The sequence below is a fragment of the Procambarus clarkii genome, chromosome 75 (assembly GCF_040958095.1).
Source record: "Procambarus clarkii isolate CNS0578487 chromosome 75, FALCON_Pclarkii_2.0, whole genome shotgun sequence".
NCBI lineage: Eukaryota > Metazoa > Arthropoda > Malacostraca > Decapoda > Cambaridae > Procambarus > Procambarus clarkii.
The window spans coordinates 2,785,611-2,857,699 of NC_091224.1; the positions used below are offsets into that span (position 1 = coordinate 2,785,611).

At 49.1% G+C, this 72,089-nt stretch overlaps 2 protein-coding genes across 2 annotated transcripts; one reads left to right on the forward strand and one right to left on the reverse strand.

Annotated features, from left to right (window-relative positions):
• Positions 1 to 14,796: 14,796 nt before the first annotated feature.
• On the reverse strand, positions 14,797 to 22,119 carry LOC138356932 (ribosome-binding protein 1-like). Its single transcript, XM_069313465.1, has 5 exons — positions 21,898 to 22,119; positions 21,682 to 21,843; positions 19,928 to 20,092; positions 15,644 to 16,229; positions 14,797 to 15,002 (listed from the first exon to the last, which is right to left on the reverse strand). The coding sequence occupies exons 1-5, from the start codon at positions 22,117 to 22,119 to the stop codon at positions 14,797 to 14,799; spliced, it is 1,341 nt and encodes a 446-aa protein (XP_069169566.1).
• A 3,832-nt stretch (positions 22,120 to 25,951) lies between these two features.
• On the forward strand, positions 25,952 to 43,315 carry LOC138356933 (uncharacterized). Its single transcript, XM_069313466.1, has 11 exons — positions 25,952 to 26,040; positions 27,583 to 28,206; positions 28,568 to 29,191; positions 29,553 to 30,176; positions 30,538 to 31,317; positions 35,005 to 35,655; positions 36,663 to 36,999; positions 37,054 to 37,215; positions 37,795 to 37,959; positions 41,897 to 42,512; positions 43,125 to 43,315. Exons 1-11 carry the CDS (start codon positions 25,952 to 25,954, stop codon positions 43,313 to 43,315), a joined length of 4,863 nt encoding a protein of 1,620 aa, XP_069169567.1.
• The last annotated feature ends 28,774 nt before the right edge of the window (positions 43,316 to 72,089 follow it).

Genomic DNA, 72,089 nt, shown 5'->3' on the forward strand with positions numbered 1-72,089 from the left:
GTATGGTAAATAACAGCTCAATTCCAACCCATTGTCACACAAAATAATTAAATCCAAATGAAATTAAATCTAAACCTATGAAAATTAAATTTATCAATGAAATCGGATGCATTGAAATGGAATCGTAACATATTTAGTATAGTGTGTGTTGCTATTACGTGAAACAGATGGTGCTGGTTTTAAAAAACAGCATGTTTTTACCTGTCACAGGTGTGGAATTTATATAGTAGGTATATAAAAACACGCACGTATTCAAATGGAACGTTGTGTCAATATTTCAACGTTGTGTCAATATTTCAAAGCAATCGGTGAAGAACTTTGGATATTACAGTGTGTTTGGCTCAAACATCTAACAGATTGCGCTGTTAGACGTTTTAAAAAAACATGTTTTTTTCCTCTCACAAGAGAGGCATGTATATAGTAGGTATATAAAAACACGCACCTATTCAAATGAATTGTGTCAAAATTTCAAAGCAATCGGTAAAGAGGTTTTGAAGATTTCCCTTACATGAAAAACACTGTATTTAAAGAAAAGCCTTTCTTTTCCTCGTCACAGACGTGACATCTATATAGTATGTATATACTATATTCACCCGCTCGGATGTGAATGGAACGATGTGTGAAAATTTCAAAGCAATCAGTGAAGAACTTTCGGAGATTAGCGGTTTTGAACAAGCGAACATTTACATTTTTATTTATATAGATTTGTGTAGCCAGCGAGCAGTGCCAACAAAATCGTCGCGGGTGTCAGAATGTGACCCCTGGCACTCTACTGTCTCTTGAATTCTGGCGACCCGATCAGCCTATATCCGTCCCGTACCGTAGACCATGTACCCTGCAAAACTCTGTGAGCTTGAAACTCAAACGCTAGCTTGAAGCGATTGGCCTCCTGCACCCTCTGACAGACAGACAGTCATTCTCTCTCAAAGTACAGCTATATAATCTCATATATAACTAATCATCAACATGCTACTGTACTGTTTGTCATCATTAGAGCCACAGGTTCCAATCTGCTTCCCTCTCATTGCTCTCTTGCATTGAAAGAAATTAAAATTTTCCGAATAATTTCCAAAAGAGCAGAGTGAACATTCGCGCCGCGTCATTACCACTAAGAGCAGCGCTCCGCTAAATGCTGTTTGTACACAACACCATTATCCCGCTCCAGCATAATAATTACTGGGAAAATTATGTTTTGACTCCACCAGTTAACTCTGTAGAGTCGAAGAGTTGGGATCACTTCAGAGTTCTCAGTAGCCCAAGGTAACAGTAGCCCAAGGTAACAGTAGCCCAAGGTAACAGTAGCCCATGGTTCACAGTAGCCCAAGGTAACAGTAGCCCATGGTTCACAGTAGCCCAAGGTAACAGTAGCCCATGGTTCTCAGTAGCCCAAGGTAACAGTAGCCCATGGTTCACAGTAGCCCAAGGTAACAGTAGCCCAAGGTAACAGTAGCCCAAGGTAACAGTACCCCAAGGTAACAGTAGCCCAAGGATCTCAGTAGCCCAAGGTAACAGTAGCCCATGGTTTTCAGTAGCCCAAGGTAACAGTAGCCCATGGTTCTCAGTAGCCCATGGTTCTCAGTAGCCCCAGGTAACAGTAGCCCATGGTTCTCCAACCCGTTCTCGCAAATTCGTATTGTCAATATTGACTTATTAAATACGTGCATAGGTGATATACTAAACATAATAGATACCCTTAAAAAGCTTCATAGAAAACACCGACCTTACCTAACCTTGTTAGTATGTTAAGATTAGCATCTTATTGTTTCGTAATTACAATTATTACTTAACCTATACCTATAATAGGTTAAGTAACAATTGTAATTACGAAGCTATAAGATGCTTATCTTAACATACTAACAAGGTTAGGTAAGGTCGGTGTTTTCTATGAAGCTTTTTAAGGGTATCTATTATGTTTAGTATGTCACCTATGCACTTATTTAATAAGTCAATATTGACTATACGAATTTGCGAGAACGGGTTGAGTGGCGAGGGAGGTCAGCCATTGTTAAGACCAGAGTCGTTGGAACGAGTTCAGCTCCTATAATTCTCCCTTTGGACGAAGTGTTATGGAGATCAAATTAGTGCTTCTTCCATCAACAACACGCAGTCAATATCTAAGCAAGGGAAGTGTCTTACCGAAACCCGTTTATTACCACATTTCTGGCACGTTAATGTTAGGTAGATACAGGGCGAACCGGTTAGCACGAGAGGCAACGACTCAATCCACGTTATTAATCGTTGGTCCTTATCTTATATAATATACAAGTGTTTCCTCTGATACAGATGTCCTATATATAGGATTCCGGCTTTACAGCAAGTGTCCTTTTAACAGTGTCCTTCCTCTATAGAAGAGGAAGCAAGAATTAATCTTGGTACACCAGTACATTGTTGGTGGATCTCGCACGAGGATTAAATTAATTGGTGTCATCATTCTGGTTCATACCTGGTGGACTAAGCCTTCCATACAATAAGAAAAGACCTCTAAATTATTATTACTAATATATCAAGTTTAATACTGAAGTTTGATTGGAAGCATATATATAAATTCAATATAACCCCCCCCCCCCTTTAATGTGCATGTAGTCGATTTGTGAGAATATTGCAGAAATACAGTCCGATAAACATCATACAAATTGCTATCGAAATATATAAATTAACGTAAATATAAATTCTATATAAATTCATATAAATTAAATCCATATAAATCTGAGGAGTGGGTTGGCCACAAGTCTGCGCTACACAGAGGGCAACACTCGCTGTAGTGATGATAACACTTGACCAGGAAGAGTCTCTAATGCCAGACGTTATCTTTGTTGATGTTTGTGATGCCGCAGTTTGTGTCATCAACACTGTCTGGACCTGAACACTGTCTGGACCTGAACACTGTCTGGACCTGAACACTGTCTGGACCTGAACAGTGTCTGGACCTGAACACTGTCTGGACCTGAACACTGTCTGGACCTGAACACTGTCTGGACCTGAACACTGTCTGGACCTGAACACTGTCTGGACCTGAACACTGTCTGGACCTGAACACTGTCTGGACCTGAACACTGTCTGGACCTGAACACTGTCTGGACCTGAACACTGTCTGGACCTGAACACTGTCTGGACCTGAACACTGTCTGGACCTGAACACTGTCTGGACCTGAACACTGTCTGGACCTGAACACTGTCTGGACCTGAGCACTGTCTGGACCTGAACACTGTCTGGACCTGAACACTGTCTAGACCTGAACACTGTCTGGACCTGAACACTGTCTGGACCTGAACACTGTCTGGACCTGAACAGTGACTGGGCCTGAACACTGTCTGGACCTGAACACTGTCTGGACCTGAACAGTGTCTGGACCTGAACAGTGACTGGACCTGAACAGTGTCTGGACCTGAACAGTGTCTGGACCTGAACAGTGACTGGACCTGAACAGTGTCTGGACCTGAACAGTGTCTGGACCTGAACACTGTCTGGACCTGAACACTGTCTGGACCTGAACACTGTCTGGACCTGAACACTGTCTGGACCTGAACACTGTCTGGACCTGAACACTGTCTGGACCTGAACACTGTCTGGACCTGAACACTGTCTGGACCTGAACAGTGTCTGGACCTGAACACTGTCTGGACCTGAACACTGTCTGGGCCTGAACACTGTCTGGACCTGAACAGTGCCTGGAGCTGAACAGTGCCTGGAGCTGAACAGTGTCTGGACCTGAACAGTGCCTGGAGCTGAACAGTGCCTGGAGCTGAACAGTGTCTGGACCTGAACAGTGTCTGGACCTGAACACTGTCTGGGCCTGAACACTGTCTGGACCTGAACAGTGTCTGGACCTGAACACTGTCTGGGCCTGAACACTGTCTGGACCTGAACAGTGTCTGGACCAGAACACTGTCTGGGCCTGAACACTGTCTGGACCTGAACAGTGTCTGGACCTGAACAGTGTCTGGACCTGAACAGTGCCTGGACCTGAACAGTGCCTGGACCTGAACACTGTCTGGGCCTGAACACTGGCTGGACCTGAACAGTGTCTGGACCTGAACACTGTCTGGACCTGAACAGTGTCTGGACCTGAACACTGTCTGGACCTGAACAGTGCCTGGAGCTGAACAGTGTCTGGACCAGAACACTGTCTGGACCTGAACACTGTCTGGACCTGAACAGTGTCTGGACCTGAACAGTGTCTGGAGCTGAACACTGGCTGGACCTGAACAGTGTCTGGACCTGAACAGTGTCTGGACCTGAACACTGTCTGGACCTGAACAGTGTCTGGACCTGAACACTGTCTGGGCCTGAACACTGTCTGGACCTGAACAGTGTCTGGACCTGAACAGTGCCTGGAGCTGAACAGTGCCTGGAGCTGAACAGTGCCTGGAGCTGAACAGTGCCTGGAGCTGAACAGTGCCTGGAGCTGAACAGTGTCTGGACCTGAACACTGTCTGGACCTGAACAGTGTCTGGACCTGAACAGTGCCTGGAGCTGAACAGTGTCTGGGCCTGAACACTGTCTGGACCTGAACAGTGTCTGGACCTGAACAGTGCCTGGACCTGAACACTGTCTGGACCTGAACACTGTCTGGACCTGAACACTGTCTGGACCTGAACACTGTCTGGGCCTGAACACTGTCTGGACCTGAACAGTGCCTGGACCTGAACACTGTCTGGGCCTGAACACTGTCTGGACCTGAACAGTGCCTGGAGCTGAACACTGTCTGGTCCTGAACAGTGTCTGGACCTGAACAGTGTCTGGACCTGAACAGTGTCTGGACCTGAACAGTGTCTGGACCTGAACAGTGTCTGCATGGACCTGAACAGTGCCTGGACCTGAACACTGTCTGGACCTGAACACTGTCTGGACCTGAACAGTGTCTGGACCTGAACAGTGTCTGGACCAGAACACTGTCTGGACCTGAACACTGTCTGGACCTGAACAGTGTCTGGACCTGAACACTGTCTGGGCCTGAACACTGTCTGGACCTGAACAGTGCCTGGACCTGAACACTGTCTGGGCCTGAACACTGTCTGGACCTGAACAGTGCCTGGAGCTGAACACTGTCTGGTCCTGAACAGTGTCTGGACCTGAACAGTGTCTGGACCTGAACAGTGTCTGGACCTGAACAGTGTCTGGACCTGAACAGTGCCTGGACCTGAACACTGTCTGGACCTGAACACTGTCTGGACCTGAACAGTGTCTGGACCTGAACACTGTCTGGACCTGAACAGTGTCAGGACCTGAACACTGTCTGGACCTGAACAGTGTCTGGACCTGAACAGTGTCTGGACCTGAACAGTGTCTGGACCTGACCAGTGTCTGGACCTGAACAGTGCCTGGACCTGAACACTGTCTGGACCTGAACACTGTCTGGACCTGACCAGTGTCTGGACCTGAACAGTGTCTGGACCTGAACAGTGTCTGGACCTGAACAGTGTCTGCACCTGAACAGTGTCTGCACCTGAACAGTGCCTGGACCTGAACACTGTCTGGACCTGAACAGTGTCTGGACCTGAACAGTGTCTGAACCTGAACAGTGTCTGGACCTGAACAGTGTCTGGACCTGAACAGTGTCTGGACCTGAACAGTGTCTGGACCTGAACAGTGTCTGGACCTGAACACTGTCTGGACCTGAACAGTGCCTGGACCTGAACAGTGCCTGGACCTGAACAGTGCCTGGACCTGAACAGTGTCTGCACCTGAACAGTGCCTGGACCTGAACACTGTCTGGACCTGAACAGTGTCTGGACCTGAACAGTGTCTGGACCTGAACAGTGCCTGGACCTGAACAGTGTCTGGACCTGAACAGTGTCTGCACCTGAACAGTGCCTGGACCTGAACACTGTCTGGACCTGAACAGTGTCTGGACCTGAACAGTGTCTGGACCTGAACAGTGTCTGGACCTGACCAGTGTCTGGACCTGAACAAATATCAGTTTACAAACAGGCGTTGACAAAACAATTGAACGATGTCTGTAGACTCTACCGCATTTTGAAAATGAGAAGTATTATAATAAACACTGGCTTCATAATTATTCAGTGTGTATACATTTTTTGGGACATCCTGTAATTCACTCATGGCACTAATCTTGAGACCATCTCGACACTGCTCCAGAATGCAAGATATCTGAGGCTATCGAGTAAATTTATTTTAAATATTACAAATGTGCTTCAAAATTTATATGTTGAGTAATACTCGTGAGAACGAAGTAATAATACATACTATTCGATGAGCATATTAGAGCCGATGAATACAAACAGAAAAACATTCATGCTAATCGCATATCTGAGTGTTCAGGATCCCTATTTTGAGCGAATAAACAATTAAACAATATACATATATACCAAAACAATGTAAACATCCGAACATTTACAAATAGAGAACTACTCTGGTTGTCTCTGTGTGAGAAATTATTGTTGGTGTGACGATGTTTATATAAAGTATGGGTACATGGAGCTACGTCAGATTACGTCTGACTTGCAAGACCGCTTCAGAGGCTGACTTGCCTCTGAAGCGGACAAGAACCCGTTATAACAACAATTTCTTCAAGTGCTTCGACTGTTTCTAATGAGTGTTGTGTTTAGAGCTGAGTCTGGCTCTGTGTATCACTCGCTAGTAGTGGCCTAAGGTAACAGAAGAATGGTCAACCGGAGCCACAGTAACAAGGAACATGACCTGGGATATTAGGATACCGGGATGGGCTACTGTTACCTTGGGTGACTGAGAACCATGGGGCTACTGTTACCTTGGACTACGGAGAACCATGGGGCTACTGTTACCTTGGGTGACTGAGAACCATGGGCTACTGTTACCTTGGACTACTGAGAACCATGGGGCTACTGTTACCTTGGACTACTGAGACCCATGGGGCTACTGTTACCTTGGACTACTGAGAACCATGGGGCTACTGTTACCTTGGATTACTGAGAACCATGGGCTACTGTTACCTTGGACTACTGAGAACCATGGGGCTATTGTTACCTTGGACTACTGAGAACCATGTGCTATTGTTACCTTGGACTACTGAGAACCATGGGGCTATTGTTACCTTGGACTACTGAGAACCATGGGCTACTGTTACCTTGGACTACTGAGAACCATGTGCTATTGTTACCTTGGACTACTGAGAACCATGTGCTATTGTTACCTTGGACTACTGAGAACCATGGGGCTATTGTTACCTTGGACTACTGAGAACCATGGGGCTATTGTTACCTTGGACTACTGAGAACCATGGGGCTACTGTTACCTTGGACTACTGAGACCCATGGGGCTATTGTTACCTTGGACTACTGAGAACCATGGGGCTACTGTTACCTAGGACTACTGAGAACCATGTGCTATTGTTACCTTGGACTACTGAGAACCATGGGGCTATTGTTACCTTGGACTACTGAGAACCATGGGCTACTGTTACCTTGGACTACTGAGAACCATGTGCTATTGTTACCTTGGACTACTGAGAACCATGTGCTATTGTTACCTTGGACTATTGAGAACCATGGGCTACTGTTACTATTGGCTACTGAGAACCATGGGCTATTGTTACCTTGGGAAACTGAGAACCATGGGCTACTGTTACCGTGGGCTACTGAGAACCATGCACTACTCTTACCTTGGGCTACTGAGAACCATGGGCTACTGTTACCTTGGGTTACTGAGAACCATACGCTACTGTTACCTTGGACTACTGAGAACCATGGGGCTACTGTTACCTTGGGCTACTGAGAACCATGGGCTACTGTTCCCTGGGGGTATTGAGAACCATGGGGCTACTGTTACCTTGGGTTACTGAGAACTATGAGCTTCCGTTACCTTGGGCTACTGACAACCATGGGCTACTGTTCCCTGGTGGTATTGAGAACCATAGGCTACTGTTGCCTTGGGCTACGGAGAACAATGGGGCTACTGTTACCTTGGACTACTGAGAACCATGGGCTACTGTTCCCTGGTGGTATTGAGAACAATAGGCTACTGTTGCCTTGGGCTACGGAGAACAATGGGGCTACTGTTACCTTGGGCTACTGAGAACCATATGCTGTTCCCTGGGTGTATTGAGAACCATAGGCTACTGTTGCCTTGGGCTACGGAGAACAATGGGGCTACTGTTACCCTGGGCTACTGAGAACAATGGGCTACTGTTACCTTGGGCTACTGAGAACCATGGGCAACTGTTCCCTGGTGGTATTGAGAACCATAGGCTACTGTTGCCTTGGGCTACGGAGAACAATGGGGCTACTGTTACCCTGGGCTACTGAGAACCATGGGCTAATGTTACCTTGGGCTACTGAGAACTATGGGCTACTGTTCTCTGTGGGTATTGAGAACCATGGGCTACTGTTGCCTTGGGCTACAGAGAACCACCGGCTAATGTTAACTTGGGGTACTGAGAACCATGGGCTACTGTTACTTTGGGCTACTGAGAACCACCGGCTAATGTTAACTTGGTCTACTCAGAACCATGGGCTACTGTTACCTTGGGGTACCGAGAACGATAGGCTACTGTTACCTTGGACTACTGAGAACCATGGGGGCTACGGTTACCTTGGGCAACTGAGAACCATGGGGTTACTGTTACCTTGGACTACTGAGAACCATAGGGCTACTGTTACCTTGGACTACTGAGAACCATGGGGCTACTGTTACCTTGGGCAACTGAGAACCATGGGGTTACTGTTACCTTGGACTACTGAGAACCATAGGGCTACTGTTACCTTGGACTACTGAGAACCATAGGGCTACTGTTACCTTGGGCAACTGAGAACCATGGGGCTACTGTTGGGCTACTGAGAACTATAGGCTACTGTTACCTTGGGCTACTGAGAACCATGGGGCTACTGTTACTTTGGACTACTGAGAACCATGGGGCTACTGTTACCTTGGGCTACTGAGAACCATGGGGCTACTGTTACCTTGGGCTACTGTTACCTTGGGCTACTGAGAAGCATGGGGCTACTGTTACCTTGGACTACTGAGAACCATGGGGCTACTGTTACCTTGGGCTACCGAGAACCATGGGGCTACTGTTACCTTGGGCTACTGAGAACCATGGGGCTATTGTTACCTTGGGCTACTGAGAACTATAGGCTACTGTTACTTTGGACTACTGAGAACCATGGGGCTACTGAGAACCATCGGCTACTGTTTTCTTGGGCCACTGAGAACCACCGGCTACTGTTACCTTGGGCTACTGAGAACCATGGGCTACTGTTATCTTGGGCTACTGAGAACCATGGGGCTACTGTTGGGCTACTGAGAACTATAGGCTACTGTTACCTTGGGCTACTGAGAACCATGGGGCTACTGTTACTTTGGGCTACTGAGAACTATAGGCTACTGTTACTTTGGGCTACTGAGAACCATAGGGCTACTGAGAACCATCGGCTACTGTTTTCTTGGGCCACTGAGAACCACCGGCTACTGTTACCTTGGGCTACTGAGAACCATGGGCTACTGTTATCTTGGGCTACTGAGAACCATGGGGCTACTGTTGGGCTACTGAGAACTATAGGCTACTGTTACCTTGGGCTACTGAGAACCATGGGGCTACTGTTACTTTGGGCTACTGAGAACCATGGGGCTATTGTTACCTTGGGCTACTGAGAACTATAGGCTACTGTTACTTTGGACTACTGAGAACCATGGGGCTACTGAGAACCATCGGCTACTGTTACCTTGGGCCACTGAGAACCACCGGCTACTGTTACCTTGGGCTACTGAGAACCATGGGCTACTGTTCCCTGGGGGTATTGAGAACCATAGGCTACTGTTGCCTTGGGCTACGGAGAACAATGGGGCTACTGTTACCCTGGGCTACTGAGAACCATGGGCTAATGTTACCTTGGGCTACTGTTCTCTGTGGGTATTGAGAACCATGGGCTACTGTTGCCTTGGGCTACAGAGAAACATAGGCTACTGTTACCTTGGGCTACTGTTACCTTGGGCTACTGTTACCTTGGACTACTGAGAACCATGGGCTACTGTTACCTTGGGCTACTGAGAACCACCGGCTACTAATACCTTGGGCTACTGAGAACCATGTGCTACTGTTACCTTGGGCTACTGAGAACCATGGGCTACTGTTCCCTGGGGGTATTGAGAACCATGGGCTACTGTTCCCTGGGGGTATTGAGAACCATGGGCTACTGTTTCCTGGGGGTACTGAGAACCATGGGGCTACTGTTACCTTGGACTACTGAGAACCATGGGGCTACTGTTGCCAGTAATACCTTGGGCTACTGAGAACCATGGGGCTACTGAGAACCATGGGCTACTGTTACCTTGGGCTACTGAGAACCATGGGGCTACTGTTACCTTGGACTACTGAGAACCATGGGGCTACTGTTACCTTGGGCAACTGAGAACCATGGGGCTACTGTTGGGCTACTGAGAACTATAGGCTACTGTTACTTTGGACTACTGAGAACCATGGGGCTACTGAGAACCATCGGCTACTGTTACCTTGGGCCACTGAGAACCACTTGCAACTGTTACCTTGGGCCACTGAGAACCACTTGCAACTGTTACCTTGGACTACTGAGAACCATGGGCTACTGTTACCTTGGGGTACTGTGAACCATGAGCTACTGTTACCTTGGGCTACTGAGAACTCTGAAGTGATCCCAACACTTCAACTTTACTGAGATAGCTGGTGGAATCAAAAATTAATTTTCCCAGTAATTATTATGCTGGAGCGGGATAATGGTGTTGTGTACAAACAGCATTTAGCGGAGCGCTGCTCTTAGTGGTAATGACGCGGCGCGAATGTTCACTCTGCTTTTAAGGAAATTATTCGGAAAATTTTAATTTCTTTCAATGCAAGAGAGCAATGAGAAGGAAGCAGATTGGAACCTGTGGCTGTAATGATGACAAACAGTACAGTAGCATGTTGATGATTAGTTATATATGAGATTATAAGCTGTACTTTGAGAGAGAATGACTGTCTGTCTGTCAGAGGGTGCAGGAGGCCAATCGCTTCAAGCTAGCGTTTAAGTTTCAGGCTCACGCAGTTTTGCAGGGTACATGGTCTACGGTACGGGACGGATATTGGCTGGTCGGGTCGCCAGAATTCAAGAGACAGTAGAGTGCCAGGGTCAAATTCTGACACCCGCGATGATTTTGTGGCACTGCTCGCTGGCTACACAAATCTATATAAATAAAAAATGTAAATGTTCGTTTGTTCAAAATCGCTAATCTTCGAAAGTTCTTCACCGATTGCTTTGAAAGTTTCACACAACGTTCCATTCACATCCGAGCAGGTTTTTATATACATACTATATAAATGTGACAAGGGAAAAAAATGTTTTTTTTTTTTAAACAGTGTTTTTCATGTAAGGGAAATCTTCGAAACCTCTTTACGGATTGCTTTGAAATTTTGACACAATTCATTTGAATAGGTGCGTGTTTATATATACCTACTATATACATGCCTCACCTGTGAGAGGAATAAACATGTTTTTTTTTAAATCGCCATCTGTTAGATGTAAGAGCCAAACACGCTGTAATCTCTAAAGTTCTACATTGATTGCTTTGAAATTTTGACACAACGTTCCATTCCAATACGCGCGTGTTTTTATATACCTACTATATAAATTCCACACCTGTGACAGGTAAAAGCATGCTTGTTTTGAAAACCAGCACCATCTGTTTCACGTAATAGCAACACACGCTATACTAAATATGTTACGATTCCATTTCAATGCATCCGATTGCATTGATAAATTTAGTTTTCATAGGTTTAGATTTATCTTCATTTGGATTGAATTATTTTGTGTGACATTGTGTTGGAATTGAGCTGTGTTGTTTACCATACCGTTCATTTTGTAAGTGTGAGTATAGATGCCACACCTGTGACAGGTAAAAACATTCCTTGTTTAAAAAACAGTGCCATCTGTTGCACATAAGAGCAACACACACTTTACTATATATGTTACGAATCCATTTCAATGTTTCCAATTGCATTGAAAAATTGAATTTTCATAGATTTCGATTTATTTTCATTTTGATTTAACTAATTTGTGTTACATTGTGTTGGAATTGAGCTGTGTTGTTTACCATACCAATCATTTCTTGGGAATAAGCATAGATGCCACACCTGTGACAGGTAAAAACTTACTTTTTTGCAAAATAGCGCCATCTGTTGCACTTAAAAGCAACACACGCTGCACTAAATATGTTATGATTCCATTTAAATTTTTCCAATTTCATTGATGAATTGAATTTTCATAGATTTCGATTTATTTTGATTTTGATTTGAATATTTTGTGTGACATTGCGTTGGAATTGAGCTGAGTTGTTTACCATATCGTTCATTTCATGAGTATAGTTTATTTTTTATTTTTTCATTGTTTCTTTTCATTTTTAACTGTTTTTCTTATATTTCAGAGATGGGAACATCAGATCATTTGATGTTACCAATTTTCTGATGGGAAGATCAGATTATTTGGGAATGTTTGATAGGACGAAGTGGGGAATGGTGGGAAGGACGAGATGATGGGAGTGGGGGATGGTGGGGAGGACGAAGGGGCAGGGGAGGGGGAAATGGTAGGGAGGACGAGGGGACGAGAGAGTGTGAGATGGTGGGGAGGACGAGGGGACAGTGGAGTGGGAAATGGTTAGGAGGATGAGGAGACGCTGGAGTGGGGGATAGTGGGGAGGACAAAGGGATGGTGGAGGGGGGAATGGTAGGGAGGACTGGGAGACAGGAGAGGGTTGCCGTGGCTCAGCAATGCACATGCGTTGCTGAGCCACAGCAAATCGTGGCCGGGTACAGCCACGGGGACGAGGGGATGGGGGAGATTGGGATGGTGGGGACAAGGGGAAGGGAATGGAGAATGGTGGCGAGGATAAGGGGGATATGAGAGTGAGGGATGGTGGGGAGGACACGGGGACGGGGAACGGAGCAATGGTAGGAAGGACGAGGGGACAGGGAGCGGGAGATAGTGGGAAGGAAGAGGGGATGGTGGAGTGGGGAAATGGTTAGGAGGATAAGGGGGACAGTGGAGTGGGTGATGGTTGGGAGGACTAAGGGACGGAGGAGTGGGAAAATGGTCTGGGGGGGGGGGGACGAGGGGGGTATGGTTGAGAGGATGAGGGGACTGGGGAGGGGGAAGACTGGGAGACAGGAAAAGATTGCTGTGGCTTAGCAACGAATACGTGTGTGATTTTATATACCTACTATATAGATGCCAGGTAAAATATAAAACAAAATATGATAGGTAAAAACATGTTTAAAAAAAAAAAAAAAAGCGCCATCGGTTGCACGTAATAGCAACACACACTATACTATATATGTTACGATTCCATTTCAATGTTACCAATTGCATTGATAAATTTAATTTTCATAGATTTCGGTTTATTCGATGTCACACAAAATAATTAAATCAAAATGAAAATAAATCGAAATCTATGAAAATTCAATTTATCAATGCAATCATAAATATTGAAATGGAATCGTAACATATTTAGTATAGCGTGTGTTGCTATTATGAGCAACCGATGGCACTGATATTTAAAAAAAAAACATGTTTTTACCTGTTATATTTTATTTAATATTTTACCTGGCATCTATATAGTAGGCATATAAATTCACGTGCGTATTCGAATGGAACGTTGTGTCAAAATTTTAAAGCAATCGGTAGAGGTTTTGAAGATTTCCCCTTACATTAAAAACACATTTTTTCCTAAAAGCATGTTTTTTCCCATCACAGAAGTGACATCTATATAGCATGTATATAAAAACACGTTCAGATGCAAATGTAATGTTGTGTGAAAAATTCAAAGCAATTGGTGAAGAACTTTCAGAGATTAGCAATTTTAAACAAACAAACATTTATATTTTTATTTATATAGATTAAATAGATGACACAGCTGTGACAGGTAAAAACATGCTTTAAAAAAAAAACCAGTGCCATCTGTTGCACGTAAATGCAACTCACACTATACTAAATATGTTCCAATTATCACTTTGAACTACCCACAACCTCCAGGGGTTCCAATTATCCCTTTGAACTACTCACAACCTCCAGGGGTTCCAATTATCCCTTTGAACTACTCACAACCTCCAGGGGTTCCAATTATCACTTTGAACTACACACAACCTCTAGGGGTTCCAATTATCACTTTGAACTACACACAAGCTTACAATCGTTAATGTTTGCTTTCTCAATATTTAAGCGAGTCATGTGTTCTTGAAAATACAGCTTTGCCTACAATACATCTTAACATACATAGCATGCTTTTACTTCCTTCTATAAAGTCCAACCACTTGGGCTGGGCGGTGGACATGCAGGTTCAATCCCCGACCGTCCAAGTGGTTGGGCACCATTCCTTCCCACCGTCCCATCAGAAATCGTTATCCTGACCCCTTCCATGTGCTATATAGTCGTAATGGCTTGGCTGTTTCTCTTGATAGTTCTCTTCCCTCCCCCTTTAGTAAAATTAATGAATCCATAACAAAATATGGCAATTCAAGGAGGAATTTTATTTTAAACTAATAATTTAAACTTCAGTCAACATGTGAGGGAGCAGAACGCTACGAGGCGGTAGACAGAAGTAGTGTTGTGAGGTAGACGAGAGTAGAATGGTCTACCTGTGTGAGTAGTGTTACATGGGAGGCCGTAGATGTGAGGCAATATTTTATATATGTGTGATCAGCGAAACACGATCGTCGGGAGGGTGACATTAGAGTGCAAAGTGGCACTAAAGAGCCACTTGGGGGCAGATAATGCCATGATTGCTAGAGTTTAGAGTGAAGGGTCTGGGTATTATACCTGGACAATATGGCCATTATTATATGTACTATTTATGCCTTAAAGAATAGGTTGGGAGAGATTATCTCGGAGCTTGTGTTGGTAACATCCTCCCTGTAGGGTGTCACCCTCAGTGTTGTCACCTGTGTTGTTGTCACCCTCAATGTTGTCACCCTCAGTGTTGGCACCCTCAGTGTTGTCACCCTCAGTGGTGTCACCCTCAGTGGTGTCACCCTCAGTGTTGTCACCCTCGGTGTTGTCACCCTCTGTGGTGTCACACTCAGTGTTGTCACCCTCAGTGTTGTCACCCTCAGAGTTGTCACCCGCAGTGTTGTCACCCTCAGTGTTGTCACCCTCAGTGTTGTCACCCTCAGTGTTGTCACTCTCAGTGTTGTCACCCTCAGTGTTGTCACCCTCAGTGTTGTCACCCTCAGTGTTGTCACTCTCAGTGTTGTCACCCCCCCAGTGTTGTCACCCTCAGTGTTGTCACCCTCAGTGTTGTCACCCTCAGTGGTGTCACCCTCAGTGTTGTCACTCTCAGTGTTGTCACCCTCAGTGTTGTCACCCTCAGTGTTGTCACCCTCAGTGTTGACACTCTCAGTGTTGTCACCCCCCAGTGTTGTCACCCTCAGTGTTGTCACCCTCAGTGTTGTCACCCTCAGTGGTGTCACCCTCAGTGTTGTCACTCAGTGTTGTCACCCGCAGTGCTGTCACCCTCAGTGCTGTCACTCTCAGTGTTGTCACCCTCAGTGTTGTCACCCTCAGTGTTGTCACCCCCCCCAGTGTTGTCACCCCCCCCAGTGTTGTCACCCCCCCAGTGTTGTCACCCCCCCAGTGTTGTCACCCCCAGTGTTGTCACCCTCAGTGTTGTCACCCTCAGTGTTGTCACCCCCCCCAGTGTTGTCACCCTCAGTGTTGTCACCCTCAGTGTTGTCACCCTCAGAGTTGTCACCCCCACTGTTGTCACCCTCACTGTTGTCACCCTCAGTGTTGTAACCCCCAGTGTTGTCACCCTCAGTGTTGTCACCCTCAGTGTTGTCACCCCCAGTGTTGTCACCCTCACTGTTGTCACCCTCGGTGTTGTCACCCCCAGTGTTGTCACCGTCAGTGTTGTCACCCTCAGTGTTGTCACCCTCAGAGTTGTCACCCCCACTGTTGTCACCCTCACTGTTGTCACCCTCAGTGTTGTCACCCTCAGTGTTGTCACCCTCAGTGTTGTCACCCCCAGTGTTGTCACCCTCACTGTTGTCACCCTCGGTGTTGTCACCCCCAGTGTTGTCACCATCAGTGTTGTCACCCTCAGTGTTGTCACCCTCAGAGTTGTCACCCCCACTGTTGTCACCCTCACTGTTGTCACCCTCAGTGTTGTCACCCTCAGTGTTGTCACCCTCACTGTTGTCACCCTCGGTGTTGTCACCCCCAGTGTTGTCACCCTCAGTGTTGTCACCCTCACTGTTGTCACCCTCGGTGTTGTCACCCCCAGTGTTGTCACCCTCAGTGTTGTCACCCCAGTGTTGTCACCCTCAGTGTTGTCACCCTCAGTGTTGTCACCCCCACTGTTGTCACCCTCAGTGTTGTCACCCTCAGTGTTGTCACCCTCAGTGTTGTCACCCTCAGTGTTGTCACCCTCAGTGTTGAAGAGGTCACTGTAGGGTGTCACCCTCAGTGTTGTCACCTGTGGTGTTGAAGAGGTCCCTGTAAGGTGTCATCCTCAGTGTTGTCACCCTCAGTGTTGTCACCCTCAGTGTTGTCACCCTCAGTGTTGTCACCCTCAGTGTTGTCACCTGTGGTGTTGAAGAGGTCCCTGTAGGGTGTCACCCTCAGTGTTGTCACCCCCCCAGTGTTGTCACCCCCCCCAGTGTTGTCACCCCCCCCAGTGTTGTCACCTGTGGTGTTGAAGAGGTCACTGTAGGGTGTCACCCTCAGTGTTGTCACCTGTGGTGTTGAAGAGGTCCCTGTAAGGTGTCACCCTCAGTGTTGTCACCTGTGGTGTTGAAGAGGTCCCTGTAAGGTGTCACCCTCAGTGTTGTCACCTGTGGTGTTGAAGAGGTCCCTGTAGGGTGTCACCCTTAGTGTTGTCACCTGTGGTGTTGAAGAGGTCCCTGTAGGGTGTCACCCTCAGTGTTGTCACCTGTGGTGTTGAAGAGGTCCCTGTAGGGTGTCACCCTCAGTGTTGTCACCTGTGGTGTTGAAGAGGTCCCTGTAGGGTGTCACCCTCAGTGTTGTCACCTGTGGTGCTGAAGAGGTCCCTGCAGGGTGTCACCCTCAGTGTTGCCACCTGTGGTGTTGAAGAGGTCCCTGCAGGGTGTCACCCTCAGTGTTGCCACCTGTACTCGCCTAGTAGTGCTTGCGGGAGTTGAGCTTTGGCTCTTAGGTCCCGCCTCTCAACTGTCAATCAAATTGAAAACCCATGATTAAAAGCTAAGGTGTTGACAATATCTTATATAAAATAGAGTTTATTATAAAATTATCATAACAATTCATTCGTACAGCAGTGAGGCCAACAATCGGTATCACGGCTTTTATATTGTAGAAACATGAATGTTGACTGGAGCTTCAGCTCCGAAAAACATGAGAAGTTTGAGGCTGAGCGGCCGGCCATACACCCAGAGAGGCCGGCCATACACCCAGAGAGGCCGGCCATACACCCAGAGAGGCCGGCCATACACCCAGAGAGGCCGGCCATACACCCAGAGAGGCCGGCCATACACCCAGAGAGGCTGGTCATACACCCAGAGAGGCTTGCCATACACCCAGAGAGGCCGGCCATACTCCCAGAGAGGCTGGCCATACACCCAGAGAGGCTGGCCATACACCCAGAGAGGCTGGCCATACACCCAGAGAGGCTGGCCATACACCCAGAGAGGCTGGCCATACACCCAGAGAGGCTGGCCATACACCCAGAGAGGCTGGCCATACACCCAGAGAGGCTGGCCATACACCCAGAGAGGCTGGCCATACACCCAGAGAGGCTGGCCATACACCCAGAGAGGCTGGCCATACACCCAGAGAGGCCGGCCATACACCCAGAGAGGCCGGCCATACACCCAGAGAGGCCGGCCATACACCCAGAGAGGCCGGCCATACACCCAGAGAGGCCGGCCATACACCCAGAGAGGCCGGCCATACACCCAGAGAGGCCGGCCATACACCCAGAGAGGCTGGCCATACACCCAGAGAGGCTGGCCATACACCCAGAGAGGCTGGCCATACACCCAGAGAGGCTGGCCATACACCCAGAGAGGCTGGCCATACACCCAGAGAGGCTGGCCATACACCCAGAGAGGCCGGCTATACACCCAGAGAGGCTGGCCATACACCCAGAGAGGCTGGCTATACACCCAGAGAGGGAGAGCGGCTGGCCATACACCCAGGGAACATTCTATTGGCTTTCATAACATTTTATTGCCCGGGAAACATTACTGGAAAAGTTAGGTAGAACAGATTTTTCAGAGCCGCTCAGGTATGGTATGAGCCTTCAATAGCCTGGGCAATATTCTGGTATAGGACTGGAATATACAGTAGTAAGGGGGAGGGGGTATTACCCGGCGGGTCCCGGGGTTAGTCTGCCGCTCCCCAACCCTTCTATGCCTGTCTCCTCTCCCTGTCCTGCCCCGTCTCTCTCTCTCCCCTGCTTTCTCACTTCTCTTCCTGTCTCTTTCCCGTTTGGTCTCCAGTCTCGAACAGACAGACATTTCTATATATCTACATACTAGCTGTACCCGGCCCCGCGTTGCTGTGGCTCAGCAATGCGTGCACGCTGCTGAGGCACAGCATCCCTTCTCCTTCCCCCCATCCTCCCCACCATCCCCCACTCCTCCGTCCCCTCGTCTTCGCCACCATTCCCCACTCCCGCATCCTCTCGTCCTCCCCCACTCCTCCGTCCCCTCGTCTTAGCCACCATCCCCCACTCCCCCATCCTCTCGTCCTTCCCCACCATCCCCCACTCCCCTGTGTTACGGCCCTACTGGGACGCAACCGGGTTCTTCTCTGATGGTAGTAGAGTTTGGGAATCCGGCCCCAAGTTAGTAGAGGCTTTCAAGGCGTGTGTTCCGTAATGCAAGTTAAATTAAAGGGGGAGGGATACAAATGTTCCAATTTATATATATATATATATATTTCCACCATAAATAAATATCAGTCACACACGGGGATTATAACTACACAATTATGTACAGGTTCGTCTTCCTCTGAAGACACTGGATGCTCAACGGTGCTCACTCTGGGTAGCCCTGGTTCCTTCTTCCATGGCCCACGATGAATCCACTATGACTCTTTGACGAATCTACCCTGGCCACAGGCCAGCCAAATCACAGTCCCACTGGGTGCTTCATTGTGGAGGCCTTCAACCACAATCCAGCCCGTAGTTGGCAGGTACTAATCAGCTCCGCTGTGTAGGCCACTCCACGACCGATACTAGGGTTGCGAGCCCTAGGCAGAAGCTTCGTGTGATCCCGCTGATCACTCTCCTCACTAAGCACCACAGTGGCTAGTCTCTTCCACCAGCCAGCCCCGGATAAGGCGATTCCCGACACCGCCACGCCTCAGGCAGGCTATTACACTCTCAACAGAGTTCGTCCGGGGGTGACTCACAGCGTCTTCAAAGCAGACTCGTGAAGAGACCTTGGCTGCCTTGGGTAGACTGATCCATCGTCCAATACAGCAGTCCCAGGTTGACACTGCAATCAGACACGTCATTAATACTGGGACGCTCTAGTGAACCTCACTTACAGGCTTAGACACAAACGTCTACCTCTTCATTCCATAGATCGCGTTGCTGTCTAAGCGCCACCTCACCAGAGGTCAGCAGCGGCTATGTTATGAGCTGATGAAGACAGGAATCCAGCACCTGTGGCCGGTATATCCCGTCCTCACTAGATGGTGTTGTCCATTTGGAGTGGGTTTCGGGAGCGGACTCACAGATGGCGTTGTCGTCACTGCTTCGTGCTCCGACGCTGGATTCGGGTCCATAACACCTCCCCACCAAAAAGAATTTGGTTTGGGTTTCTATAAAAGGGAAAACAAACCAAATTAGTACGTGGGTAAAACTCCAAACGGACTCACATAAACAATGGACTGGAGTGGCGAGGATGTCTTGTCCGCAAAACTGCCCTAATGGGAGATTCTGGCACAAGAAAAACTTGAGGATGGTAGGCAATGACCTGCCTGACGTGCCTTCCCACAACCTCACCGAGATGTTAATCGGGGGCTTAATGATCTCACGCTTCTCGAGTAAGGATTGGCACAGGCGTGATCCGGGGTGAATCGACACCTCCCTCTCTCGTGGCACCGTTGATGGCTGGTCACAGACGGCATTTCTTGTACCGGTCCGGTAGTCCTTCAGAGAGACGGGAACCTGGAATACAGGGGTCTGATAATTTGGAGTAACAGCGATTGTTGTTAAGTCAGTACTCACAGCATAATCGTCCACTAGGCCCACACCTAGTCCCAACAGGGCTGCTTGTACTTGGAAGATGGTGTTCGTTCTGCCACCATCAGGTCGACCAACGTTCCGTATAACGCTGAATCCAGGCTCAGCAATCACGCGGGGGGGGGAGGGGGGGGGGGGGTGTCAACCTGTCGGAAACAGTCACTCATAATATCATTTCTCATACTTCCTGTATCCACCATCACCCTTCTTCGACTGCAACACTCACAGTGCAAGTCTCCAATCCCTGGGGCCTCTTCACGATGTTCATAGGAGCCATCATCTGTCGGGTCGTCCACTGGTCCTTACTTAGAATACATAGGAGGGTTAAACAAAATACCGCCAAGAAACATTTGGCTAACTTAGGGATAAGTTTCATGGGACTGTAATGTCCATACCCGGCTATATCCATTAGCCTTGTCGGAAAATCCGACACCATTTAATAATATCATACAGACAGATAAGAGCTGTGTTACCAACAAGTTACCCATAGAAAACGTAACCTGTAGTGGAATTACCGTCTAAAGAAAACGGGATATCATCACCACATACCATTATAATTCACCAGCTATTCTGCTGGGAATTATTCTTAAATACATTAGTCTTTGGACTTTACCATCATAAAAACATCTTATATAAATTAACTTAATTATCAATATTAAAGTAGAGTAAATGTGACCCTTCTATCACTTTCTGAAATCTGGACAAAGTAGGCCAGGCGAGAGAGGAGGAAGGGGCAGCCATCATTGTTATATGAGACCAGAGGCTCACACGGGAGCAAATTCGGCTCCTGTTAAATTTACTTGGACGTAGTGTTATGGAACCCAAAGGTGTACCATTGTCAACACGCTGTCTACAAATACAAGTTAAGTGTCTATCCGAAACCCGTTTATCATTCATTTATGGCCATTAATGTCAGGATATAGGGTTAGCCGGTTAGAACGCGAAATCGCCTCATACTAAAGGTAATTAAGCCAGGTCTTTAAAGTTCCATGTACTGTATAGTGTTTTCTCTGATATAGCTTGTCATATATAGGATTCTGGCTTCACAGCTAGCGCACTTTTGACAGGTCAAGACGAGGATGCAAGATTATGTGCACCAGTTACTGGGTGATAGAAGCTACCTCAAAGAGGATAATTTGGTGTCTACACTCTAGTTATACCTGGTGGACTAACCTGCTGTACTATAAGAGAAGGAACCTCATCAATGTATGTAGCTATTACTGTAATTTGATTGGCTGCATATGTGTAATATAAACCCCCCCTAATGTGTAGAGGATCGATTTGTGAGATTATGAGATTATTGCAGAAATACAGTCCACTTATCATTATACAAATTGCTATCGAAGTATATAAATTAACGTAAATATAAATTCATATAAATTAAATAAATATAAATCTCACAGGTCGGTTCCCACAAGCCTGGTTTTGACCGAAGAGGGCACTAGAACCTTCGCACATACCTCACATACCTCTGACGTCTGGGAAATCTCTGGCCGGTTCAATGAACGTTGTACCTTGCCATACTGCAAGTACTGATGTGCCTTCACTCCAGACTCTTGGGTATCCGTGGGTGCTTGTACACGAGACCTCTCCTCTTGCTCAGTCGCTCTTGTCACCAAAACCTCATGCTTCTTGTCGGGAGAAGATTCAGGAGAACCTATTAGAATGCTGTCAATCTGTTGGTGAGAGGGAGAATTAAACAGGTTAAGTAGTTGTACGTCTGCCTGTACCTGGATATTACCATTTCCTGCTGTTACCTCGGACCTTGCTGTTCCGGCTGACTCGTCCACAATCTTGGGATGATTGTTGCTCCAATCTGTCACCAAGTCGTTGGCTAGTATTACGTCAATCCCAGCTATAGGCAAGGTATCAACTACTACCAACGCACATATGCCGCTGAAGTTTGGCGAGTCTAGATGTACTGGCACTAAAGGGGCCACGTACTGCGTCATAGGAAACCCAACCAGGACAACCTTTTGTCTCCCGTCTACTCTCACTCCCTCGGGTAACGAGTCTCTCACGATCAGGGACTGGGCTGCTTCACTATCTCTGAACACTACAACTGACCTACCAGTATGATCACTCGTTACATACCCGCCTGAAGTGTGAGGGGCAAACAATCCTGGTCCTTCCTGACTAGTCATCAGAGACTGGGTTCCTACTGGTGGTGTCACACAGCCCATCAGCATCACCTCCCTACGTGGACCGCTACCTCTTCTGCCTCGGCACATAGCAGCAACGTGCCCTTTCTGCCCACAAGTCCAACACACTACATTCCTCCTCGGACTACGGTGTTTCGGACTGCTAGGACTACTCCTTCGGGGGCTACTTGGGGGCGTCTTCATAGCGCTTTGTGGGACAGGTCTCTCCTCTTCCTGACGAGGTTTGCCAAACAGACGTGGGTAATTTCTAGGGACATACCTAGTGGAAGACTTATGCGTTAAGATGTGTTTTTCAGCCATAGTGGCTGCTGCACGTAAGGTCTCTACCTGCTGCTCTTCTAGGTATGTCTTCAGATCTCCAGACACATTCCTTAAAATCCTCCAACAAAACGAGCTGTTCGAGTTCTTCTTTCGTCCTCACCTTCCGAGAGGCACACCACTCCTGAAAAAGCCGTTCCTTGATGGTCGCAAACTCGGTGAACGTGTGCTCCGAGGTCTTTTTCAGGTTCCTGAACTTCTGCCTGTAAGCCTCGGGCACCAATTGGTAAGCCATGAGCACTACCTTCTTCACCTTGTCGTAATCACAGGAGTCATCAAGGGACAACGTGGAGTAGGCGATTTGGGCCTTCCCAGTCAAGACGGACAGTATCATGATGGCCCAAATTCTCCTTTGGCCATTCCAAAGAGGCTGCAACTTTCTCGAAGGCTGCGAAGAACTTCGACACTTCCTTCTCGTTGAATTTCGGGACCATTTTGATGTTCCTTACCGGATCGAAACCACTCGTTTCCGTTGTTTTTCTCCGACCACCTAATCACAATATTTCTAACTCGTGCCTTCTTTCTTTCTCCTTTTCTTCTCTCTCTCGCTCTGACGCTGCTGACACTCGGCGAGCTGACCAGAGGCGAGCTTCACCAGAGGTTAGGTTGGCCAGAGGTGAGCTTGGTGAGCTTGGCCTGAGGAGAGCTTGGCCAGAAGTGAGTTTGATGAGCTTGGCCTGAGGAGAGCTTGGCCAGAAGTGAGCTTGGCCTGAGGAGAGCTTGGCCAGAAGTGAGCTTGGTGAGCTTGACCTGAGGAGAGCTAGGCCAGAGGTGAACTTGTCCAGAGGAGTGCTTGGCCAGAGGTGAGCTTGGTGAGCTTGGCCAGAGATGAGCTTGGCCAGAAAAGTGCTTGGCCAGAGGTGAGCTTGGCCAGAGGAGAGCTTGGCCTGAGGAGAGCTTGGCCAGAGGTGAGCTTGGCCAGAGGAGTGCTTGGCCAGAGGTAAGCTTGGTGAGCTTCGCCAGAGATGAGCTTGACCAGAGGAGAGCTTGATGAGCTTGGCCTGAGGAGAGCTTGGCCAGAGGAGAGCTTGGCCTGAGGAGAGCTTGGCCAGAGGTGAGCTTGGCCAGAGGTGAGCTTGGCCAGAGGAGTGTTTGGCCAGAGGAGCGCTTGGCCAGAGGAGAGCTTGGCCAGAGGAGAGCTTCGTGAGCTTGGCCAGAGGTTAGCTTCGTGAGCTTGGCCAGAGGTGAGCTTGGCCAGAGGAGAGCTTGGCCAGAGGTGAGCTTGGCCAGAGGTGAGCTTGGCCAGAGGAGAGCTTGGCCAGAGGTGAGCTTGGCCAGAGGAGAGCTTGGCCAGAGGTGAGCTTGGCCAGAGGAGAGATTGGCCAGAGGAGCGCTTGGCCAGAGGAGAGCTTGGCCAGAGGAGAGCTTGGCCAGAGGTGAGCTTGGCCAGAGGTGAACTTGGCCAGAAGAGAGCTTGGCCAGAGGTGAGCTTGGCCAGAGGAGAGCTTGGCCAGAGGAGTGTTTGGCCAGAGGAGAGCTTGGCCAGAGGAGAGCTTGGCCAAAGGTGAGCTTGGCCAGAGGAGAGCTTGGCCAGAAGTGAGCTTGGCCAAAGGAGAGCTTGGCCAGAGGTGAGCTTGGCCAGAGGTGAGCTTGGCCAGAGGAGAGCTTGGCCAGAGGAGAGCTTGGCCAGAGGTGAGCTTGGCCAGAAGAGAGCTTGGCCAGAGATGAGCTTGGCCAGAAGAGACCTTGGCCAAAGGTGAACTTGGCCAGAGTAGAGCTTGGCCAGAGGTGAGCTTGGCCAGAGGAGAGCTTGGCCAGAGGAGAGCTTGGCCAGAGGTGAGCTTGGCCAGAAGAGAGCTTGGCCAGAGATGAGCTTGGCCAGAAGAGACCTTGGCCAGAGGTGAACTTGGCCAGAGTAGAGCTTGGCCAGAGGTGAGCTTGGCCAGAAGAGAGCTTGGCCAGAGATGAGCTTGGCCAGAGTAGAGCTTGGCCAAAGGTGAACTTGGCCAGAGTAGAGCTTGGCCAGAGGTGAGCTTGGCCTGACCACACAGTCATATCCATCGCAGCTACAAATCCGTGATTTTAACTTGATGCAGAAGTCAAGATATAAATTTAAACTTTGAACAAAAGTATTGCAAATGGTGAGTCATGGTGACGCTGGTGGGTCATGGTGACGCTGGTGGGTCATGTTGACGCTGGTGGGTCATGGTGACGCTTGTGGGCCATGGTGACGCTGGTGGGCCATGGTGACGCTGGTGGGGTCATGGTGACGCTGGTGGGTCATGGTGATGTTGGTGGGTCATGGTGACGCTGGTGGGGTCATGGTGACGCTGGTGGGTCATGGTGACGCTGGTGGGTCATGGTGATGTTGGTGGGTCATGGTGACGCTGGTGGGGTCATGGTGACGCTGGTGGGGTCATGGTGACGCTGGTGGGTCATGGTGATGTTGGTGGGTAATGGTGACGCTGGTGGGTCATGGTGACGCTGGTGGGTCATGGTGATGTTCGTGGGTCATGGTGACGCTGGTGGGTCATGGTGACGCTGGTGGGTCATGGTGATGTTGGTGGGTCATGGTGACGCTGGAGGGTCATGGTGACGCTGGTGGGTCATGGTGACGCTGGTGGGTCATGGTGACGCTGGTGGGTCATGGTGATGTTGGTGGGTCATGGTGACGCTGGTGGGTCATGGTGATGTTGGTGGGTCATGGTGACGCTGGTGGGTCATGGTGATGTTGGTGGGTCATGGTGACGCTGGTGGGGTCATGGTGACGCTGGTGGGGTCATGGTGACGCTGGTGGGTCATGGTGACGCTGGTGGTCATGGTGATGTTGGTGGGTCATGGTGACGCTGGTGGGGTCATGGTGACGCTGGTGGGGTCATGGTGACGCTGGTGGGGTCATGGTGACGCTGGTGGGTCATGGTGACGCTGGTGGGTCATGGTGACGCTTGTGGGCCATGGTGACGCTGGTGGACCATGGTGACGCTGGTGGGGTCATGGTGACGCTGGTGGGTCATGGTGATGTTGGTGGGTCATGGTGACGCTGGTGGGGTCATGGTGACGCTGGTGGGGTCATGGTGACGCTGGTGGGGTCATGGTGACGCTGGTGGTCATGGTGACGCTGGTGGGGTCATGGTGACGCTGGTGGGTCATGGTGACGCTGGTGGGGTCATGGTGACGCTGGTGGGGTCATGGTGACGCTGGTGGGGTCATGGTGACGCTGGTGGGGTCATGGTGACGCTGGTGGGGTCATGGTGACGCTGGTGGGGTCATGGTGACGCAGGTGGGGTCATGGTGACGCTGGTGGGTCATGGTGACGCTGGTGGGTCATGGTGACGCTGGTGGGTCATGGTGACGCTGGTGGGTCATGGTGACGCTGGTGGGCCATGGTGACGCTGGTGGGGTCATGGTGACGCTGCCGGGTCACCATGCACGTTCGGAGGCGAATGAAACGTTGTGAGAAATTTGAAAGCAATCGGTGAAGAACCTATGGAGATTAGCGATTTTGAACAAACGAACATTTCTATTTATATATATATATAGACAATATACATGCCTCATCTGAGACAGGAAATAACATGCTTTTTTGACAAATAGCGCCATCCGTTGCATGTAAGAGCAACACACGCTATACTAAATATGTCACGATTCCATTTCAATGTTTCTGATTTCATTGTTAAATTGAATTTTCATAGATGTCGATTTATATTCACTTTGATTTAATTATTATGTGTGACATTGCGTTGGAATTGAGCTGTGTTGTTTACCATACAGTTCATTTCGTGAGAATAGTTTTCTTTATTATTTTTCATTTTTTTTTTTCATCAGTGATGGGAACACCTGATCATTTGATGTTCCCAATTTTCTGATGGGAACATCAGATTATTTGGGAATCCATCGGACTAGGGAGTGGGGAATGGTGGGGAGAATGAGGGGCAGGATTGGGGGGATGGTGGGGAGGACCAGAGGACAGGGGATTGGGTAATAGCGGAGGGGACGGGGAAGGTGAGGATGGTGGGGACGAGGGGACAGGGGAATGGAGAATGGTGGGGAGGAAAAGGGGGACAGGGGAGTGGGGGAGGGGTGTGGAAGACGAGGGGACGGGGAAGGGGAAATGGTGGAGAGGACGAGGGGATGGTGAGTGGGGAATTGTTAGAAGGACGAGGGGATGGTGGAGTTGGGGATGGTTGGGAGGACGAGGGGACGGGGAAGTGACTAACTGTTGGGAGGACAATGTGACTTGGGAGGGGGAAGAATGGTGGGGGGAGGACTGGGAGACAGGGGAAGGTGGCTGTAGCTCAGCAACGCACATGCGTTCCCGAGTCACAGCAATGCGTGACCGGTTACAGCTAGTGTGTGTGAATATATATATATATATATATATATATATATATATATATATATATATATATATATATATATATATATATATATATATATATAAAGTAACAAAGTATAATAAAGACAATGTTTGAGGGGGTCTAAAGCGAACAGCCGCCGTCTGCTAAGCTCCACCCACGTATGAGAAAAGTTTTGGCAAGTCACAAAAAGCTGAAGCATGGGGAGGGTGGAGAGTGTGGCTAACATCTTGAAGACTTTATAAGAAAACTTGAAGAGGATCCAAACAATTACCAAGTGATATCTGACGTGATATTAGTGAAAGTCTCTGTGATAGTGTTGTTAGTGAGAAGCTCTAAGGCAGTGTTCTTAGTGAGAGGCTAACGTATGTAGGTTAGCTTTGCATTTTAAAAGCACCGAATCACCTTCTGTGGTTGAATGTTCAATAAACACTTGAACTATATGTTTAACACATCTTTAACCCTGTCCATGGAGGACAGAAGAAAATGTATATATGCTGGTTAGCATTGTAAATATGTGGCCACGTCCGTGGTAGAAATTAATAATAAGAAAAAATAACACCACACAGAGCCTTTCACTAAAACACTACCTCAGACCCTCTCACTAACAACACTATTCCGTGCCTCTCACTAACAACAGTACCTCCGAGCCACTCATTATCAACACTATCACCGAGACAATCACTAACATCACTATCACAGAGGATCTCACTAACAACACTACCTCCGACCCACTCATTATCAACACTATCACAGAGACACTCACTAACATCACCATCACAGAGGATCTCACTAACAACACTACCTCAGAGCCTCTCAATAACAACCGGTCTCAGAGCCTCTCTAACAATACTACCAAAGAGATCGTCACTAACAACACTATCAACGAGCCTCTCACTATCAACACTATCTCAGATCCTCGCACTAACATCAACATTACTGATCCTCGCACTAACATCAACATTACTGATCCTCGCACTACCATCAACATTACTGATCCTCGCACTAACATCAACATTACAGATCCTCGCACTAACATCAACATTACTGATCCTCGCACTAACATCAACATTACAGATCCTCGCACTAACATCAACATTACAGATCCTCGCACTAACATCAACATTACTGATCCTCGCACTAACATCAACATTACTGATCCTCGCACTACCATCAACATTACTGATCCTCGCACTAACATCAACATTACTGATCCTCGCACTAAAGTATATATGGAAGCTGATCAGAATTACATTTTACCTTTGTAAATGCACATTAATGACACAATGTAAAAGACACATCTAACACTTTATGTAGGGCATACGTAAATCTGTGTATCTATGTATTTACGTATGTAGGTTAGCTTTGCATTTTAAAAGCACCGAATCACCTTCTGTGGTTGAGTGTTCAATAAACACTTGAACTATATGTTTAACACATCTTTAACCCTGTCCATGGAGGACAGAAGAAAATGTATATATGCTGGTTAGCATTGTAAATATGTGGCCACGTCCGTGGTAGAAATTAATAATAAGAAAAAATAACACCACACAGAGCCTTTCACTAAAACACTACCTCAGACCCTCTCACTAACAACACTATTCCGTGCCTCTCACTAACAACAGTACCTCCGAGCCACTCATTATCAACACTATCACCGAGACAATCACTAACATCACTATCACAGAGGATCTCACTAACAACACTACCTCCGACCCACTCATTATCAACACTATCACAGAGACACTCACTAACATCACCATCACAGAGGATCTCACTAACAACACTACCTCAGAGCCTCTCAATAACAACCGGTCTCAGAGCCTCTCTAACAATACTACCAAAGAGATCGTCACTAACAACACTATCAACGAGCCTCTCACTATCAACACTATCTCAGATCCTCGCACTAACATCAACATTACTGATCCTCGCACTAACATCAACATTACTGATCCTCGCACTACCATCAACATTACTGATCCTCGCACTAACATCAACATTACAGATCCTCGCACTAACATCAACATTACTGATCCTCGCACTAACATCAACATTACAGATCCTCGCACTAACATCAACATTACAGATCCTCGCACTAACATCAACATTACTGATCCTCGCACTAACATCAACATTACTGATCCTCGCACTACCATCAACATTACTGATCCTCGCACTAACATCAACATTACTGATCCTCGCACTAAAGTATATATGGAAGCTGATCAGAATTACATTTTACCTTTGTAAATGCACATTAATGACACAATGTAAAAGACACATCTAACACTTTATGTAGGGCATACGTAAATCTGTGTATCTATGTATTTACGTATGTAGGTTAGCTTTGCATTTTAAAAGCACCGAATCACCTTCTGTGGTTGAGTGTTCAATAAACACTTGAACTATATGTTTAACACATCTTTAACCCTGTCCATGGAGGACAGAAGAAAATGTATATATGCTGGTTAGCATTGTAAATATGTGGCCACGTCCGTGGTAGAAATTAATAATAAGAAAAAATAACACCACACAGAGCCTTTCACTAAAACACTACCTCAGACCCTCTCACTAACAACACTATTCCGTGCCTCTCACTAACAACAGTACCTCCGAGCCACTCATTATCAACACTATCACCGAGACAATCACTAACATCACTATCACAGAGGATCTCACTAACAACACTACCTCCGACCCACTCATTATCAACACTATCACAGAGACACTCACTAACATCACCATCACAGAGGATCTCACTAACAACACTACCTCAGAGCCTCTCAATAACAACCGGTCTCAGAGCCTCTCTAACAATACTACCAAAGAGATCGTCACTAACAACACTATCAACGAGCCTCTCACTATCAACACTATCTCAGATCCTCGCACTAACATCAACATTACTGATCCTCGCACTAACATCAACATTACTGATCCTCGCACTACCATCAACATTACTGATCCTCGCACTAACATCAACATTACAGATCCTCGCACTAACATCAACATTACTGATCCTCGCACTAACATCAACATTACAGATCCTCGCACTAACATCAACATTACAGATCCTCGCACTAACATCAACATTACTGATCCTCGCACTAACATCAACATTACTGATCCTCGCACTACCATCAACATTACTGATCCTCGCACTAACATCAACATTACTGATCCTCGCACTAAAGTATATATGGAAGCTGATCAGAATTACATTTTACCTTTGTAAATGCACATTAATGACACAATGTAAAAGACACATCTAACACTTTATGTAGGGCATACGTAAATCTGTGTATCTATGTATTTACGTATGTAGGTTAGCTTTGCATTTTAAAAGCACCGAATCACCTTCTGTGGTTGAGTGTTCAATAAACACTTGAACTATATGTTTAACACATCTTTAACCCTGTCCATGGAGGACAGAAGAAAATGTATATATGCTGGTTAGCATTGTAAATATGTGGCCACGTCCGTGGTAGAAATTAATAATAAGAAAAAATAACACCACACAGAGCCTTTCACTAAAACACTACCTCAGACCCTCTCACTAACAACACTATTCCGTGCCTCTCACTAACAACAGTACCTCCGAGCCACTCATTATCAACACTATCACCGAGACAATCACTAACATCACTATCACAGAGGATCTCACTAACAACACTACCTCCGACCCACTCATTATCAACACTATCTCAGAGACACTCACTAACATCACCATCACAGAGGATCTCACTAACAACACTACCTCAGAGCCTCTCAATAACAACCGGTCTCAGAGCCTCTCTAACAATACTACCAAAGAGATCGTCACTAACAACACTATCAACGAGCCTCTCACTATCAACACTATCTCAGATCCTCGCACTAACATCAACATTACTGATCCTCGCACTAACATCAACATTACTGATCCTCGCACTACCATCAACATTACTGATCCTCGCACTTACATCAACATTACAGATCCTCGCACTAACATCAACATTACTGATCCTCGCACTAACATCAACATTACAGATCCTCGCACTAACATCAACATTACAGATCCTCGCACTAACATCAACATTACTGATCCTCGCACTAACATCAACATTACTGATCCTCGCACTACCATCAACATTACTGATCCTCGCACTAACATCAACATTACTGATCCTCGCACTAACATCAACATTACAGATCCTCGCACTAACATCAACATTACTGATCCTCGCACTAACATCAACATTACAGATCCTCGCACTAACATCAACATTACAGATCCTCGCACTAACATCAACATTACAGATCTTCGCACTAACATCAACATTACAGATCCTCGCACTACCATCACAATCACAGAGCCTCTCACTAACAACCTGTCTCAGAGCCTCTCACTATCAACACCATCACAGAGCCTCTGACTATCAACACTATCACAGATCCTCTCACTGACAACACTATCACAGAGCCTCTGACTATCAACACCATCACAGAGCCTCTCACTAAGAACACTACCTTAGAGCTTCTCACTAACAACACTATCACAGAGACTTTCACTAATATCACGTCAGATATCACTTGGTAATTGTTTGGATCCTCTTCAAGTTTTCTTATAAAGTCTTCAAGATGTTAGCCACACTCTCCACCCTCCCCATGCTTCAGCTTTTTGTGACTTGCCAAAACTTTTCTCATACGTGGGTGGAGCTTAGCAGACGGCGGCTGTTCGCTTTAGACCCCCTCAAACATTGTCTTTATTATACTTTGTTACTTTATATATATATATATATATATATTCACACACACTAGCTGTAACCGGTCACGCATTGCTGTGACTCGGGAACGCATGTGCGTTGCTGAGCTACAGCCACCTTCCCCTGTCTCCCAGTCCTCCCCCCACCATTCTTCCCCCTCCCAAGTCACATTGTCCTCCCAACAGTTAGTCACTTCCCCGTCCCCTCGTCCTCCCAACCATCCCCAACTCCACCATCCCCTCGTCCTTCTAACAATTCCCCACTCACCATCCCCTCGTCCTCTCCACCATTTCCCCTTCCCCGTCCCCTCGTCTTCCACACCCCTCCCCCACTCCCCTGTCCCCTTTTCCTCCCCACCATTCTCCATTCCCCTGTCCCCTCGTCCCCACCATCCTCACCTTCCCCGTCCCCTCCGCTATTACCCAATCCCCTGTCCTCTGGTCCTCCCCACCATCCCCCCAATCCTGCCCCTCATTCTCCCCACCATTCCCCACTCCCTAGTCCGATGGATTCCCAAATAATCTGATGTTCCCATCAGAAAATTGGGAACATCAAATGATCAGGTGTTCCCATCACTGATGAAAAAAAAAAAATGAAAAATAATAAAGAAAACTATTCTCACGAAATGAACTGTATGGTAAACAACACAGCTCAATTCCAACGCAATGTCACACATAATAATTAAATCAAAGTGAATATAAATCGACATCTATGAAAATTCAATTTAACAATGAAATCAGAAACATTGAAATGGAATCGTGACATATTTAGTATAGCGTGTGTTGCTCTTACATGCAACGGATGGCGCTATTTGTCAAAAAAGCATGTTATTTCCTGTCTCAGATGAGGCATGTATATTGTCTATATATATATATAAATAGAAATGTTCGTTTGTTCAAAATCGCTAATCTCCATAGGTTCTTCACCGATTGCTTTCAAATTTCTCACAACGTTTCATTCGCCTCCGAACGTGCATGGTGACCCGGCAGCGTCACCATGACCCCACCAGCGTCACCATGGCCCACCAGCGTCACCATGACCCACCAGCGTCACCATGACCCACCAGCGTCACCATGACCCCACCAGCGTCACCATGACCCCACCAGCGTCACCATGACCCCACCAGCGTCACCATGACCCCACCAGCGTCACCATGACCCCACCAGCGTCACCATGACCCCACCAGCGTCACCATGACCCACCAGCGTCACCATGACCCCACCAGCGTCACCATGACCCACCAGCGTCACCATGACCCCACCAGCGTCACCATGACCCCACCAGCGTCACCATGACCCACCAGCGTCACCATGACCCCACCAGCGTCACCATGACCCCACCAGCGTCACCATGACCCCACCAGCGTCACCATGACCCACCAGCGTCACCATGACCCACCAGCGTCACCATGACCCACCAACATCACCATGACCCACCAGCGTCACCATGACCCCACCAGCGTCACCATGGTCCACCAGCGTCACCATGACCCACCAGCGTCACCATGACCCACCAGCGTCACCATGACCCACCAGCGTCACCATGACCCCACCAGCGTCACCATGACCCCACCAGCGTCACCATGACCCACCAGCGTCACCATGACCCACCAGCGTCACCATGACCCACCAACATCACCATGACCCACCAGCGTCACCATGACCCCACCAGCGTCACCATGGCCCACAAGCGTCACCATGACCCACCAGCGTCACCATGACCCACCAGCGTCACCATGACCCCACCAGCGTCACCATGACCCCACCAGCGTCACCATGACCCCACCAGCGTCACCATGACCCACCAACATCACCATGACCCACCAGCGTCACCATGACCCACCAGCGTCACCATGACCCCACCAGCGTCACCATGACCCCACCAGCGTCACCATGACCCACCAACATCACCATGACCCACCAGCGTCACCATGACCCACCAACATCACCATGACCCACCAGCGTCACCATGACCCACCAACATCACCATGACCCACCAGCGTCACCATGACCCACCAGCGTCACCATGACCCACCAGCGTCACCATGACCCACCAACATCACCATGACCCACCAGCGTCACCATGACCCACCAGCGTCACCATGACCCACGAACATCACCATGACCCACCAGCGTCACCATGACCCACCAGCGTCACCATTACCCACCAACATCACCATGACCCACCAGCGTCACCATGACCCCACCAGCGTCACCATGACCCACCAACATCACCATGACCCACCAGCGTCACCATGACCCACCAGCGTCACCATGACCCACCAGCGTCACCATGACCCCACCAGCGTCACCATGACCCACCAACATCACCATGACCCACCAGCGTCACCATGACCCCACCAGCGTCACCATGGCCCACCAGCGTCACCATGGCCCACAAGCGTCACCATGACCCACCAGCGTCAACATGACCCACCAGCGTCACCATGACCCACCAGCGTCACCATGGCCCACAAGCGTCACCATGACCCACCAGCGTCAACATGACCCACCAGCGTCACCATGACCCACCAGCGTCACCATGACTCACCATTTGCAATACTTTTGTTCAAAGTTTAAATTTATATCTTGACTTCTGCATCAAGTTAAAATCACGGATTTGTAGCTGCGATGGATATGACTGTGTGGTCAGGCCAAGCTCACCTCTGGCCAAGCTCTACTCTGGCCAAGTTCACCTTTGGCCAAGCTCTACTCTGGCCAAGCTCATCTCTGGCCAAGCTCTCTTCTGGCCAAGCTCACCTCTGGCCAAGCTCTCCTCTGGCCAAGCTCTCCTCTGGCCAAGCTCACCTTTGGCCAAGCTCACCTCTGGCCAAGCTCACCTCTGGCCAAGCTCACCTCTGGCCAAGCTCTCTTCTGGCCAAGCTCACCTCTGGCCAAGCTCACCTCTGGCCAAGCTCTCCTCTGGCCAAGCTCACCTCTGGCCAAGCTCTCTTCTGGCCAAGCTCACCTCTGGCCAAGCGCACCTCTGGCCAAGCTCTCCTCTGGCCAAGCTCACCTCTGGCCAAGCTCTCTTCTGGCCAAGCTCTCCTCTGGCCAAGCTCTCCTCTGGCCAAGCGCTCCTCTGGCCAAGCTCTCCTCTGGCCAAGCTCACCTCTGGCCAAGCTCTCCTTTGGCCAAGCTCACTTCTGGCCAAGCTCTCCTCTGGCCAAGCTCACCTCTGGCCAAGCTCTCCTCTGGCCAATCTCTCCTCTGGCCAAGCTCACCTCTGGCCAAGCTCTCCTCTGGCCAAGCTCACCTCTGGCCAAGCACTCCTCTGGCCAAGCTCACCTCTGGCCAAGCTCACCTCTGGCCAAGCTCTCCTCTGGCCAAGCTCACCTCTGGCCAAGCTCACGAAGCTAACCTCTGGCCAAGCTCACGAAGCTCACCTCTGGCCAAGCTCACCTCTGGCCAAACACTCCTCTGGCCAAGCTCACCTCTGGCCAAGCTCTCCTCAGGCCAAGCTCTCCTCTGGCCAAGCTCTCCTCAGGCCAAGCTCATCAAGCTCTCCTCTGGTCAAGCTCATCTCTGGCGAAGCTCACCAAGCTTACCTCTGGCCAAGCACTCCTCTGGCCAAGCTCACCTCTGGCCAAGCTCTCCTCAGGCCAAGCTCTCCTCTGGCCAAGCTCACCTCTGGCCAAGCACTTTTCTGGCCAAGCTCATCTCTGGCCAAGCTCACCAAGCTCACCTCTGGCCAAGCACTCCTCTGGACAAGTTCACCTCTGGCCTAGCTCTCCTCAGGTCAAGCTCACCAAGCTCACCTCTGGCCAAGCTCTCCTCAGGCCAAGCTCACTTCTGGCCAAGCTCTCCTCAGGCCAAGCTCACCAAGCTCACCTCTGGCCAAGCTCTCCTCAGGCCAAGCTCACTTCTGGCCAAGCTCTCCTCAGGCCAAGCTCATCAAGCTCACTTCTGGCCAAGCTCTCCTCAGGCCAAGCTCACCAAGCTCACCTCTGGCCAACCTAACCTCTGGTGAAGCTCGCCTCTGGTCAGCTCGCCGAGTGTCAGCAGCGTCAGAGCGAGAGAGAGAAGAAAAGGAGAAAGAAAGAAGGCACGAGTTAGAAATATTGTGATTAGGTGGTCGGAGAAAAACAACGGAAACGAGTGGTTTCGATCCGGTAAGGAACATCAAAATGGTCCCGAAATTCAACGAGAAGGAAGTGTCGAAGTTCTTCGCAGCCTTCGAGAAAGTTGCAGCCTCTTTGGAATGGCCAAAGGAGAATTGGGCCATCATGATACTGTCCGTCTTGACTGGGAAGGCCCAAATCGCCTACTCCACGTTGTCCCTTGATGACTCCTGTGATTACGACAAGGTGAAGAAGGTAGTGCTCATGGCTTACCAATTGGTGCCCGAGGCTTACAGGCAGAAGTTCAGGAACCTGAAAAAGACCTCGGAGCACACGTTCACCGAGTTTGCGACCATCAAGGAACGGCTTTTTCAGGAGTGGTGTGCCTCTCGGAAGGTGAGGACGAAAGAAGAACTCGAACAGCTCGTTTTGTTGGAGGATTTTAAGGAATGTGTCTGGAGATCTGAAGACATACCTAGAAGAGCAGCAGGTAGAGACCTTACGTGCAGCAGCCACTATGGCTGAAAAACACATCTTAACGCATAAGTCTTCCACTAGGTATGTCCCTAGAAATTACCCACGTCTGTTTGGCAAACCTCGTCAGGAAGAGGAGAGACCTGTCCCACAAAGCGCTATGAAGACGCCCCCAAGTAGCCCCCGAAGGAGTAGTCCTAGCAGTCCGAAACACCGTAGTCCGAGGAGGAATGTAGTGTGTTGGACTTGTGGGCAGAAAGGGCACGTTGCTGCTATGTGCCGAGGCAGAAGAGGTAGCGGTCCACGTAGGGAGGTGATGCTGATGGGCTGTGTGACACCACCAGTAGGAACCCAGTCTCTGATGACTAGTCAGGAAGGACCAGGATTGTTTGCCCCTCACACTTCAGGCGGGTATGTAACGAGTGATCATACTGGTAGGTCAGTTGTAGTGTTCAGAGATAGTGAAGCAGCCCAGTCCCTGATCGTGAGAGACTCGTTACCCGAGGGAGTGAGAGTAGACGGGAGACAAAAGGTTGTCCTGGTTGGGTTTCCTATGACGCAGTACGTGGCCCCTTTAGTGCCAGTACATCTAGACTCGCCAAACTTCAGCGGCATATGTGCGTTGGTAGTAGTTGATACCTTGCCTATAGCTGGGATTGACGTAATACTAGCCAACGACTTGGTGACAGATTGGAGCAACAATCATCCCAAGATTGTGGACGAGTCAGCCGGAACAGCAAGGTCCGAGGTAACAGCAGGAAATGGTAATATCCAGGTACAGGCAGACGTACAACTACTTAACCTGTTTAATTCTCCCTCTCACCAACAGATTGACAGCATTCTAATAGGTTCTCCTGAATCTTCTCCCGACAAGAAGCATGAGGTTTTGGTGACAAGAGCGACTGAGCAAGAGGAGAGGTCTCGTGTACAAGCACCCACAGATACCCAAGAGTCTGGAGTGAAGGCACATCAGTACTTGCAGTATGGCAAGGTACAACGTTCATTGAACCGGCCAGAGATTTCCCAGACGTCAGAGGTATGTGAGGTATGTGCGAAGGTTCTAGTGCCCTCTTCGGTCAAAACCAGGCTAATGGATATAGCCGGGTATGGACATTACAGTCCCATGAAACTTATCCCTAAGTTAGCCAAATGTTTCTTGGCGGTATTTTGTTTAACTCTCCTATGTATTCTAAGTAAGGACCAGTGGACGACCCGACAGATGATGGCTCCTATGAACATCGTGAAGAGGCCCCAGGGATTGGAGACTTGCACTGTGAGTGTTGCAGTCGAAGAAGGGTGATGGTGGATACAGGAAGTATGAGAAATGATATTATGAGTGACTGTTTCCGACAGGTTGACACCCCCCCCCCCTCCCCCCCGCGTGATTGCTGAGCCTGGATTCAGCGTTATACGGAACGTTGGTCGACCTGACGGTGGCAGAACGAACACCATCTTCCAAGTACAAGCAGCCCTGTTGGGACTAGGTGTGGGCCTAGTGGACGATTATGCTGTGAGTACTGACTTAACAACAATCGCTGTTACTCCAAATTATCAGACCCCTGTATTCCAGGTTCCCGTCTCTCTGAAGGACTACCGGACCGGTACAAGAAATGCCGTCTGTGACCAGCCATCAACGGTGCCACGACAGAGGGAGGTGTCGATTCACCCCGGATCACGCCTGTGCCAATCCTTACTCGAGAAGCGTGAGATCATTAAGCCCCCGATTAACATCTCGGTGAGGTTGTGGGAAGGCACGTCAGGCAGGTCATTGCCTACCATCCTCAAGTTTTTCTTGTGCCAGAATCTCCCATTAGGGCAGTTTTGCGGACAAGACATCCTCGCCACTCCAGTCCATTGTTTATGTGAGTCCGTTTGGAGTTTTACCCACGTACTAATTTGGTTTGTTTTCCCTTTTATAGAAACCCAAACCAAATTCTTTTTGGTGGGGAGGTGTTATGGACCCGAATCCAGCGTCGGAGCACGAAGCAGTGACGACAACGCCATCTGTGAGTCCGCTCCCGAAACCCACTCCAAATGGACAACGCCATCTAGTGAGGACGGGATATACCGGCCACAGGTGCTGGATTCCTGTCTTCATCAGCTCATAACATAGCCGCTGCTGACCTCTGGTGAGGTGGCGCTTAGACAGCAACGCGATCTATGGAATGAAGAGGTAGACGTTTGTGTCTAAGCCTGTAAGTGAGGTTCACTAGAGCGTCCCAGTATTAATGACGTGTCTGATTGCAGTGTCAACCTGGGACTGCTGTATTGGACGATGGATCAGTCTACCCAAGGCAGCCAAGGTCTCTTCACGAGTCTGCTTTGAAGACGCTGTGAGTCACCCCCGGACGAACTCTGTTGAGAGTGTAATAGCCTGCCTGAGGCGTGGCGGTGTCGGGAATCGCCTTATCCGGGGCTGGCTGGTGGAAGAGACTAGCCACTGTGGTGCTTAGTGAGGAGAGTGATCAGCGGGATCACACGAAGCTTCTGCCTAGGGCTCGCAACCCTAGTATCGGTCGTGGAGTGGCCTACACAGCGGAGCTGATTAGTACCTGCCAACTACGGGCTGGATTGTGGTTGAAGGCCTCCACAATGAAGCACCCAGTGGGACTGTGATTTGGCTGGCCTGTGGCCAGGGTAGATTCGTCAAAGAGTCATAGTGGATTCATCGTGGGCCATGGAAGAAGGAACCAGGGCTACCCAGAGTGAGCACCGTTGAGCATCCAGTGTCTTCAGAGGAAGACGAACCTGTACATAATTGTGTAGTTATAATCCCCGTGTGTGACTGATATTTATTTATGGTGGAAATATATATATATATATAAATTGGAACATTTGTATCCCTCCCCCTTTAATTTAACTTGCATTACGGAACACACGCCTTGAAAGCCTCTACTAACTTGGGGCCGGATTCCCAAACTCTACTACCATCAGAGAAGAACCCGGTTGCGTCCCAGTAGGGCCGTAACACAGGGGAGTGGGGGGATGGTGGGGAAGGACGAGAGGATGGGGGAGTGGGGGATGGTGGCTAAGACGAGGGGACGGAGAAGTGGGGGAGGACGAGAGGATGCGGGAGTGGGGAATGGTGGCGAAGACGAGGGGACGGAGGAGTGGGGGATGGTGGGGAGGATGGGGGGAAGGAGAAGGGATGCTGTGCCTCAGCAGCGTGCACGCATTGCTGAGCCACAGCAACGCGGGGCCGGGTACAGCTAGTATGTAGATATATAGAAATGTCTGTCTGTTCGAGACTGGAGACCAAACGGGAAAGAGACAGGAAGAGAAGTGAGAAAGCAGGGGAGAGAGAGAGACGGGGCAGGACAGGGAGAGGAGACAGGCATAGAAGGGTTGGGGAGCGGCAGACTAACCCCGGGACCCGCCGGGTAATACCCCCTCCCCCTTACTACTGTATATTCCAGTCCTATACCAGAATATTGCCCAGGCTATTGAAGGCTCATACCATACCTGAGCGGCTCTGAAAAATCTGTTCTACCTAACTTTTCCAGTAATGTTTCCCGGGCAATAAAATGTTATGAAAGCCAATAGAGTGTTCCCTGGGTGTATGGCCAGCCGCTCTCCCTCTCTGGGTGTATAGCCAGCCTCTCTGGGTGTATGGCCAGCCTCTCTGGGTGTATAGCCGGCCTCTCTGGGTGTATGGCCAGCCTCTCTGGGTGTATGGCCAGCCTCTCTGGGTGTATGGCCAGCCTCTCTGGGTGTATGGCCAGCCTCTCTGGGTGTATGGCCGGCCTCTCTGGGTGTATGGCCGGCCTCTCTGGGTGTATGGCCGGCCTCTCTGGGTGTATGGCCGGCCTCTCTGGGTGTATGGCCGGCCTCTCTGGGTGTATAGCCGGCCTCTCTGGGTGTATGGCCGGCCTCTCTGGGTGTATGGCCGGCCTCTCTGGGTGTATGGCCAGCCTCTCTGGGTGTATGGCCAGCCTCTCTGGGTGTATGGCCAGCCTCTCTGGGTGTATGGCCAGCCTCTCTGGGTGTATGGCCAGCCTCTCTGGGTGTATGGCCAGCCTCTCTGGGTGTATGGCCAGCCTCTCTGGGTGTATGGCCAGCCTCTCTGGGTGTATGGCCAGCCTCTCTGGGTGTATGGCCAGCCTCTCTGGGTGTATGGCCAGCCTCTCTGGGAGTATGGCCGGCCTCTCTGGGTGTATGGCAAGCCTCTCTGGGTGTATGACCAGCCTCTCTGGGTGTATGGCCGGCCTCTCTGGGTGTATGGCCGGCCTCTCTGGGTGTATGGCCGGCCTCTCTGGGTGTATGGCCGGCCTCTCTGGGTGTATGGCCGGCCTCTCTGGGTGTATGGCCGGCCGCTCAGCCTCAAACTTCTCATGTTTTTCGGAGCTGAAGCTCCAGTCAACATTCATGTTTCTACAATATAAAAGCCGTGATACCGATTGTTGGCCTCACTGCTGTACGAATGAATTGTTATGATAATTTTATAATAAACTCTATTTTATATAAGATATTGTCAACACCTTAGCTTTTAATCATGGGTTTTCAATTTGATTGACAGTTGAGAGGCGGGACCTAAGAGCCAAAGCTCAACTCCCGCAAGCACTACTAGGCGAGTACAGGTGGCAACACTGAGGGTGACACCCTGCAGGGACCTCTTCAACACCACAGGTGGCAACACTGAGGGTGACACCCTGCAGGGACCTCTTCAGCACCACAGGTGACAACACTGAGGGTGACACCCTACAGTGACGTCTTCAACACCACAGGTGACAACACTGAGGGTGACACCCTACAGGGACCTCTTCAACACCACAGGTGACAACACTGAGGGTGACACCCTACAGGGACCTCTTCAACACCACAGGTGACAACACTGAGGGTGACACCCTACAGGGACCTCTTCAACACCACAGGTGACAACACTGAGGGTGACACCCTACAGGGACCTCTTCAACACCACAGGTGACAACACTGAGGGTGACACCCTACAGGGACCTCTTCAACACCACAGGTGACAACACTGAGGGTGACACCTTACAGGGACCTCTTCAACACCACAGGTGACAACACTGAGGGTGACACCTTACAGGGACCTCTTCAACACCACAGGTGACAACACTGAGGGTGACACCTTACAGGGACCTCTTCAACACCACAGGTGACAACACTGAGGGTGACACCCTACAGGGACCTCTTCAACACCACAGGTGACAACACTGAGGGTGACACCTTACAGGGACCTCTTCAACACCACAGGTGACAACACTGAGGGTGACACCCTACAGTGACCTCTTCAACACCACAGGTGACAACACTGGGGGGGGTGACAACACTGGGGGGGGTGACAACACTGGGGGGGTGACAACACTGAGGGTGACACCCTACAGGGACCTCTTCAACACCACAGGTGACAACACCACAGGTGACAACACTGAGGGTGACAACACTGAGGGTGACAACACTGAGGGTGACAACACTGAGGGTGACAACACTGAGGGTGACAACACTGAGGGTGACAACACTGAGGGTGACAACACTGAGGATGACACCTTACAGGGACCTCTTCAACACCACAGGTGACAACACTGAGGGTGACACCCTACAGTGACCTCTTCAACACTGAGGGTGACAACACTGAGGGTGACAACACTGAGGGTGACAACACTGAGGGTGACAACACTGAGGGTGACAACAGTGGGGGTGACAACACTGAGGGTGACAACACTGAGGGTGACAACACTGAGGGTGACAACACTGAGGGTGACAACACTGGGGGTGACAACACCGAGGGTGACAACAGTGAGGGTGACAACACTGAGGGTGACAACACTGGGGGTGACAACACCGAGGGTGACAACAGTGAGGGTGACAACACTGAGGGTGACAACACTGAGGGTGACAACAGTGAGGGTGACAACTCTGAGGGTGACAACACTGAGGGTGACAACACTGATGGTGACAACACTGGGGGTGACAACACCGAGGGTGACAACAGTGAGGGTGACAACACTGGGGGTGACAACACTGAGGGTGACAACACTGAGGGTGACAACACTGAGGGTGACAACAGTGAGGGTGACAACAGTGGGGGTGACAACTCTGAGGGTGACAACACTGAGGGTGACAACACTGACGGTGACAACACTGGGGGTGACAACACCGAGGGTGACAACAGTGAGGGTGACAACACTGGGGGTGACAACACTGAGGGTGACAACACTGAGGGTGACAACACTGGGGGTTACAACACTGAGGGTGACAACAGTGAGGGTGACAACAGTGGGGGTGACAACTCTGAGGGTGACAACACTGAGGGTGACAACACTGAGGGTGACAACACTGGGGGGGGTGACAACACTGAGGGTGACAACACTGAGGGTGACAACACTGGGGGTGACAACACTGGGGGGGGTGACAACACTGGGGGGGTGACAACACTGGGGGGGGTGACAACACTGGGGGGGGTGACAACACTGAGGGTGACAACACTGAGGGTGACAACACTGAGAGTGACAGCACTGAGGGTGACAGCACTGCGGGTGACAACACTGAGTGACAACACTGAGGGTGACACCACTGAGGGTGACAACACTGAGGGTGACAACACTGAGGGTGACAACACTGGGGGGTGACAACACTGAGAGTGTCAACACTGAGGGTGACAACACTGAGGGTGACAACACTGAGGGTGACAACACTGAGGGTGACACCACTGAGGGTGACAACACTGAGGGTGACAACACTGAGGGTGACAACACTGGGGGGGTGACAACACTGAGAGTGACAACACTGAGGGTGACAACACTGAGGGTGACAACACTGAGAGTGACAACACTGAGGGTGACAACACTGAGGGTGACAACACTGAGGGTGACAACACTGCGGGTGACAACTCTGAGGGTGACAACACTGAGGGTGACAACACTGAGTGTGACACCACAGAGGGTGACAACACCGAGGGTGACAACACTGAGGGTGACACCACTGAGGGTGACACCACTGAGGGTGACAACACTGAGGGTGCCAACATTGAGGGTGACAACAACACAGGTGACAACACTGAGGGTGACACCCTACAGGGAGGATGTTACCAACACAAGCTCCGAGATAATCTCTCCCAACCTATTCTTTAAGGCATAAATAGTACATATAATAATGGCCATATTGTCCAGGTATAATACCCAGACCCTTCACTCTAAACTCTAGCAATCATGGCATTATCTGCCCCCAAGTGGCTCTTTAGTGCCACTTTGCACTCTAATGTCACCCTCCCGACGATCGTGTTTCGCTTATCACACATATATAAAATATTGCCTCACATCTACGGCCTCCCATGTAACACTACTCACACAGGTAGACCATTCTACTCTCGTCTACCTCACAACACTACTTCTGTCTACCGCCTCGTAGCGCTCTGCTCCCTCACATGTTGACTGAAGTTTAAATTATTAGTTTAAAATAAAATTCCTCCTTGAATTGCCATATTTTGTTATGGATTCATTAATTTTACTAAAGGGGGAGGGAAGAGAACTATCAAGAGAAACAGCCAAGCCATTACGACTATATAGCACATGGAAGGGGTCAGGATAACGATTTCTGATGGGACGGTGGGAAGGAATGGTGCCCAACCACTTGGACGGTCGGGGATTGAACCTGCATGTCCACCGCCCAGCCCAAGTGGTTGGACTTTATAGAAGGAAGTAAAAGCATGCTATGTATGTTAAGATGTATTGTAGGCAAAGCTGTATTTTCAAGAACACATGACTCGCTTAAATATTGAGAAAGCAAACATTAACGATTGTAAGCTTGTGTGTAGTTCAAAGTGATAATTGGAACCCCTAGAGGTTGTGTGTAGTTCAAAGTGATAATTGGAACCCCTGGAGGTTGTGAGTAGTTCAAAGGGATAATTGGAACCCCTGGAGGTTGTGGGTAGTTCAAAGTGATAATTGGAACATATTTAGTATAGTGTGAGTTGCATTTACGTGCAACAGATGGCACTGGTTTTTTTTTTAAAGCATGTTTTTACCTGTCACAGCTGTGTCATCTATTTAATCTATATAAATAAAAATATAAATGTTTGTTTGTTTAAAATTGCTAATCTCTGAAAGTTCTTCACCAATTGCTTTGAATTTTTCACACAACATTACATTTGCATCTGAACGTGTTTTTATATACATGCTATATAGATGTCACTTCTGTGATGGGAAAAAACATGCTTTTAGGAAAAAATGTGTTTTTAATGTAAGGGGAAATCTTCAAAACCTCTACCGATTGCTTTAAAATTTTGACACAACGTTCCATTCGAATACGCACGTGAATTTATATGCCTACTATATAGATGCCAGGTAAAATATTAAATAAAATATGACAGGTAAAAACATGTTTTTTTTTTAAATAACAGTGCCATCGGTTGCTCATAATAGCAACACACGCTATACTAAATATGTTACGATTCCATTTCAATATTTATGATTGCATTGATAAATTGAATTTTCATAGATTTCGATTTATTTTCATTTTGATTTAATTATTTTGTGTGACATCGAATAAACCGAAATCTATGAAAATTAAATTTATCAATGCAATTGGTAACATTGAAATGGAATCGTAACATATATAGTATAGTGTGTGTTGCTATTACGTGCAACCGATGGCGCTTTTTTTTTTTTTTTAAACATGTTTTTACCTATCATATTTTGTTTTATATTTTACCTGGCATCTATATAGTAGGTATATAAAATCACACACGTATTCGTTGCTGAGCCACAGCAATCTTTTCCTGTCTCCCAGTCTTCCCCCTACCCAGTCCCCTCATCCTCTCAACCATACCCCCCTCGTCCCCCCCCCAGACCATTTTCCCACTCCTCCGTCCCTTTGTCCTCCCAACCATCACCCACTCCACTGTCCCCCTTATCCTCCTAAACATTTCCCCACTCCACCATCCCCTCTTCCTCCCCACTATCTCCCGCTCCCTATCCCATCGTCCTTCCTACCATTGCTCCGTTCCCCGTCCCCGTGTCCTCCCCACCATCCCTCACTCTCATATCCCCCTTATCCTTGCCACCATTCTCCATTCCCGTCCCCTTGTCCCCACCATCCCAATCTCCCCCATCCCCTCGTCCCCGTGGCTGTACTCGGCCACGATTTGCTGTGGCTCAGCAACGCATGTGCATTGCTGAGCCACGGTAACCCTCTTCTGTCTCCCAGTCCTCCCCATCATTCCCCCCTCCACCATCCCTTTGTCCTCCCCACCATCCCCCACTCCAGCGTCCCCTCATCCTCCCTACCATCTCACACTCTCTCGTCCCCTCGTCCTCCCTACCATTTCCCCCTCCCCTGCCCCTTCGTCCTCCCCACCATCCCCCACTCCCATCATCTCGTCCTTCCCACCATTCCCCACTTCGTCCTATGAAACATTCCCAAATGATCTGATCTTCCCATCAGAAAATTGGTTACATCAAATGATCTGATGTTCCCATCTCTGAAATATAAGAAAAACAGTTAAAAATTAAAAGAAACAATGAAAAAATAAAAAATAAACTATACTCGCGAAATGAACGGTATGGTAAACAACTCAGCTCAATTCCAACGCAATGTCACACAAAATATTCAAATCAAAATAAAAATAAATCGAAATCTATGAAAATTCAATTTATCAATAAAATCGGAAAAATTTAAATGGAATCGTAACATATTTAGTGCAGCGTGTGTTGCTCTTACGTGCAACAGATGGCGCAATTTTGCATAAAAGTATGTTTTTATCTGTCACAGGTGTGGCATCTATGCTTATTCTCAAGAAATGATTGGTATGGTGAACAACACAGCTCAATTCGAACACAATGTAACACAAAATAGTTAAATCAAAAAGAAAATAAATCGAAATCTATAAAAATTCTAATTTTCAATGCAATTGGAAACATTGATATGGAATCGTAACATATTTAGTAGTGTGTGTGTTGCTCTTATGTGCAACAGATGGCACTGTTTTTTAAACACAATGTTCTTACCAGTCACAGGTGTGGCATCTGTACTCATACTTACAAAATGGTATGGTAAATAACAGCTCAATTCCAACCCATTGTCACACAAAATAATTAAATCCAAATGAAATTAAATCTAAACCTATGAAAATTAAATTTATCAATGAAATCGAATGCATTGAAATGGAATCGTAACATATTTAGTATAGTGTGTGTTGCTATTACATGAAACAGATGGTGCTGGTTTTAAAAAACAGCATGTTTTTACCTGTCACAGGTGTGGAATTTATATAGTAGGTATATAAAAACACGCACGTATTCAAATGGAACGTTGTGTCAATATTTCAACGTTGTGTCAATATTTCAAAGCAATCGGTGAAGAACTTTGGATATTACAGTGTGTTTGGTTCAAACATCTAACAGATTGCGCTGTTAGACGTTTTTTTAAAACATGTTTTTTTCCTCTCACAAGAGAGGCATGTATATAGTAGGTATATAAAAACACGCACCTATTCAAATGAATTGTGTCAAAATTTCAAAGCAATCGGTAAAGAGGTTTTGAAGATTTCCCTTACATGAAAAACACTGTTTTTTAAGAAAAGCCTTTTTTTTCCTCGTCACAGACGTGACATCTATATAGTATGTATATACTATATTCACCCGCTCGGATGTGAATGGAACGATGTGTGAAAATTTCAAAGCAATCAGTGAAGAACTTTCGGAGATTAGCGATTTTGAACAAGCGAACATTTACATTTTTATTTATATAGATTTGTGTAGCCAGCGAGCAGTGCCAACAAAATCGTCGCGGGTGTCAGAATGTGACCCTGGCACTCTACTGTCTCTTGAATTCTGGCGACCCGATCAGCCTATATCCGTCCCGTACCGTAGACCATGTACCCTGCAAAACTCTGTGAGCTTGAAACTCAAACGCTAACTTGAAGCGATTGGCCTCCTGCACCCTCTGACAGACAGACAAACAGACATTCTCTCTCAAAGTACAGCTTATAATCTCATATATAACTAATCATCAACATGCTACTGTACTGTTTGTCATCATTAGAGCCACAGGTTCCAATCTGCTTCCCTCTCATTGCTCTCTTGCATTGAAAGAAATTAAAATTTTCCGAATAATTTTCTTAAAAGCAGAGTGAACATTGGCGCCGCGTCATTACCACTAAGAGCAGCGCTCCGCTAAATGCTGTTTGTACACAACACCATTATCCCGCTCCAGCATAATAATTACTGCGAAAATTATGTTTTGACTCCACCAGCTAACTCAGTAATGTTGAAGTGTTGGGATCACTTCAGAGTTCTCAGTAGCCCAAGGTAACAGTAGCCCATGGTTCACAGTAGCCCAAGGTAACAGTAGCCCATGGTTCACAGTAGCCCAAGGTAACAGTAGCCCATGGTTCACAGTAGCCCAAGGTAACAGTAGCCCAAGGTAACAGTAGCCCATGGTTCACAGTAGCCCATGGTAACAGTAGCCCATGGTTCACAGTAGCCCAAGGTAACAGTAGCCCAAGGTAACAGTAGCCCAAGGTAACAGTAGCCCATGGTTCACAGTAGCCCAAGGTAACAGTAGCCCAAGGTAACAGTAGCCCATGGTTCACAGTAGCCCAAGGTAACAGTAGCCCATGGTTCACAGTAGCCCAAGGTAACAGTAGCCCAAGGTAACAGTAGCCCATGGTTCACAGTAGCCCAAGGTAACAGTAGCCCAAGGTAACAGTAGCCCAAGGTAACAGTAGCCCATGGTTCACAGTAGCCCAAGGTAACAGTAGCCCATGGTTCACAGTAGCCCAAGGTAACAGTAGCCCATGGTTCACAGTAGCCCAAGGTAACAGTAGCCCATGGTTCTCAGTAGCCCAAGGTAACAGTAACCCATGGTTCACAGTAGCCCATGGTTCACAGTAGCCCAAGGTAACAGTAGCCCAAGGTAACAGTAGCCCAAGGATCTCAGTAGCCCAAGGTAACAGTAGCCCATGGTTCTCAGTAGCCCAAGGAAACAGTAGCCCATGGTTCTCAGTAGCCCCAGGTAACAGTAGCCCATGGTTCTCCAACCCGTTCTCGCAAATTCGTATAGTCAATATTGACTTATTAAATACGTGCATAGGTGATATACTAAACATAATAGATACCCTTAAAAAGCTTCATAGAAAACACCGACCTTACCTAACCTTGTTAGTATGTTAAGATTAGCATCTTATTGTTTCGTAATTACAATTATTACTTAACCTATACCTATAATAGGTTAAGTAACAATTGTAATTACGAAGCTATAAGATGCTTATCTTAACATACTAACAAGGTTAGGTAAGGTCGGTGTTTTCTATGAAGCTTTTTAAGGGTATCTATTATGTTTAGTATGTCACCTATGCACTTATTTAATAAGTCAATATTGACTATACGAATTTGCGAGAACGGGTTGAGTGGTGAGGGAGGTCAGCCATTGTTAAGACCAGAGTCGTTGGAACGAGTTCAGCTCCTATAATTCTCCCTTTGGACGAAGTGTTATGGAGATCAAATTAGTGCTTCTTCCATCAACAACACGCAGTCAATATCTAAGCAAGGGAAGTGTCTTACCGAAACCCGTTTATTACCACATTTCTGGCACGTTAATGTTAGGTAGATACAGGGCGAACCGATTAGCACGAGAGGCAACGACTCAATCCACGTTATTAATCGTTGGTCCTTATCTTATATAATATACAAGTGTTTCCTCTGATACAGATGTCCTATATATAGGATTCCGGCTTTACAGCAAGTGTCCTTTTAACAGTGTCCTTCCTCTATAGAAGAGGAAGCAAGAATTAATCTTGGTACACCAGTACATTGTTGGTGGATCTCGCACGAGGATTAAATTAATTGGTGTCATCATTCTGGTTCATACCTGGTGGACTAAGCCTTCCATACAATAAGAAAAGACCTCTAAATTATTATTACTAATATATCAAGTTTAATACTGAAGTTTGATTGGAAGCATATATATAAATTCAATATAACCCCCCCCCCCTTTAATGTGCATGTAGTCGATTTGTGAGAATATTGCAGAAATACAGTCCGCTAAACATCATACAAATTGCTATCGAAATATATAAATTAACGTAAATATAAATTCTATATAAATTCATATAAATTAAATCCATATAAATCTGAGGAGTGGGTTGGCCACAAGTCTACGCTACACAGAGGGCAACACTCGCTGTAGTGATGATAACACTTGACCAGGAAGAGTCTCTAATGCCAGACGTTATCTTTGTTGATGTTTGTGATGCCGCAGTTTGTGTCATCAACAGTGTCTGCACCTGAACACTGTCTGGACCTGAACACTGTCTGGACCTGAACACTGTCTGGACCTGAACACTGTCTGGACCTGAACACTGTCTGGACCTGAACACTGTCTGGACCTGAACACTGTCTGGACCTGAACAGTGTCTGGACCTGAACACTGTCTGGACCTGAACACTGTCTGGACCTGAACACTGTCTGGGCCTGAACACTGTCTGGGCCTGAACACTGTCTGGACCTGAACACTGTCTGGACCTGAACACTGTCTGGACCTGAACACTGTCTGGACCTGAACACTGTCTGGACCTGAACACTGTCTGGACCTGAACACTGTCTGGACCTGAACACTGTCTGGACCTGAACACTGTCTGGACCTGAACACTGTCTGGACCTGAACACTGTCTGGGCCTGAACACTGTCTGGGCCTGAACACTGTCTGGACCTGAACACTGTCTGGACCTGAACACTGTCTGGACCTGAACACTGTCTGGACCTGAACACTGTCTGGACCTGAACACTGTCTGGACCTGAACACTGTCTGGACCTGAACACTGTCTGGACCTGAACACTGTCTGGACCTGAACACTGTCTGGACCTGAACACTGTCTGGACCTGAACACTGTCTGGACCTGAACACTGTCTGGACCTGAACAATGTCTGGGCCTGAACACTGTCTGGGCCTGAACACTGTCTGGACCTGAACACTGTCTGGACCTGAACACTGTCTGGACCTGAACACTGTCTGGACCTGAACACTGTCTGGACCTGAACACTGTCTGGACCTGAACACTGTCTGGACCTGAACACTGTCTGGAGCTGAACACTGTCTGGACCTGAACACTGTCTGGACCTGAACACTGTCTGGACCTGAACACTGTCTGGACCTGAACACTGTCTGGGCCTGAACACTGTCTGGGCCTGAACACTGTCTGGACCTGAACACTGTCTGGACCTGAACACTGTCTGGACCTGAACAGTGCCTGGACCTGAACAGTGTCTGGACCTGAACACTGTCTGGGCCTGAACAGTGCCTGGAGCTGAACAGTGCCTGGACCTGAACACTGTCTGGACCTGAACAGTGCCTGGAGCTGAACAGTGCCTGGACCTGAACACTGTCTGGACCTGAACACTGTCTGGACCTGAACACTGTCTGGGCCTGAACAGTGCCTGGACCTGAACACTGTCTGGACCTGAACACTGTCTGGAGCTGAACAGTGCCTGGACCTGAACACTGTCTGGAGCTGAACAGTGCCTGGACCTGAACACTGTCTGGACCTGAACACTGTCTGGACCTGAACAGTGCCTGGACCTGAACAGTGTCTGGACCTGAACAGTGCCTGGAGCTGAACAGTGCCTGGAGCTGAACAGTGCCTGGAGCTGAACAGTGCCTGGACCTGAACAGTGCCTGGAGCTGAACAGTGCCTGGAGCTGAACAGTGCCTGGAGCTGAACAGTGCCTGGAGCTGAACAGTGTCTGGACCTGAACAGTGTCTGGAGCTGAACAGTGCCTGGACCTGAACACTGTCTGGACCTGAACAGTGTCTGGACCTGAACAGTGCCTGGAGCTGAACAGTGCCTGGAGCTGAACAGTGCCTGGAGCTGAACAGTGCCTGGAGCTGAACACTGTCTGGAGCTGAACAGTGTCTGGACCTGAACAGTGTCTGGAGCTGAACAGTGCCTGGACCTGAACACTGTCTGGACCTGAACACTGTCTGGACCTGAACACTGTCTGGACCTGAACACTGTCTGGAGCTGAACAGTGTCTGGAGCTGAACACTGTCTGGACCTGAACACTGTCTGGACCTGACCAGTGTCTGGACCTGAACACTGTCTGGACCTGAACACTGTCTGGACCTGAACACTGTCTGGGCCTGAACAGTGCCTGGAGCTGAACAGTGTCTGGACCTGAACACTGTCTGGGCCTGAACACTGTCTGGAGCTGAACAGTGCCTGGAGCTGAACAGTGTCTGGACCTGAACAGTGTCTGGAGCTGAACAGTGCCTGGACCTGAACACTGTCTGGACCTGAACAGTGTCTGGACCTGAACAGTGCCTGGAGCTGAACAGTGCCTGGAGCTGAACAGTGCCTGGAGCTGAACAGTGCCTGGAGCTGAACAGTGCCTGGAGCTGAACAGTGCCTGGAGCTGAACAGTGCCTGGAGCTGAACAGTGCCTGGAGCTGAACAGTGCCTGGAGCTGAACACTGTCTGGACCTGAACACTGTCTGGACCTGAACACTGTCTGGACCTGAACACTGTCTGGACCTGAACACTGTCTGGACCTGAACACTGTCTGGAGCTGAACAGTGTCTGGACCTGAACAGTGTCTGGACCTGAACACTGTCTGGGCCTGAACAGTGCCTGGACCTGAACAGTGCCTGGAGCTGAACAGTGCCTGGACCTGAACACTGTCTGGACCTGAACACTGTCTGGACCTGAACACTGTCTGGACCTGAACACTGTCTGGACCTGAACACTGTCTGGACCTGAACACTGTCTGGACCTGAACACTGTCTGGACCTGAACACTGTCTGGACCTGAACACTGTCTGGACCTGAACACTGTCTGGACCTGAACACTGTCTGGGCCTGAACACTGTCTGGGCCTGAACACTGTATGGACCTGAACACTGTCTGGACCTGAACACTGTCTGGACCTGAACACTGTCTGGACCTGAACACTGTCTGGACCTGAACACTGTCTGGGCCTGAACACTGTCTGGACCTGAACACTGTCTGGACCTGAACACTGTCTGGACCTGAACACTGTCTGGGCCTGAACACTGTCTGGACCTGAACACTGTCTGGAGCTGAACACTGTCTGGACCTGAACAGTGTCTGGTCCTGAACAGTGTCTGGACCTGAACACTGTCTGGACCTGAACACTGTCTGGGCCTGAACAGTGCCTGGGCCTGAACAGTGCCTGGACCTGAACAGTGCCTGGACCTGAACACTGTCTGGACCTGAACACTGTCTGGACCTGAACACTGTCTGGACCTGAACAGTGCCTGGACCTGAACAGTGCCTGGAGCTGAACACTGTCTGGAGCTGAACACTGTCTGGGCCTGAACACTGTCTCGACCTGAACAGTGTCTGGACCTGAACAGTGCCTGGAGCTGAACAGTGCCTGGAGCTGAACAGTGTCTGGAGCTGAACAGTGTCTGGAGCTGAACAGTGTCTGGACCTGAACAGTGTCTGGACCTGAACAGTGTCTGGACCTGAACAGTGTCTGGAGCTGAACAGTGCCTGGAGCTGAACAGTGCCTGGAGCTGAACAGTGCCTGGAGCTGAACAGTGCCTGGAGCTGAACAGTGTCTGGACCTGAACACTGTCTGGACCTGAACACTGTCTGGACCTGAACAGTGCCTGGAGCTGAACAGTGTCTGGAGCTGAACAGTGTCTGGACCTGAACACTGTCTGGAGCTGAACAGTGTCTGGAGCTGAACAGTGTCTGGACCTGAACACTGTCTGGAGCTGAACAGTGTCTGGAGCTGAACACTGTCTGGAGCTGAACACTGTCTGGACCTGAACACTGTCTGGACCTGAACACTGTCTGGACCTGAACACTGTCTGGACCTGAACACTGTCTGGAGCTGAACAGTGCCTGGACCTGAACACTGTCTGGGCCTGAACACTGTCTGGACCTGAACACTGTCTGGAGCTGAACAGTGCCTGGAGCTGAACAGTGCCTGGAGCTGAACAGTGCCTGGAGCTGAACACTGTCTGGAGCTGAACAGTGTCTGGAGCTGAACAGTGTCTGGACCTGAACAGTGTCTGGACCTGAACACTGTCTGGACCTGAACAGTGCCTGGAGCTGAACAGTGCCTGGAGCTGAACAGTGCCTGGAGCTGAACAGTGCCTGGAGCTGAACAGTGCCTGGAGCTGAACAGTGCCTGGAGCTGAACAGTGCCTGGAGCTGAACAGTGCCTGGAGCTGAACAGTGCCTGGAGCTGAACAGTGCCTGGAGCTGAACAGTGCCTGGAGCTGAACAGTGCCTGGAGCTGAACAGTGCCTGGAGCTGAACAGTGCCTGGAGCTGAACAGTGCCTGGAGCTGAACAGTGCCTGGAGCTGAACAGTGCCTGGAGCTGAACAGTGCCTGGAGCTGAACAGTGTCTGGAGCTGAACAGTGCCTGGAGCTGAACAGTGTCTGGAGCTGAACAGTGTCTGGACCTGAACACTGTCTGGACCTGAACAGTGCCTGGAGCTGAACAGTGTCTGGACCTGAACACTGTCTGGACCTGAACAGTGCCTGGAGCTGAACAGTGTCTGGACCTGAACACTGTCTGGAGCTGAACAGTGTCTGGACCTGAACAGTGTCTGGACCTGAACACTGTCTGGACCTGAACACTGTCTGGAGCTGAACACTGTCTGGAGCTGAACACTGTCTGGACCTGAACACTGTCTGGACCTGAACACTGTCTGGACCTGAACACTGTCTGGACCTGAACAGTGTCTGGAGCTGAACACTGTCTGGGCCTGAACACTGTCTGGGCCTGACCAGTGTCTGGACCTGAACAGTGCCTGGACCTGAACAGTGCCTGGACCTGAACAGTGTCTGCACCTGAACAGTGCCTGGACCTGAACACTGTCTGGACCTGAACAGTGTCTGGACCTGAACACTGTCTGGACCTGAACAGTGTCTGGACCTGAACACTGTCTGGACCTGAACACTGTCTGGACCTGAACACTGTCTGGAGCTGAACAGTGTCTGGACCTGAACACTGTCTGGAGCTGAACAGTGTCTGGAGCTGAACAGTGTCTGGACCTGAACACTGTCTGGAGCTGAACAGTGCCTGGAGCTGAACAGTGTCTGGACCTGAACAGTGTCTGGACCTGAACAGTGCCTGGAGCTGAACAGTGCCTGGACCTGAACAGTGTCTGGACCTGAACACTGTCTGGACCTGAACACTGTCTGGAGCTGAACACTGTCTGGACCTGAACACTGTCTGGACCTGAACACTGTCTGGAGCTGAACAGTGTCTGGACCTGAACACTGTCTGGAGCTGAACAGTGTCTGGAGCTGAACACTGTCTGGACCTGAACACTGTCTGGACCTGACCAGTGTCTGGACCTGACCAGTGTCTGGACCTGAACACTGTCTGGACCTGAACACTGTCTGGACCTGAACACTGTCTGGGCCTGAACAGTGCCTGGAGCTGAACAGTGTCTGGACCTGAACACTGTCTGGGCCTGAACACTGTCTGGAGCTGAACAGTGCCTGGAGCTGAACAGTGTCTGGACCTGAACAGTGCCTGGAGCTGAACAGTGCCTGGACCTGAACAGTGCCTGGAGCTGAACAGTGTCTGGACCTGAACAGTGCCTGGAGCTGAACAGTGCCTGGACCTGAACAGTGTCTGGACCTGAACACTGTCTGGACCTGAACACTGTCTGGACCTGAACAGTGTCTGGAGCTGAACACTGTCTGGACCTGAACACTGTCTGGACCTGACCAGTGTCTGGACCTGAACAGTGCCTGGACCTGAACAGTGCCTGGACCTGAACAGTGTCTGCACCTGAACAGTGCCTGGACCTGAACACTGTCTGGACCTGAACACTGTCTGGACCTGAACACTGTCTGGAGCTGAACAGTGCCTGGAGCTGAACACTGTCTGGACCTGAACACTGTCTGGAGCTGAACAGTGTCTGGACCTGAACACTGTCTGGAGCTGAACACTGTCTGGAGCTGAACACTGTCTGGACCTGAACACTGTCTGGACCTGAACACTGTCTGGACCTGAACACTGTCTGGACCTGAACACTGTCTGGACCTGAACAGTGTCTGGACCTGAACACTGTCTGGACCTGAACACTGTCTGGACCTGAACAGTGCCTGGACCTGAACACTGTCTGGGCCTGAACACTGTCTGGACCTGAACAGTGTCTGGAGCTGAACAGTGCCTGGAGCTGAACACTGTCTGGGCCTGAACAGTGTCTGGAGCTGAACACTGTCTGGACCTGAACACTGTCTGGAGCTGAACAGTGTCTGGACCTGAACACTGTCTGGAGCTGAACACTGTCTGGACCTGAACACTGTCTGGACCTGAACACTGTCTGGACCTGAACACTGTCTGGACCTGAACAGTGCCTGGACCTGAACACTGTCTGGGCCTGAACACTGTCTGGACCTGAACAGTGTCTGGAGCTGAACAGTGCCTGGAGCTGAACACTGTCTGGAGCTGAACAGTGTCTGGAGCTGAACAGTGTCTGGACCTGAACACTGTCTGGAGCTGAACAGTGCCTGGAGCTGAACAGTGTCTGGACCTGAACACTGTCTGGACCTGAACAGTGTCTGGAGCTGAACAGTGCCTGGAGCTGAACAGTGTCTGGAGCTGAACAGTGTCTGGACCTGAACACTGTCTGGAGCTGAACAGTGTCTGGAGCTGAACAGTGTCTGGACCTGAACACTGTCTGGACCTGAACACTGTCTGGACCTGAACAGTGTCTGGAGCTGAACACTGTCTGGGCCTGAACACTGTCTGGACCTGAACACTGTCTGGACCTGACCAGTGTCTGGACCTGAACAGTGCCTGGACCTGAACAGTGCCTGGACCTGAACAGTGTCTGCACCTGAACAGTGCCTGGACCTGAATACTGTCTGGACCTGAACACTGTCTGGACCTGAACACTGTCTGGACCTGAACACTGTCTGGACCTGAACACTGTCTGGACCTGAACACTGTCTGGAGCTGAACAGTGTCTGGACCTGAACAGTGTCTGGAGCTGAACAGTGTCTGGAGCTGAACAGTGTCTGGAGCTGAACAGTGTCTGGAGCTGAACACTGTCTGGACCTGAACACTGTCTGGACCTGAACACTGTCTGGACCTGAACAGTGTCTGGAGCTGAACACTGTCTGGGCCTGAACACTGTCTGGACCTGAACACTGTCTGGACCTGACCAGTGTCTGGACCTGAACAGTGCCTGGACCTGAACAGTGCCTGGACCTGAACAGTGTCTGCACCTGAACAGTGCCTGGACCTGAATACTGTCTGGACCTGAACACTGTCTGGACCTGAACACTGTCTGGACCTGAACAGTGTCTGGACCTGAACACTGTCTGGACCTGAACACTGTCTGGACCTGAACACTGTCTGGAGCTGAACAGTGTCTGGACCTGAACACTGTCTGGAGCTGAACAGTGTCTGGAGCTGAACAGTGTCTGGACCTGAACACTGTCTGGAGCTGAACAGTGCCTGGAGCTGAACAGTGTCTGGACCTGAACAGTGTCTGGACCTGAACAGTGCCTGGAGCTGAACAGTGCCTGGACCTGAACAGTGTCTGGACCTGAACACTGTCTGGACCTGAACACTGTCTGGACCTGAACACTGTCTGGACCTGAACACTGTCTGGAGCTGAACAGTGTCTGGAGCTGAACACTGTCTGGACCTGAACACTGTCTGGACCTGACCAGTGTCTGGACCTGAACACTGTCTGGACCTGAACACTGTCTGGACCTGAACACTGTCTGGGCCTGAACAGTGCCTGGAGCTGAACAGTGTCTGGACCTGAACACTGTCTGGGCCTGAACACTGTCTGGAGCTGAACAGTGCCTGGAGCTGAACAGTGTCTGGACCTGAACAGTGCCTGGAGCTGAACAGTGCCTGGACCTGAACAGTGCCTGGAGCTGAACAGTGTCTGGACCTGAACAGTGCCTGGACCTGAACAGTGTCTGGACCTGAACACTGTCTGGACCTGAACACTGTCTGGAGCTGAACAGTGTCTGGAGCTGAACACGGTCTGGACCTGAACACTGTCTGGACCTGACCAGTGTCTGGACCTGAACAGTGCCTGGACCTGAACAGTGCCTGGACCTGAACAGTGTCTGCACCTGAACAGTGCCTGGACCTGAACACTGTCTGGACCTGAACAGTGTCTGGACCTGAACACTGTCTGGACCTGAACACTGTCTGGAGCTGAACAGTGCCTGGAGCTGAACAGTGTCTGGACCTGAACACTGTCTGGACCTGAACACTGTCTGGAGCTGAACAGTGCCTGGAGCTGAACAGTGCCTGGAGCTGAACAGTGTCTGGACCTGAACAGTGTCTGGACCTGAACAGTGTCTGGACCTGAACAGTGCCTGGACCTGAACACTGTCTGGACCTGACCAGTGTCTGCACCTGAACAGTGTCTGGACCTGAACACTGTCTGGACCTGAACAGTGTCTGGACCTGAACACTGTCTGGACCTGAACAGTGCCTGGACCTGAACAGTGTCTGGAGCTGAACACTGTCTGGACCTGAACACTGTCTGGACCTGAACACTGTCTGGACCTGAAAAGTGTCTGGACCTGAACACTGTCTGGACCTGAACAGTGTCTGGACCTGAACAATGTCTGGACCTGAACAGTGTCTGGACCTGAACAGTGCCTGGAGCTGAACAGTGCCTGGACCTGAACAGTGTCTGGACCTGAACACTGTCTGGACCTGAACACTGTCTGGAGCTGAACAGTGTCTGGAGCTGAACACTGTCTGGACCTGAACACTGTCTGGACCTGAACAGTGTCTGGACCTGAACAGTGCCTGGAGCTGAACAGTGCCTGGAGCTGAACAGTGCCTGGACCTGAACAGTGCCTGGAGCTGAACAGTGCCTGGAGCTGAACAGTGCCTGTAGCTGAACAGTGTCTGGACCTGAACACTGTCTGGACCTGACCAGTGTCTGGACCTGAACAGTGCCTGGACTTGAACAGTGCCTGGACCTGAACAGTGTCTGCACCTGAACAGTGCCTGGACCTGAATACTGTCTGGACCTGAACACTGTCTGGACCTGAACACTGTCTGGACCTGAACACTGTCTGGACCTGAACACTGTCTGGACCTGAACACTGTCTGGACCTGAACACTGTCTGGACCTGAACAGTGCCTGGACCTGAACACTGTCTGGGCCTGAACACTGTCTGGACCTGAACAGTGTCTGGAGCTGAACAGTGCCTGGAGCTGAACACTGTCTGGAGCTGAACAGTGTCTGGAGCTGAACAGTGTCTGGACCTGAACACTGTCTGGAGCTGAACAGTGCCTGGAGCTGAACAGTGTCTGGACCTGAACACTGTCTGGACCTGAACAGTGTCTGGAGCTGAACAGTGCCTGGAGCTGAACAGTGTCTGGAGCTGAACAGTGTCTGGACCTGAACACTGTCTGGAGCTGAACAGTGTCTGGAGCTGAACAGTGTCTGGACCTGAACACTGTCTGGACCTGAACACTGTCTGGACCTGAACAGTGTCTGGAGCTGAACACTGTCTGGGCCTGAACACTGTCTGGACCTGAACACTGTCTGGACCTGACCAGTGTCTGGACCTGAACAGTGCCTGGACCTGAACAGTGCCTGGACCTGAACAGTGTCTGCACCTGAACAGTGCCTGGACCTGAATACTGTCTGGACCTGAACACTGTCTGGACCTGAACACTGTCTGGACCTGAACAGTGTCTGGACCTGAACACTGTCTGGACCTGAACACTGTCTGGACCTGAACACTGTCTGGAGCTGAACAGTGTCTGGACCTGAACACTGTCTGGAGCTGAACAGTGTCTGGAGCTGAACAGTGTCTGGAGCTGAACACTGTCTGGACCTGAACACTGTCTGGACCTGAACACTGTCTGGACCTGAACAGTGTCTGGAGCTGAACACTGTCTGGGCCTGAACACTGTCTGGACCTGAACACTGTCTGGACCTGACCAGTGTCTGGACCTGAACAGTGCCTGGACCTGAACAGTGCCTGGACCTGAACAGTGTCTGCACCTGAACAGTGCCTGGACCTGAATACTGTCTGGACCTGAACACTGTCTGGACCTGAACACTGTCTGGACCTGAACAGTGTCTGGACCTGAACACTGTCTGGACCTGAACACTGTCTGGACCTGAACACTGTCTGGAGCTGAACAGTGTCTGGACCTGAACACTGTCTGGAGCTGAACAGTGTCTGGAGCTGAACAGTGTCTGGACCTGAACACTGTCTGGAGCTGAACAGTGCCTGGAGCTGAACAGTGTCTGGACCTGAACAGTGTCTGGACCTGAACAGTGCCTGGAGCTGAACAGTGCCTGGACCTGAACAGTGTCTGGACCTGAACACTGTCTGGACCTGAACACTGTCTGGACCTGAACACTGTCTGGACCTGAACACTGTCTGGAGCTGAACAGTGTCTGGAGCTGAACACTGTCTGGACCTGAACACTGTCTGGACCTGACCAGTGTCTGGACCTGAACACTGTCTGGACCTGAACACTGTCTGGACCTGAACACTGTCTGGGCCTGAACAGTGCCTGGAGCTGAACAGTGTCTGGACCTGAACACTGTCTGGGCCTGAACACTGTCTGGAGCTGAACAGTGCCTGGAGCTGAACAGTGTCTGGACCTGAACAGTGCCTGGAGCTGAACAGTGCCTGGACCTGAACAGTGCCTGGAGCTGAACAGTGTCTGGACCTGAACAGTGCCTGGAGCTGAACAGTGCCTGGACCTGAACAGTGTCTGGACCTGAACACTGTCTGGACCTGAACACTGTCTGGAGCTGAACAGTGTCTGGAGCTGAACACGGTCTGGACCTGAACACTGTCTGGACCTGACCAGTGTCTGGACCTGAACAGTGCCTGGACCTGAACAGTGCCTGGACCTGAACAGTGTCTGCACCTGAACAGTGCCTGGACCTGAACACTGTCTGGACCTGAACAGTGTCTGGACCTGAACACTGTCTGGACCTGAACACTGTCTGGAGCTGAACAGTGCCTGGAGCTGAACAGTGTCTGGACCTGAACACTGTCTGGACCTGAACACTGTCTGGAGCTGAACAGTGCCTGGAGCTGAACAGTGCCTGGACTTGAACAGTGTCTGGACCTGAACAGTGTCTGGACCTGAACAGTGTCTGGACCTGAACAGTGCCTGGACCTGAACACTGTCTGGACCTGACCAGTGTCTGCACCTGAACAGTGTCTGGACCTGAACACTGTCTGGACCTGAACAGTGTCTGGACCTGAACACTGTCTGGACCTGAACAGTGCCTGGACCTGAACAGTGTCTGGAGCTGAACACTGTCTGGACCTGAACACTGTCTGGACCTGAACACTGTCTGGACCTGAAAAGTGTCTGGACCTGAACACTGTCTGGACCTGAACAGTGTCTGGACCTGAACAGTGTCTGGACCTGAACAGTGTCTGGACCTGAACAGTGCCTGGAGCTGAACAGTGCCTGGACCTGAACAGTGTCTGGACCTGAACACTGTCTGGACCTGAACACTGTCTGGAGCTGAACAGTGTCTGGAGCTGAACACTGTCTGGACCTGAACACTGTCTGGACCTGAACAGTGTCTGGACCTGAACAGTGCCTGGAGCTGAACAGTGCCTGGAGCTGAACAGTGCCTGGACCTGAACAGTGCCTGGAGCTGAACAGTGCCTGGAGCTGAACAGTGCCTGTAGCTGAACAGTGTCTGGACCTGAACACTGTCTGGACCTGACCAGTGTCTGGACCTGAACAGTGCCTGGACCTGAACAGTGCCTGGACCTGAACAGTGTCTGCACCTGAACAGTGCCTGGACCTGAATACTGTCTGGACCTGAACACTGTCTGGACCTGAACACTGTCTGGACCTGAACAGTGTCTGGACCTGAACACTGTCTGGACCTGAACACTGTCTGGACCTGAACACTGTCTGGAGCTGAACAGTGTCTGGACCTGAACACTGTCTGGAGCTGAACAGTGTCTGGAGCTGAACAGTGTCTGGACCTGAACACTGTCTGGAGCTGAACAGTGCCTGGAGCTGAACAGTGTCTGGACCTGAACAGTGTCTGGACCTGAACAGTGCCTGGAGCTGAACAGTGCCTGGACCTGAACAGTGTCTGGACCTGAACACTGTCTGGACCTGAACACTGTCTGGACCTGAACACTGTCTGGACCTGAACACTGTCTGGAGCTGAACAGTGTCTGGAGCTGAACACTGTCTGGACCTGAACACTGTCTGGACCTGACCAGTGTCTGGACCTGAACACTGTCTGGACCTGAACACTGTCTGGACCTGAACACTGTCTGGGCCTGAACAGTGCCTGGAGCTGAACAGTGTCTGGACCTGAACACTGTCTGGGCCTGAACACTGTCTGGAGCTGAACAGTGCCTGGAGCTGAACAGTGTCTGGACCTGAACAGTGCCTGGAGCTGAACAGTGCCTGGACCTGAACAGTGCCTGGAGCTGAACAGTGTCTGGACCTGAACAGTGCCTGGAGCTGAACAGTGCCTGGACCTGAACAGTGTCTGGACCTGAACACTGTCTGGACCTGAACACTGTCTGGAGCTGAACAGTGTCTGGAGCTGAACACGGTCTGGACCTGAACACTGTCTGGACCTGACCAGTGTCTGGACCTGAACAGTGCCTGGACCTGAACAGTGCCTGGACCTGAACAGTGTCTGCACCTGAACAGTGCCTGGACCTGAACACTGTCTGGACCTGAACAGTGTCTGGACCTGAACACTGTCTGGACCTGAACACTGTCTGGAGCTGAACAGTGCCTGGAGCTGAACAGTGTCTGGACCTGAACACTGTCTGGACCTGAACACTGTCTGGAGCTGAACAGTGCCTGGAGCTGAACAGTGCCTGGACTTGAACAGTGTCTGGACCTGAACAGTGTCTGGACCTGAACAGTGCCTGGACCTGAACACTGTCTGGACCTGACCAGTGTCTGCACCTGAACAGTGTCTGGACCTGAACACTGTCTGGACCTGAACAGTGTCTGGACCTGAACACTGTCTGGACCTGAACAGTGCCTGGACCTGAACAGTGTCTGGAGCTGAACACTGTCTGGACCTGAACACTGTCTGGACCTGAACACTGTCTGGACCTGAAAAGTGTCTGGACCTGAACACTGTCTGGACCTGAACAGTGTCTGGACCTGAACAGTGTCTGGACCTGAACAGTGTCTGGACCTGAACAGTGCCTGGAGCTGAACAGTGCCTGGACCTGAACAGTGTCTGGACCTGAACACTGTCTGGACCTGAACACTGTCTGGAGCTGAACAGTGTCTGGAGCTGAACACTGTCTGGACCTGAACACTGTCTGGACCTGAACAGTGTCTGGACCTGAACAGTGCCTGGAGCTGAACAGTGCCTGGAGCTGAACAGTGCCTGGACCTGAACAGTGCCTGGAGCTGAACAGTGCCTGGAGCTGAACAGTGCCTGTAGCTGAACAGTGTCTGGACCTGAACACTGTCTGGACCTGAACAGTGCCTGGAGCTGAACAGTGCCTGGACCTGAACAGTGTCTGGAGCTGAACAGTGCCTGGAGCTGAACAGTGCCTGGAGCTGAACAGTGCCTGGAGCTGAACAGTGCCTGGAGCTGAACAGTGCCTGGACCTGAACAGTGCCTGGAGCTGAACAGTGCCTGGACCTGAACAGTGCCTGGACCTGAACAGTGCCTGGAGCTGAACAGTGCCTGGAGCTGAACAGTGCCTGGAGCTGAACAGTGCCTGGACTTGAACAGTGTCTGGACCTGAACAGTGTCTGGACCTGAACAGTGTCTGGACCTGACCAGTGTCTGGATCTGAACAGTGCCTGGACCTGAACACTGTCTGGACCTGAACACTGTCTGGACCTGACCAGTGTCTGGACCTGAACAGTGTCTGGACCTGAACAGTGTCTGGACCTGAACAGTGTCTGGACCTGAACAGTGTCTGGACCTGAACAGTGTCTGCACCTGAACAGTGCCTGGACCTGAACAGTGTCTGCACCTGAACAGTGCCTGGACCTGAACACTGTCTGGACCTGAACAGTGTCTGGACCTGAACAGTGTCTGGACCTGAACAGTGTCTGGACCTGAACAGTGTCTGGACCTGAACAGTGCCTGGACCTGAACACTGTCTGGACCTGAACACTGTCTGGACCTGAACAGTGTCTGGACCTGAACAGTGCCTGGACCTGAACAGTGTCTGGACCTGAACAGTGCCTGGACCTGAACAGTGTCTGGACCTGAACAGTGTCTGGACCTGACCAGTGCCTGGACCTGAACACTGTCTGGACCTGAACACTGTCTGGACCTGAACAGTGTCTGGACCTGAACAGTGTCTGGACCTGAACAGTGTCTGGACCTGAACAGTGTCTGGACCTGACCAGTGTCTGGACCTGAACAAATATCAGTTTACAAACAGGCGTTGACAAAACAATTGAACGATGTCTGTAGACTCTACCGCATTTTGAAAATGAGAAGTATTATAATAAACACTGGCTTCATAATTATTCAGTGTGTATACATTTTTTGGGACATCCTGTAATTCACTCATAGCACTAATCTTGAGACCATCTCGACACTGCTCCAGAATGCAAGATATCTGAGGCTATCGAGTAAATTTATTTTAAATATTACAAATGTGTTTTAAAATTTATATGTTGAGTAATACTCGTGAGAACGAAGTAATAATACAAACTATTCGATGAGCATATTAGAGCCGATGAATACAAACAGAAAAACATTCATGCTAATCGCATATCTGGGTGTTCAGGCTCCCTATTTTGAGTGAATAAACAATTAAACAATATACATATATACCAAAACAATGTAAACATCCGAACATTTACAAATAGAGAACTACTCTGGTTGTCTCTGTGTGAGAAATTATTGTTGGTGTGACGATGTTTATATAATGTTTGGGTACATGGAGCTACGTCAGATTACGTCTGACTTGCAAGACCGCTTCAGAGGCTGACTTGCCTCTGAAGCGGACAAGAACCCGTTATAACAACAATTTCTTCAAGTGCTTCGACTGTTTCTAATGAGTGTTGTGTTTATAGCTGAGTCTGGCTCAGTATCACTCGCTAGTAGTGACCTAAGGTAACAGAAGAATGGTCAACCGGAGCCACAGTAACAAGGAACATGACCTTCTGGGATATTAGGATACCGGGATGGGCTACTGTTACCTTGGACTACTGAGACCCATGGGGCTACTGTTACCTTGGACTACTGAGACCCATGGGCTACTGTTACCTTGGGCTACTGAGAACCATGGGGCTACTGTTACCTTGGACTACTGAGAACCATGGGGCTACTGTTACCTTGGACTACTGAGACCCATGGGGCTACTGTTACCTTGGGCTACTGAGAACCATGGGGCTACTGTTACCTTAGACTACTGAGAACCATGGGGCTACTGTTACCTTGGACTACTGAGAACCATGGGGCTACTGTTACCTTGGACTACTGAGAACCATGGGCTACTGTTACCTTGGACTACTGAGACCCATGGGGCTACTGTTACCTTGGACTACTGAGAACCATGGGGCTATTGTTACCTTGGATTACTGAGAACCATGGGCTACTGTTACTATTGGCTACTGAGAACCATGGGCTACTGCTACTATTGGCTACTGAGAACCATGGGCTACTGCTACTATTGGCTACTGAGAACCATGGACTACTGTTACCTTGGGCTACTGCTACTATTGGCAACTGAGAACCATGGACTACTGCTACTATTGGCTACTGAGAACCATACGCTGCTGTTACCTTGGACTACTGAGAATCATGGGGCTACTGTTACTTTGGGCTACTGAGAAACATAGGCTACTGTTACCTTGGGCTACTGAGAAACATAGGCTACTGTTACCTTGGACTACTGAGAACCATATGCTGTTCCCTGGGTGTATTGAGAACTATGGGCTAATGTTACCTTGGGCAACTGAGAACCATTGGGCTACTTTTGCATTGGGCTACTGAGAACCATGGGCTACTGTTCTCTGTGGGTATTGAGAACCATGGGCTACTGTTACCTTGGGCTACTGAGATCCTTGGGCTACGGTTACCTTGGGCTACTGTTACCTTGGGCTACTGTGAACCATGGGCTACTGTTACCTTGGGCTACTGAGAACCAGGGATACTGTTACCTTGGGCTATTGAGAACCATGGGCTACAGTTACCTTGAGCCACTGAGAACCAAGGCTACTGTTACCTTGGGCTACTGAGAACCATGGGCTACTGAGAACCGAGAACCATGGGCTACTGTTACCTTGGACTACTGAGAACCATGGGCTACTGTTACCTTGGACTACTGAGAACCATGGGCTACTGTTACCTTGGACTACTGAGAACCATGGGCTACTGTTACCTTGGGCTACTGAGAACCCAATGCCTACATCACGACTCGTGGACAGTACCGTGTGTTGCTCTGTAGGGCTCGTCCATGGCCATAGTTTCCCAGCACGCTTATTGTGCACATCCTGAGTAGTAGCAAAGGCTTTCTCAAGCCACGCCCCTTGTCCAGTCCCACCTCCTGACCCCACACACACACGACAATAGTAGGCTACTATATTAGTTCTTTAAGAGAGAGAGAGACGGAGAGAGAGAGAGAGAGAGAGAGAGAGAGAGAGAGAGAGAGAGAGAGAGAGAGAGAGAGAGAGAGAGAGAGAGAGAGAGAGAGACAGACAGACAGACAGACAGACAGACAGACAGACAGACAGAAAGAGAGAGAAATGACAATCAGACATGCAGAGACAGTCATAGAAAGTTACACAAAATGAGAACGAGAAAGAGAGACAGAGACAGAGGCAGACAGAGAGAAAGAGACAGACACATTAGCAGAAACATAGTGAAATAGAGAGAGAAGGGTGGGGGGGGGGGGATTTTTAAGAAGCAAAGAGAAGGGGGAATATCTGAAGAGAAGAAAGGAAAGAAAGAGGAGCCAAATGGAGAGGGAGGAAGAGAAGAGGGACAGGTGGGAGAGAGAGGAGAGATTAGGGGAGAGAGAGTCGGGTGAAGGGAGAAGTATTTAGTGGGAGTAAGGGAGAGAGAGGTGTAAGGGTGGAAGAGGGAGGAGAGTGGGACAGAGAGGGGGAGGGGGGGAGAGGAGAGTGGGGGAGAGAGAGGGTAGGGGGGAAAGAGAGGGGGAAGGGGAGAGAAGGTAAGGGGGAGAGAGAGTCGAGCACATCTGGGTAACCTTCCCACCTCCCTTCTATCTATAAAATAATATCTCTCTGTACGTGTGTTTGTCTGAAGTTAATTGGAGGCCAAACACTTTGGGGTTATCCTCACCAAACTTTCACACATGAACCATACGGGGTATGTGAGTATCATAGGTCAGTTGGGGTCTGCCCAACTGCCACGCTTAAGAATTATTGGCATGGAAAGTGCCCCACCCCTTCCACCCCAACAAACGAGATTTGACGTCGGAAGTAAAATATGGCAGGTATTGTCCATAGATTTCAATGGTTAATTTCATTCCAAATGACAGACATTGCAGCCAAATTAGCGTGTATCAAATTTGAAGTTCAATTTCCCCGAAACGCTCTGCGTATTAGTGGCTTTAGGTATTTTATGTACTAGCTCTATTTATAAATCCAACATTATGTTTGTAACTCATCTTCTATGTATGTACTTTTGCCTGAATAAGCGTTTGAATTTGAATTTAAATTTGAATTAGACCCCCCCCCCCATCTCTGTTGTCGAGACTATATTGGTCCAAACACAGGTCCGACTCGAGAGAAATTACTGACTCCCAACGACCTAAAATCACCCGTATAAAAACTATGATTTGTTCAGATCTGAAACTTATCTTTATGGGGAGCATAAAACGTGTACCAGACTGTGCGACACAGTGGTTGCCAGGATCAGGTTGGGTTACCGTTACCTGTGGCAGGTGGCTACCGTTACCTGTGGCAGGTGGCTACCGTTACCTGTGGCAGGTGGCTACCGTTACCTGTGGCAGGTGGCTACCGTTACCTGTGGCAGGTGGCTACCGTTACCTGTGGCAGGTGGCTACCGTTACCTGTGGCAGGGGGTTACCGTTACCTGTGGCAGGTGGTTACCGTTACCTGTGGCAGGTGGTTACCGTTACCTGTGGCAGGTGGCTACCGTTACCTGTAGCAGGGGGCTACCGTTACTTGTGGCAGGTGGCTACCGTTAACTGTGGCAGGGGGTTACCGTTACCTGTGGCAGGTGGCTACCGTTACCTGTGGCAGGGGGCTACCGTTACCTGTGGCAGGTGGCTACCGTTAACTGTGGCAGGTGGCTACCGTTACCTGTGGCAGGTGGCTACCGTTACCTGTGGCAGGTGGCTACCGTTACCTGTGGCAGGTGGATACCGTTACCTGTGGCAGGTGGCTACCGTTACCTGTGGCAGGTGGCTACCGTTACTTGTGGCAGGTGGCTACCGTTACCTGTGGCAGGTGGCTACCGTTAACTGTGGCAGGTGGATACCGTTACCTGTGGCAGGTGGCTACCGTTACCTGTGGCAGGTGGCTACCGTTACCTGTGGCAGGGGGTTACCGTTACCTGTGGCAGGTGGCTACCGTTACCTGTGGCAGGGGGCTACCGTTACTTGTGGCAGGTGGATACCGTTACCTGTGGCAGGTGGCTACCGTTACCTGTGGCAGGTGGCTACCGTTAACTGTGGCAGGTGGATACCGTTACCTGTGGCAGGTGGCTACCGTTACCTGTGGCAGGTGGCTACCGTTACCTGAGCCGGTGGCTACCGTTACCTGTGGCAGGTGGTTACCGTTACCTGTGGCAGGTGGTTACCGTTACCTGTGGCAAGTGGTTACCGTTTCCTGTGGCAGGTGGCTACCGTTACCCGTGGCAAGTGGTTACCGTTACCTGTGGCAAGTGGTTACCGTTACCTGTGGCAGGTGGATACCGTTACCTGTGGCAGGTGGCTACCGTTACCTGTGGCAGGTGGATACCGTTACCTGTGGCAGATGGCTACCGTTACATGTGGCAGGTGGCTACCGTTAACTGTGGCAGGTGGATACCGTTACCTGTGGCAGGTGGCTACCGTTACCTGTGGCAGGTGGCTACCGTTACCTGAGCCGGTGGCTACCGTTACCTGTGGCAGGTGGTTACCGTTACCTGTGGCAGGTGATTACAGGTGACGGATCTCCCAAATCTGAGCACTTCAGGTGCCAACTCTGTGAGCAGGAACTGCGGCATGATCTCCCACACTACATCACCGAATGCCCAGTTATCAGACCATTCAGACCCGCTGGCATGAGGTACCTAGAGGTTTGAAATTACTTTATTCCCTCTTGTGTTCTTGAGGATGTCCTCATACTGCACCCAGAGTGTGCCAGTGCCAGCTACTGAACACATGACCCTGTATGACTAACCATCCTGCGAGATGGGAACTTTTAGCATCACGTTGCTAAGTTTTGACACACACTGTACTCCCGTCATATAGTCTAGGACAGCTGCACAAAGGCAGATGTATCTAAATGTGTTAATACAAAAAATAAAATAAATAATCGAAAACTGTGAATGTGAATTTAATCCGGTTGGAGGGGAGTATCTTTTAGTGTAGTTCACTTATTATGCACCCCATACCTTTCCTGTGGACGGTAGTGGAAATGTAACAATGGCACATAATGGGTTCCGGGACTGAACCCAAAATTCTTTTAGCTCAGCAAAAGGAGAAAGAGCAAAGGGTGGAGATGGTGGGGGGGGGGGATGTGGGAAGAAGAGGACGAATAGGGGGTTGGTGTTGGTGAGAGGGAAGGAGAAGAGGGGGAGGAAGGTAGATGTAGTTGGGAGAGGGGGGGGAGGAGAGACTGGTAGGGAAATGGGGTAATTAGGAAAGAGGGAAGGAGAGGAGTGAGAGAGGGATGGGGGGCGGAGGGTGAAAGGTGTAGAGGAGAAGAACAGGGGGAAGATACGGGAGACGAGAAGAGAGGAAATTAGGGAAGTGAGATGACAGAGAGAAATGATTGTATGAAGAGAGAAGCTTGTCCTTCTCGGTCCAAATACACAGAGAATTTTCTTTAGTCTTAAGCGAAGCTCAGGAAAAAATAAACCTGAAAAATAAACCCAATACAGTAGGGTTTCAGCATTAATAACTGGGCAGAGGTTGATAGGTCTTAATAACCCTTCAAAGGATGACAGGCATTAATAACCCTCCATAGGATGATAGGTACTATAATAACACTCTATAGGATATGTACTATAATAACCCTCCATAGGATGATAGGTACTATAATAACACTCTATAGGATGATAGGTACTATAATAACCCTCCATAGGATGATAGGTACTATAATAACCCTCCATAGGATGATAGGTACTATAATAACACTCCATAGGATGACAGGCATTAATAACCCTCCATAGGATGATAGGTACTATAATAACCCTCCATAGGATGATAGGTACTATAATAACCTACAGAGGTTGATAAGGTGTGTTAACCCTTCAGATGATTGTTAAGGTCATAACCACCCTCCAAAGGTCGACAAGCTTTAATAACCTTTCAGAGGTACATTAACAATAATAACCTTTCAGAGGTACATTAACAATAATAACCCGCCAGTATCATACGTGATAATAACCCCACAGAGACTGTCAGTGCCTAAATAACCAATAATAGGTTGACAGATCTAATATGAGCCCTGAACAGGTTGACAGGTAGGCAAGACCAATGCCAAATTATACAAAGACGAATGCGCTCCTTTGCTTTATAACTGGAGAGAGGCAATGGCTTCATAATTCCCCCTCGTTATCGCTTTCTTGTTACTTATGATGTAAGTCTTGCGTACAGTTTGGCCAAGGTTAGGTTAGGTTAGGTTAGATAAGGTTAGGTTAGGTTAGATAAGGTTAGGTTAGATAAGGTTAGGTTAGATAAGGTTAGATAAGGTTATGTTAGACAAGGTTAGGTTATACAAGGTTAGGTTATACAAGGTTAGGTTAGGTTATGTTAAATAAGGTTATGTTAGATAAGGTTAGGTTAGATAAGGTTACGCTAGGTTATGTTAGAGAAGGTTAGGTTGGGTTATGTTAGATTAGTTTAGATTAGGATATGTTAGATAAGACTAGATTAGGTTAGGCTTTGTTAGATAAAGTTAGGTTAGATTATGTTATACAAGGTTATGTTAGACAAGGTTATGTTAGACTAGGTTAGGTTAGGCAAGGTTAGGTTATATTAGACAAGGTTAGGTTATGTTAGATAAGGTTAGATTAGTTTAGGTTAGGATCTGTTAGATAAAGTAAGGTTAGGATCTGTTAGATAAAGTAAGGTTAGGTTAGGTTGGGTTATGTTAGATAAGGTTTGGTTAGTGTATATTAGAGAAGGTTAGATTAGTTTAGGTTAGGATATGTTAGATAAGGTTAGGTTATGTTAGATAATGTTAGGTTAGGTTATGTTAGATAATGTTAGGTTAGGTTATGTTAGAAAAGGTTAGGTTCGTTTAGGTTAGGATATGTTAGATAAGGTTAGGTTAGGATAGGTTATGTTAGATGAAGAGAGGTTAGGTTGGGTTATGTTAGATAACGTTTTGTTAGGTTATGTTAGGTAAGGTTAGTTTAGATAAGGTTAGGTTAGGTTAGGTAAGGTTAGGTTAGGTTAGATAAGGTTAGGTTAGGTTAGATAAGGTTAGGTTATCTATTTATATGAGCCTCTGGAGGTTAGGTTTAGTGTTATGTCCACTCCCTGGTCTTTTCTCTATTGGGAGGTAGTTTTCCTTCATCGTATATCGACCTTTCGGTGTCCTGGCTCCTGTCCCCATTTTCATCACCTTGCACTTGTTAGGGATGAACTCTTGTAGCCCATTCTCAAACCATATCTGCAACCTGTTCGATTCATCCTGGAGAATCCTACAATCTTTATCTGTCTCAACCCTCCTCAATAGTTTTGCATCATCTGTAAACATTGACATAAAAGACTCAACTCCTGCAGTCAAGTCATTTACATAAATGAGGAACCGAATGGGTCCCAGCACCGATCCTTGAGGCACCCCGCTTGTTACTCTACGCCAGTCCGACTCCTCGCCCCTCACTGTCACTTTCTGACACCTGTCTATCAAGTAATTCCTTTCCCATGATAGTGCGTTTCCGTCTACTTCCGCCTGCCTCTCAAATTTGTATAGTAGCCTTCTGTGTGGCACTGTATCAAAGGCTTTTAGGCTGTCTAGAAATATGCAATACTTCTGTCTTGCCTTATTTGTGTCTGCGTCTGTGTCTGACTTGTGTGTGTGTGTGTGTGTGTGTGTGTGTGTGTGTGTGTGTGTGTGTGTGTGTGTGTGTGTGTGTGTGTGTGTGTGTGTGTGTACTCACCTAGTTGTACTCACTTAGTTGTGCTTGCGGGGGTTGAGCTTCGACTCTTTGATTCTGCCTCTCTCGCCTCTCGACTATCAATCAACTGATGTAGAGGTTCCTGAGCATATTGGGCTCTATCAAATCTACAATTAAAACTGTGTATGGAGTCAGCCTCCACCACATCACTTCCTAATGCATTCCATTAGTCAACCACTCTGATACTAAAAAATTCTTTCTAATATCTCTGTAGCTCATTTGGACACTCAATTTCCACCTGTGTCCCCTAGTGAGTGTATCCCTTGTGTTAAATAACTTGTCCTTATCTACCCTATCAATTCCTCTGAGAATTTTGTACGTGGTGATCATGTCTCCCCAACTCTTCTGTCTTCCAACGACAGATTCAAATCCCGTATTCTTTCCTCGTAGCTCATACCCCTAGGTTCGGGTACTAGTCTGGTGGCAAACCTTTGAACCTTTTCCAGTTAGGTCTTATGCACAACTAGATATGGACTCCTTGCTGGAGCCGCATACTCCAGGATTGGTCTGACGTATGTGGTATACAAAGTTCTGAATGATTCCTTACACAAGTTTCTAAAGGCCATTCTTAAGTTGGTTAACCTGGCATATGCTGCTGATGTTATCCTCTTGATATAAGCTTCAGGGGATAGGTCTGGCGTGATA

Excerpts from the sequence above, each read along its gene's own strand:
- LOC138356932 (XM_069313465.1), bottom strand. The coding sequence starts at position 22,119 with ATGACGCAGTACGTGGCCCCTTTAGTGCCAGTACATCTAGACTCGCCA. Across the intron at positions 20,093-21,681 it reads AGTACTTGCAGTATGGCAAG|GTTCCCGTCTCTCTGAAGGA; the intron begins GTACAACGTTCA and ends CCTGTATTCCAG. Across the intron at positions 15,003-15,643 it reads TGAGGGTGACAACACTGAGG|AGGGTGACAACACCGAGGGT; the intron begins GTGACAACACTG and ends GTGACACCACAG.
- LOC138356933 (XM_069313466.1), top strand. The coding sequence starts at position 25,952 with ATGGTGACGCTGGTGGGCCATGGTGACGCTGGTGGGGTCATGGTGACG. Across the intron at positions 30,177-30,537 it reads CAGAATTACATTTTACCTTT|TACCTCCGAGCCACTCATTA; the intron begins GTAAATGCACAT and ends CACTAACAACAG. Across the intron at positions 42,513-43,124 it reads TGAGGGTGACAACACTGAGG|AGGGTGACAACACCGAGGGT; the intron begins GTGACAACACTG and ends GTGACACCACAG.